This window comes from Xiphophorus maculatus, chromosome 15 (assembly GCF_002775205.1).
Source record: "Xiphophorus maculatus strain JP 163 A chromosome 15, X_maculatus-5.0-male, whole genome shotgun sequence".
NCBI classification, from domain to species: domain Eukaryota; kingdom Metazoa; phylum Chordata; class Actinopteri; order Cyprinodontiformes; family Poeciliidae; genus Xiphophorus; species Xiphophorus maculatus.
In genome coordinates, this window is record NC_036457.1 from 17,725,616 (window position 1) to 17,797,704 (window position 72,089).

General features: G+C 40.1%; 3 protein-coding genes across 5 annotated transcripts; 1 reads left to right on the top strand and 2 right to left on the bottom strand.

The window, feature by feature from the left end:
* Nucleotides 1-4,067: 4,067 nt before the first annotated feature.
* Nucleotides 4,068-18,741, bottom strand: selenoi (selenoprotein I). The gene is made up of 10 exons (XM_005809267.3): nucleotides 18,559-18,741; nucleotides 16,200-16,268; nucleotides 14,933-15,041; nucleotides 14,438-14,512; nucleotides 11,004-11,266; nucleotides 10,774-10,882; nucleotides 10,639-10,687; nucleotides 9,481-9,661; nucleotides 9,215-9,394; nucleotides 4,068-7,893 (listed from the first exon to the last, which is right to left on the bottom strand). Exons 1-10 carry the CDS (start codon nucleotides 18,613-18,615, stop codon nucleotides 7,786-7,788), a joined length of 1,200 nt encoding a protein of 399 aa, XP_005809324.3. The 5' UTR covers nucleotides 18,616-18,741; the 3' UTR covers nucleotides 4,068-7,785.
* A 283-nt stretch (nucleotides 18,742-19,024) lies between these two features.
* On the top strand, nucleotides 19,025-20,664 carry ost4 (oligosaccharyltransferase complex subunit 4, non-catalytic). The gene is made up of 3 exons (XM_005809268.3): nucleotides 19,025-19,132; nucleotides 20,264-20,401; nucleotides 20,573-20,664. The coding sequence occupies exon 2, from the start codon at nucleotides 20,265-20,267 to the stop codon at nucleotides 20,376-20,378; it is 114 nt and encodes a 37-aa protein (XP_005809325.1). The 5' UTR covers nucleotides 19,025-19,132; nucleotide 20,264; the 3' UTR covers nucleotides 20,379-20,401; nucleotides 20,573-20,664.
* A 632-nt stretch (nucleotides 20,665-21,296) lies between these two features.
* agbl5 (ATP/GTP binding protein like 5) lies at nucleotides 21,297-35,126 on the bottom strand. 3 transcript variants are annotated; one of them, XM_023347370.1, is made up of 17 exons: nucleotides 35,040-35,126; nucleotides 33,470-33,757; nucleotides 33,217-33,388; nucleotides 32,909-33,075; nucleotides 31,546-31,723; nucleotides 31,262-31,440; nucleotides 29,814-30,348; nucleotides 29,533-29,702; nucleotides 29,213-29,348; nucleotides 28,576-28,787; nucleotides 28,277-28,485; nucleotides 26,837-27,016; nucleotides 23,502-23,644; nucleotides 23,338-23,390; nucleotides 23,030-23,205; nucleotides 22,160-22,296; nucleotides 21,297-22,047 (listed from the first exon to the last, which is right to left on the bottom strand). In XM_023347370.1, the coding sequence occupies exons 2-17, from the start codon at nucleotides 33,682-33,684 to the stop codon at nucleotides 22,012-22,014; spliced, it is 2,898 nt and encodes a 965-aa protein (XP_023203138.1). In that variant the 5' UTR covers nucleotides 33,685-33,757; nucleotides 35,040-35,126; the 3' UTR covers nucleotides 21,297-22,011. The 3 variants fall into 3 exon arrangements, with proteins under 3 accessions (XP_023203138.1, XP_014328083.1, XP_023203139.1); XM_014472597.2 differs by having other exon boundaries at nucleotides 28,277-28,488; XM_023347371.1 differs by lacking the exons at nucleotides 21,297-22,047; nucleotides 22,160-22,296; nucleotides 23,030-23,205; nucleotides 23,338-23,390 and having other exon boundaries at nucleotides 23,557-23,644; nucleotides 26,666-27,016; nucleotides 28,277-28,488.
* Between the last annotated feature and the right edge of the window lie 36,963 nt (nucleotides 35,127-72,089).

Sequence of the window (72,089 nt, forward strand, 5' to 3'; positions counted from 1 at the left end):
GTGTCAGGGGGGGTCAGCGGCGCACAAAACGTCCGGCAGCGCTGGACAGTAACCCGAGCCCAGTGCTGTTTAATAGATGCCACGTCTGATTAACTGTCAGTTCAGGATCAACACCAGCCAATTCATTAAAAGGACGGCCTGACCAAGGGTGGGACTCGAGCGCTTTAAGCCCAACACATGACTGCTCAAAGCACTCAACTGGGTGATGAGCAAAAAGAAAAGCGAGCTGACGGAGAACAGAGATGTTTATCTTCCTTTAAACTACCAAACACAGCAGAGTTTATAATATACAACACAGACTGGACACTGTGAAATGGATTTGGGGTTCCACTCTTTCAAACGAGAGCATCTGTAAATACGCAAACCCCTCCAAATAGAACCTAGTGTAGCCACACCGCAAAAACACTAAATCTTACCAAGTCTACATTCTTGTGCAGATATATTTGTACAGATGAAATAAGAAAAACTAACTTACAAGGAACTTTCCAGAAAGATATAGGAGCTTGTTACAACTTGGGAAAAGTCTCTTGCTATGAGTGAAATAATTGGACACATTTTTGTAAACATTAAGGAATTACTTACTTAATACGAGCTCCTATATCTTGGTGAAAAGTTACTTGTAAGTTAGTTTTGTTTTAATTCAAGTGTACTAAGACATATGCATTACAAACTACACCAAAAATACTTGGTGTAGTTTGTAATCTAGTTTGTAGGATTTTGTGTTTTTGTTGTGAAGAGAGAGAGAGAGAGAGTCAGTGGACATTGATTCTCAAGTCTTGCCAAAGGTCCTCCAACAGATTTAGGTCTAGACTTTGATTAGACCATTCTGACTTAAACCATGTAAGATATGCTTTCTTTTGCATCTTCTAACAAGTTCCAGAACAGTCCTGTATTCAACGCCTTGGGCCTTCCTGTCCACTCTGACCAGCTTTCCTGTCTCTGCAGAAGAAAAGCACATCCTTATACCACCACAGTGTCATTTTCCCACTGTGCACTGATAATTGAATACTGGTTTCAGTTGACCAAAGCGTCTTCTTCCACACATTTACAATGTTCCCCAAATGGCCTGTAGCAAACTTCAAACAGGACTTTACCATGTTTTTCTGGCTACTTCTCCATTAAGGCCAGGTTTGTGGAGTGGACAAAAGTTGTCCTTCTGGAAAATCTCCTTCTGCATCTCTCTGCCGCTATGAGCTATTAGCAGTTTCTCTGACAAACACTGTCCATGCCTTGATAGGCACACATGCTCTACTTTTAGACGATAACAAAACAATCATCATGTAACTTAACTCTCCTTTAAATGTCTCCACAACCTGCTGTGCTTCTCGATCTTGATGATGCCGTTTGTTTCCCAATGCCAGACAATGGATGGGTGGACTTTGTGAGAGAGGAAGTCTAAGGTTTATGGATACTCCTTAGACGCATTGACGCATTAGCCCCTTCTCTGAAAATCAATCCAACACACACAGGAACCTCCTGGCTTGATCACAACTTTTGGTTTGGCTGAATCCGCTAACAAACGAAGCATTTCTGAATGCTAATAATAATAAAAACCCTAATGAGATGTTATTTACAGCAAACCCGCAGGTCCTCTGCCAGCTTCTCTCCATTATTCTTCGGGAGGACTCCAACTCTCTTCTCTCTATCTGAATCGTACCAACCTTCACATCGACTTTCTCTGCTGACCTTTTCCTATCTTCCCAGTGAGGCTGATTTAAACGTTTCTGTATGCAGACAATAAAAAGAAACAAAAAACAAAAAAAAAACTTGGGGTTGGGGGGAATAAATGTTTGCTGCCAGACAAGCTTGCAGGCACAAATACATATCAATTACTAATGAAGTCTGTAAAAGAGAGCAGAGCCACATGAGTCAGAGGTGTTAAGTTCAGCACATGTTGTTCATACTGTGAAGAAGATTGGAAAAATGCCAACGGCTGCATTATCTGTGAAAGTCGTTCAGTGGAGGGGAAACGGTGCTGAAAAGACTTTTATGGTTTTCACTTTAAAGCGCTCGGCTTCAGTAATCAAAAAGCTGGGAGCAGAAATCTGCTGATCTGAAGCGCCATCTGCTGGACGTTCTCATAAGTGCAGGTTTTATTTTCAATCAGCAATATAACTTTTTTTTTCTCTTGTTTTACGCATTATAAAATCCTGATTATCACCTATAATGTCTGCAATAGATCGTTTTTAAAAAAAAAATTTGGTCAGTTTTTTTAGTAGTCTAGTAAAATATGAAGATGACCAAAGAAGAATAATAAAAAAAAATGCAGATATATTTGGATCCTTCCTCATGTCAATGAAAACTTCAAGTAGAAACTAAAGTTCTGAATGATGATTAGAAGGCTGATAAAAAAAAAAATATGGGAAAAAAAAATTGACTGTAATACAATGCCGTCGAAGAATGGCGTTATTAATAAAGGTTGGATCAAAATGCAGTTCATTAGGAACTTTTGCTAGCAATCCCAGTTGTATGTGTGGTGATAATTGGTGGATTTTCCAGCATTATGAAACACCTGGAGGTGTTATAATGGCTCAAAAATCTGAAAAGTGATGACAATTTTGACTTGATGCCAGGAAACCAACGTAAGAGCTGAACTGTAGGGACTCGCTCCAAAAAGCAGTAAGAAAAGCATCATCAACCGTGAATCGACTTTTCACACAAAAACCCTGCGGTCTTATTTCAGTTGTTTCTGACAAAAACATGAAAACACCGTGTTTTTCCGTTTGTTGTGTCAAACGTTTACGACGCCACGCAAACCTTTGACCTTGACCCCGTGTTAGTTTTCTACAAAAATAGCCTGAGAGTAATTCAATCAGCTGAGATCTTATCTTACTCTGAGGACGACTCCCTGCAGCAGCAGAGTCCAAACCTTTTGTCACATGGGCCAAAAATCATAAAGTCAAAAGGACTGGATGTTTTTCCTCTCCTTACTCAACCGTAAAATAAACCATTGAATACTTTAATTAAATAAATAGAATACTCTGATTTGTTGCTGGAAAGGGATGAGTAAATTGTCAGATACAAAATTTTAAATGGGTTTTGCATGTCTGTCTTATATAAATAAATTTCACAATTTTTCTAAAAACAAAAGAAGAGCCCAATTTAGTCAAAATCAGGACTTGGGTCACTTTCTTTGAAAAATGCTCCCTGTATTTAGACACAAATACAGCAGGTGACTTTAAGCTAGTTGTCACTGGATTAATGTGGGAAATGCAAAAAAAAAATTAAAATCTGGTTATTTAAAGAGAAATAACTGGTGTTGTTGCTAGCATTTTCTTTTGAAATGTGTATAATAATTTCATTCTAATTAAAAATGGTAAGTTTCCATCTACATCAAACGCCTGTTCCGGGGGGATAAATTTGATTCATTCTTGAAATAAAGCCAGAGGGCCACACACAATCAGTTCAGAGGCTGCAAATGGCCCCCAGGCCACACTTTGAACACCTCTACACTATGATGTTCCCCACTGAGAAGTATATAAATTTTAATATACAGTTTCCTATTAAAATGTAAGTAAATCATGCCGATATTTCAAAATAGATGCACATTTAATTACATTTTTTTTTTCAATATTTTGATGGATGCCTCTCTGTCTGCTTTCAGGAAAAAAATGAACCTGAATCTAACAATTTTGGACTCAATTGTAAATTTGATATATTCTCATAGTAGTATGGTCAGACTGCTCAGGGATTGCTCCAGCAACTAGCTCACTGCTGCCCACATGTGGAGACCAAAGGAAACACAAGAGGTGTAGAGGTGAAGTTCTATCTGGGAAGAATAGAGCAAAAATGTTTTTTAATAAAAATTGTCTTTTATTTGTGTTTGAGCGGTCCCGTCCTTCACTGGTTAAATACACCAACAAAAAAAAAAAAGGTTAAAAGAAAAAAGTCACAATGACACTTGAGTGTTTGCCTGAGCTGCAGTACAACAGCTTAGCTCACTGATTTTGGGGGGAGAAAAAGAGAAACCCAGGCAGGGTTGAGACTTTCCCCCCCCTTTTTTCAAGCAAAACAAAGCAAAGCTTACATAAAGGAACATTAGAATCTTAAGGAGCAAAGACTGCAAATGCATGAAAATGTAATTTTTGTTTTATTGAATGGCACAGTTGTTCTCTCCCAGGTGATCCCTCACTGCATCCAAGCAGTGCCGGTAGTGTTCACACTCAGCAGGAATTCCCACCATCCCTCCCCCAGAAAATTCCACAGGAGGGGGAAAAAACAACAAAAAAATGGATTTGATCCAATCAGACGGTAACTCGGCAAAAATAATAATAATAATAATAATAATAATAATGAAACATTCAAACAAACCCAAACAAAGTACGTAGACAGTATTAAGTGCTGTAGTGTAGACAGCTTTGTGGATTGCAGTGCTGATTGGCATCGAGTCCAAGTCACAGGAGAAAATCTGCCTATCGTTAAACACTTGGTTTTAAAAATAAAATTAAATAATAAAACAGGTATTTACACACACACACACTCACACATACAATCGTACTTCCTGAATAGACATGTAGACACGGAGCTGTACAGAGCAGACAGTGCATTTACCCATTACATCACGACGGCCGTTAGCGTCCACACGGCGGGGCTTCGTTAAAGAACTACAAATTTCCCACAATACAGTGCGAGGCTCAACAGACCGCTCATCGGTTATAGAAACTGTTCGGCGTTGCTTAGTAACCGTTTAGTCACGCGCAAACACGAGCTATTAGCTATTTCTCTCGTTCAAAGCAATGTTTCCTATGGCGCTTTTCCCTAAACGTGACCACAGATGGCTGTATGGGAATGGCTCGGGTTTTTATTTTTTGAAGGTCGCAGTTATTCCGTCAAACCAAACCTAGCGTTTAAAGTCTTTTTTATGAGATAGCAGGCGGCTGGAGTTCTCGGCCTGTATGTGAAGCCCCTCTCTCACCTGCTGCTGCCGCACTTTTGAGATGAAAAATGCTAACTCGGCAGTTTGCTAATATTTCCGGTCACAAAAAACTGCAGCCATGAAAAACATGGCGGTTAAGCAGCTAGCTTAACAGGCTAGCTGCTCGAGATTACCCCCTAAAAAACTTACATGACAATATCAGCTTTTTATTGTCTATTTAAAAATAGAAAAAAAACACACACACAGAACAGAACAAACGAAATTTGTTGAAATAATCAGTTAAAAACCACTACGTTTAGAATGCGACTCTACTAAATTTATGTATGAGTATGAATCAAAATCTAAAAATGTTTATATATAATGGCATAATATTTTTTTTATATTATAACAGAAGGTTACTTTAGATGAAGGGACATTTTTGCTTTTCTGTTTTAAATAAAACAATCATGTTATATATTTTTGTTTATAACGTTTAACTGTATGAATTATGCACTACTTGCTCCCAGATTTAAAACAGAAATGTATAACATGACTCAATTTCTATTTTAAACTCCACAAAAGAGCAAAAAGGATTTCTATAACACAGCACACTGATTACTAACGTCAAAACTGCCTAATATACATTTATTTATAATTTCTTGGATTCTGATACACAGATCTGAGCTGCAAATTTTTAATAGAACCGCCTCTAAGTTTAGCAGTAGTTTTCAAGTGCTAATTTCACAAAGTATTCCTTTTCTTATCTGCTTTTCATGGAGAAATGCAGATAAAACAAGACGCAAGAAGCTGGTTAATTAGTCAGGCTATCTGTCCAGATATCTGTCTACTTCCAGACATCCAAATCTACATCTTACACGTGCACAGCAACAGGTGGGGGAAGGGCCATTCTTTATACAACTGTCGAAAATTCTAATCAGTCTGGCATGATCTCGGGCATGTTGGGTAAAGAAAATAGCTCTTTACGTATGGGATGACGGAAGGACATTTTTAAAACCCGGCATCCCGGTACCCAGCCTACACCCAGTATGTAAGGTAAACAGGACCTTGGATGGGTATTTGTATTCAGCTGCATTAATCACAACTACTGACACAACGTTAATATTCTAATTTTGTGGTTCTAACTAATTCTGACAGACGCGCGTTAAATGGTGCTACGTTGCTGACTTTTCAGCCCGTCAGACGAGTTGCGTGTACAGATGCACCGATCGATAACAGAGCAATAGGAACCGGGCGGATTTTTTCCCTAATGGGATCCGATCTGATTTTTTTTCCTCCCCCTGTCCTTTAAGCGCATCAAAGCTAGGAAATGCCCACAGTTTCAGGAAATAAACGTAAACTTTGAGAGACATTTAGAGAAATGAAAGGAAAATGCCACTGATATTCCTTCATGCTCCGTTAGAATCGAAACTACAATCTCTATTAGAGAACCTGCGGAAGTCATTTGTACTTTATTCCTTAGAAGAAAACGTAGCAATTAAACCTCTAAGAAAAAAAGAGAAGAAGAAAAATCGGTATCAGTCAGGGAAGCTCCGATTGGTGCATCTTCAGTTGTGAGAAATGCCCGCCTCAACAAATTTAACCTTGTTTTGTGAAAAAGTCGAACATAAAAACCCCGCCAACTTGGAGACAAAAAGACGAGTCGCGTTCAACATCCTGAAAAACAAAGACAAAAACGACGCTAGCTCTGCACCACGTGGTAGAAAAAGAAATGAAAAGAAAACCCACGACAACAAGCGGCGTTAAGAGGTTTTGTGCTGTCCTGTGCGGAGGCTTGGTCCCTCAGAGTGAGTCCGCTCCGTTGGCGGCTTTTGGACACACTCTTCATTCAAGCGCTGCGCAACATAACAACTACCGCAAAGAGAAGCGTAGCCAAAACGGATAAAAAAAAAAAATTAAATGAAATTTAAAAAATATGGAAAAAGGAAGAAGAAGAACGAATCAGCGTGAAAACACGACACCTCAGAGGGAAGGGAGAGCTGGTACTCGAGTAAAAACTAAGAAAGGGTTAGTAGAGGTCAACCTGATTTGAGTCTCGCCCCAGTTAGTCAATAATCAGCTCCGAGCGCAGAGGAGAATAATTAGTTAGAAGGGAAATGTGTCCAATAGTTTACACTCTTTTAGGCTTCGTTACAGAAATTTCACCCCAAACAATGTTTTTAGACTATATACAAGAAGTTACTAACATTTACCACAGATGAGTCACTGGAAGATTTAAAAAAACAAAAAAAACAAAAAGGGGGAATTGACCAAACGTTTAAATTCTGGACAAAACTGGAGCTGCAGTTTCCCAGTGTTCCCAGTGCTCCCAGGTTTGATCGACAACACTCCTTCAGACATTCCTGTTCAGACATTTAGACTGAAATGGCGTTTCCCCAGGGCATTGCTATACATTCATAATACTATGTGGCTTCAGAGATTACCCATATAATCTGTATTTAGCTCACACGTCTGTCTTTTTGAGCCAACCCGACGGAGCAGACTGTTACAGGTCTCGACTCGGAAAACTAGCTTCAGTTGAATTATTGAGGTTTGGACGAAGAGATCCTGAACGCTCCGGGTAATGAGGGGGGGGCCTCCCCGGTAAAGTCTCATGGCTCCTGCGGGCTCCCGTCCGCCGTGACGGAAGTGCATTTCCGTAGGAAACAATAGCACCTCATTGGCTCGACAAAGACGGCCAATCACCAGTGACAAAAGCCAGAGGCCCCGGGGCCCAACCCCGTCGCCGTGACCGGACTCTGATCGGGTTCGCTTTGGGAACGTGCCTTCGAGTGTGACTGTGTGTGTCGTGTGTGTGGAGGGCAGAGGAAGGCCACTGTCCGTTTCACTTGCAGCGTCCTTTTTGTGAAGGGGGAGGGGGCTCTGTTTCCGCGGTGAGGGTGAAGTGTCGTTAGGTGGAACAGAGGAGCAGCTTAGACCTCTGCCGCCGTCAGGCCGATTCGTTCCTCCTCCTGTCAGTCCCGGCTGGGCTTCTTCAGCGAGAAGGCAAAGATGCTAAAATGGTCGCTGAGCTGCTTCACCTGCCGATGACAACAACAAACGTTAAACTCCAAATTCAAACATGTTGCAAAGCTGCAACACTGCTAAATCTCACCAAGTGTTCTTGCTTGTTTCTAGTGGAAATATGTCACTTCATTAGAAATAAGACGACACTAACTTACAAGTCACTTTTCAGCACTACATTGATGAAAGAAGTACTAGTTATAATTGAAATAACCTGTCAGTAGAACAGCACATTTTAACTCATCATATGCAGGGTTTCTCCCGGTGTATTATAAGCCTGGCAGGCCACCAGGCTTTACTTGTACCCCAATCAGGCTAAGCATTGCTTATTTAAACAATTTTTTAAATTGTTTCTTTAAAAAAAAAAAAAAAAACTTTAGGGTTGGTATTAATCCTCCAATCTTTTAATAACACATATTTATCAGGTGATATTTTCAAATTTCCTGTCAACTTTAAACACTTTTTAACTCAAAAAGACGATGGATGACTGCCCTGGCACCCAAGCACTGGGCTTAGCAGGTTTTCTGGGGGAAACTTTGACATGCAAAAAATATCTTATTCCACTGGCAGATTATTTCACTTCCAACTAGTAATTTTTCCAACAATATTATGGAGTTATTGACTTAACACAAGCTCCTATGTCTTGCTGAAAAGCTACTAAACTAAAAATGCTTGGTAAGATTTTGTGTTTTTTGCAGTGAACCAGTGAGAAACAGGCTGATTATCAAGCTTTCCACATGAATAAACATGAATATCTGCTTTTATGTCCAAAATCTGCAAAAAAAAACCCATTTACAAAACTTTAAAAGTTAAAAACATTGCATTCTAAATTATGTTCAGGCGCTTATTACTTACTTTTTAAGTAAATTAGTATGAATTTAACTCAAATCGGTTAGAATGTATTGATACCACGAACACTGGGGAGACATAACATTTTTCATTCATTTTATTTCAAATTTGAATATTCTATTCAATTAAACTTGGCATAAATGCACATTTAAGCCAGGTTTCTACCTTGCGTGGTCAGATGGACAAAGGCTTCAACAGATTTCAGCCAAGCTAAGATGGAAATCTTGGATTTCAGCCATTTTCAAGTTAAGAATGTCTTTGTTCATCTTTCTTATGTCCATATGGACCACGAATCAGATGAATAAATCAATCCATTACAATTTAATTCAGAGCAAAAACGTTGATCGGTCGCTCCAAACCCGATGCCAGACTTCTTCATCTCAACAATGAATAACGAAATAACGTCGCATTTTTATCTAATCTGCTTTGATTCGACTCTCATCCCACCACTACAAATGCGGTTATCAGTGTGTGAGCGGGAGCTCTTACCACCGATACGCCGTAGTGTATGTGCGTGAGGATGACCGCGGCCGTCCATAAGTAAAGCAGCAGCGTCTCGTTGGTGAAGACCCTCGTGACGGCTCCGCCCACCACCACCGTCATCGGCAGCAGCAGCCAGGTCAGCGGCTCGCAGCGGGTGTTACTCATCTGACACACAATCAGCTTACACTGGAAAACGGACACGCAAAATCATGATTAAACAGAGAAATTTGAGGGGAAACCCCCCCCCCCAACAACTTACGCATGGTACTCACTGTGACATTGGCGAACGCCGTCCCCACCATGAGGCAGTACATCCTGGGCTGCAGCTCCAGGATCTTGGACGGGGAGAAGACGACCCAGGCGGTGGACAAGACGAAGAGGAGGACGGGGGACAGGAAAGGCAGGAAGGCTTCGTACAGGCTGCTGTGCTTCAGAGTGTTGCTCCTGTAAGCCCTGAAACATCCGCAAGGCCGAGACGTCTTCACGTCGTAGCAAGGCAACCGCAGAATTCAAAAGGTTTCATTTCAGAGCACAAAGTAGCGCACAACTGGGAGATGGAAGATTTCGCTTCGTTTTTTTTTTTTTGACAAATGAAACCTGAAAAGTGTGGTGTGCATTTGGATTCAGCCTCCTGAGTCGACACTTTGCAGAACCACTTTTTGACGCAATTACCACTGCAAGCCATGAGGGGGCGGGTTTCTATCAGCTTTTGACAGCTGGAAAGTTCTGACAATTTTTTGCAATTCTCCGTCTTGCCACAGATTATCTAGTGGATTGAGGTCTAGACTTTGACTAGGCCAATCCAACACATTACTGTGCTTTGGTATAAACCATTCTGCTTTAGCTCTGGCTGTATATTTAAGGGTCTTTTCCAGCCTCTGACAGGTTTTTGTTCAGGACTGCATATATGCTGCGTTCCAGTCATACTCTGAACTGGGAAATTCTGACTTCCCAGTTGGAAAAAAAATCAACTGGGAAAGTAGGACCAACTCTGACTAAGGTTGTGTACAAAAGCTTCCTGATCCATTTTATTTATGACTTCGGCAACATGTGGATTTTATGTCCCTTTTACCCACTCTTTTTGGTTATTGTGTTCTATTTTGCATATTTAAAATGTTTTCCTTTTCCAGTGTGAAGTTATGCAGAAAAGGAAAGTCTGATTCATCTTTAAGAAGGCAAACGTGCATTATTATGCCATTATCAACAAATTACTTGAAAATGGTCACAAAATAAAAATATTAGCATTTATCGCAATGCTGACAATTCCAGTGAAATTTGTTATCGTGACAGGCCTACTCAATTACATGCTACTTAGTTGATTACCTAAAAATAAAAATAAAATATGATGACGTTCGTGGTTGGAATGTGAGAAGGTGTGAAAAGGTTCAAGCAGTATGAATCCTTTTGCGACACCTCCATTAAATACTCACTTCAAGACGTTGTAGAGGCTCATGGGTAACGTCACAGTAAACGAACAGCCTGGAAACCAGCAGAAATTCATGTTAAAAGCAGCCGGAGCAAAAACACAAACGCAAAACATTTTAAAGCGACCAATCAGAGCCCACCTATGATCATGAAGGTGAAGAGGTCCCTGTAGAGAAGGTTAAAGATCACTGGCTGGTACCAGGTCTCCACTCCCACCACAGCAGTCACCAAGTAAACAAGGGAGATCGTCTAGAAGGAGACGGGACGAAAAGAACAATAACGTTTTGTGAGCCCAGCGTACTGAAACCAAAATCACTACATATGATATGTGTGTGTGTGTGTGTGTGGGCGGAGGGGGGGGGATCCTCACCACTTGGCTGATGTCGTAGCCCCAGGGCAAAAACAAGATGCCCGTGTTGTATTTCTCCCAGTGGGACAGGATGAAGGAGAACAGCACCACCCACAGGATGTAGTAGAGCGTGACCACGCCCACGCCGCTCTCCCCGCGCCCGAATATGGAGTACACGGTGGCCACGAAGAAGATGCACGCCCAGCTGTCCAGGCCGTGGTCGAACAGCTCCCCCAGCGGCGTCGAGGAGTTGGTGCGGCGGGCCTGTTTCCCGTCGACGCCGTCTGGTGAGAAAAAACAAAACAAAAACGTTACGCGTTTACAGACGAACGATGCAAACAAAGAGACGCAGATGTGTGACACCTCCACCCAGATAAAACTGCTGCTCACTCCAGAGAAATTCCTTAGAGTTACACACATTCCTACGTCCCACTGCTGCTGCAGCACATATGGACTTCCACCCAAGAGTCCCAATGGAAATGGGTTAATATGATTTATGGAGCAAACTTCAGAACAAAGAGGTGCTAATGGAGAAACAGTTGACTGGGTTTCCCTTTAACTTAACAGCCACATGATTACTAAGGCGGCGTCTTTGGGAAATAAACTTGAGAAGTTGTGACTGAAGTCAAAAGGAGATCTGATTCATATTTTGCTAACTTGTTACAAGTGTCGTGTTTTGCAGAGCGGAATGGAAATAACATTAAAAAGTTCTATGAATTATATATATATAAAAAAGAAAGTTGAATTTGTGGTGGATTTTCTATAAACCAAACATGCAACAGTCCCGTTGCACAATTATACACAGACTGACACAGAAGCTACATCCTTTTTTGTTGCCTTCAAAATTCATAATTTTGCGTAGATATTTATTCAACCCTTAAATTAGAATTGAGTTAAAGTGGTTGGTTTTGTGTCATTGACCAGTACGTAACATTTACAAAAACAACATTTTCTTAACATATTTTATAAAACGGTCACCATGTTGTAATAGTGTAATATGAGAGATAATCTGTGGAAAAAAATACATAAATAAATAAAATCGAGCTCCTCCATCACCTCCCTGTGGTCTTACTGCCATCTGAAGAAATGCAAAAACAACCAATCAGAGGCAGGAGGTCGGTCTTAGCGTTTCTCAATGTGCTAATGAAAGAGAAACAACTTAGCGTTACAAAAAAACTGTTTATCTATCATTATAGGCAGGCATGCTAACTAGCCTTAGCATTCATGGCAGGCTGTGCTGGTGTGTGCCAGCTGTAGAGAGCAAGCACGTACACGAGCTTGACTGACAGCGCTAAGACCCTCCTACAGGCTCTGATTGGTTGGTTTTGACCGTGAGGGGCTCTTTGCTCGTTAGCTTCCGTTCGGGGAAAAGCGGCTCGGTCGTTTCCGGTCTATTGAATATGGCATTTTACACTCGGGGCCTGTTGGGGCTTGTCCAAAGTAGCAATTAATGATGTACATCGATCCGAAGCCCCAACAAGTAATCTGGAGAAAGGTTTTAAGATGTACACCTCGCTATACGTTCACAGATACGAAGGTGAGTTTTACTTTCCTTAAACTTTGTGGCTAACATTAGCTTTAGCTCATGCTAGTAGGCAATATTCTCTGACATTTTTCTTATAAAAATGGGATATTTAAGTATCTAAACATTTTAATCCATTCTAACGGACATGTTAGATATTTTTACCTTGTTTTGTACTTTTAAGTATATTATGTGTGTTTATTGTTGTTAGTGTCAGAGAGCAAGTAAGAGGGGAAGTTAAAGGTTCGGGTTTTGCTTCTGAAGCATGAGGAAGCACAACAAGCCCCATAGCTTAAAAGTAGGGCAGCACCGGTGTCTGAGTTTGAGTTCAGCTGACTCAAACTCTGAGTCAGCTGAATCTATGAATTTTCAGGTTCATAGTTGTTGCTTTTAGAAAAATATGGTCGTGTTTCTTAAGGTCTCCGTGTTACTTAGTTTTAGTACTTTTACATGCTTCTTGTTAAGAACTCAAATAGGACGGTGTTTACAGCGGTGTGTACAGGCGGATCAGTTGCTCTGCTCTCTCGTTCCCATAAACTCGCTCTTTCAGGCTGAATACAGAAGTGATTCCATGGAAATAACACAGGAGGCTCCTTTACCTTCTTCTTTAGGCTGAAGAAGTTGATCCGGAATGAAGTGAAGGCTGTAAACTTTGCTGTGCGGCGTTAGCTTTAACTAGTAGCCACGAATATTTACAAGCCACCGTCTTCTTAATTCAGGACCGCTTGGAAATCCATGAAAACTTAAAAGCCTATTATATTAGGAAGACAACAATATTCATAGTATTGCTTTATTTGCATCTGAAATAAGACTTTGTCTTTTCTAACTGTCATGGTAACTCAAAGCGGGATCAAGAAAGCTGCGTGCAAAGAGCCCATTGTAGATGACAATATTAGCACTGGGAGAAAGCAGAGGAACTCAATGTTTTTTTACAGATTATCTGTCTGACAGTTTTGACAAATATGTAAAAAAAACATTTCTTAATTTTTTTAAAATAAAAGTTTAAACAATCCACAATTTCTTTCTTTGGTTGAAGGTAAGAAAAAAAACATTGCAGAAGCTGGTTTATCCACGTCAAAACCAGTTCTAATGTGTTTCACTGTCTGTGTACAATCTAGACAATTACGATCTCAGTGTCAACTGTGGAACAGCACCAGAAGATGCTAATCACTGCCATGTCTGACGGCTGATACTGTATTCTTAAATCTGAAAGCCTCACCATGACTCTCTCACGTGTTTGTATCTGATTGTGTCCAGATAACTCAACCTGCGTCTCATCTGGACACGAACATTTCCTCCAGAAGGATTCTAGCCTGCAGTATGCAGATATTTGTGTTTCTATGTACATTTTTGACCCTGTGCGGGTTGAATGAAACCAAAATAAAGTAAAACTTGTGCAACTGAATATAGTTCTCAAAAAAAGAGACTGAAGCTGTATGTTTATTCTGGTCCAAACCCATCACAGAAAACCCAGAATAATGAGATTCATGCTCAAAAAGAGTGGATGTAAAGTTCTCACTGACACCATCACTCAATCATTCCGTAAAATAAAAAAAAAAATTCAAAATATATATTCAAAATATAATTTTACCAAAATATTGACAAACTAACATAAAATTTTGGAGTATTTTCCAGGACTAGGAATTGCGATTCTCAACATAATCGTTTCCTTCTGCACCTCTAATGTTAGCCGACTGCTGTGTGCTACAAACTGACTGCTCTTCCTCATGTGACCCGTTTCCATGCGCCTGCGTTACGTGTGACCCCTCGCTCTCAGCACTGCTGAGTGCCTCCGAGACTCCGAGTCAAAAATAATAAACTGACCACCAAACAGATTTTTGGGAAAAGCTCCCCATCTCTGATCTTCTCAGAAAGTCAAGAGAGAGGAGGGAGAGGAGGGGGGACTCCAGAGGTCGACGAGGTCAGAACTCACCGAGAGTGTAGGCTAAGAAGTTGAAGATCCCAGCAGCCACCCACACCAGGCTAGGCACATGCTGGTTTCCTGCAGCTGAGACACGAGTGACGTTAACACACGACCCGAACATTTACAGTCAGAAACATGCAAAGCAACTGGTTTCTACTTTTCTTATTCAACATAAATCCATTTAAGATACAGTGATTTTTATTTTTTATAGGTCAAAGTGTCTGTGGTAAGACGACACACCAAAACACAGAATGTCAACACAGACTGCGTTAGCCTTTGTTTCTGCATTACAGATACGCATCAACGTGGCAACACTGATAACATTCTCTGTGTGTGTGTGTGAAGGATTTAATAAGTTAAAAATTGTCCTGAGCAACAAGCGTCAGTCCCGTTTCCGTGAGAGACGCACTTTGGCCCCGCATAAACAAAGACGGAGCTGCTCCCCCTTAAACAGTTGCGTGTCACGGCAACGTACGCCCAGCGGGAACGAAGTGATGGACCTACAAGAGGCAGTGAAGTCGAAGTCGTAGAAGGCCAACATGAGGAAGTTCAGCACGAGGAACATGAAACCAGTAAATGTGATGAGGTTCGGAGCCAGCCATGTTGGTAAAAACTGTTGGGAGAGAGAGGGAAACACAGCTGATGGAGTTTTATCCATTAGAAATGAAGCACAAAAGTTAAAAGAGCATGTAAAACACGTTTCTGTGCGTAGATGAAGCAAAGTAGTTGGAAAAAGAAATTCTTGTAATCAGGTCAGAGCGATTAATCTGAGTCATATTTTACTCGTTATTTTATTAAAACTCTTTATCCGGCTAAATATGTTACCTCATATTTTTTTCCACTACAAGAAAGCTGGAAGTCCAAACTTTTTGGCAAAATGAAATTTTTTTCTTTTTAATCATGATTGCAGAAACCTTTTTTATTTTTACCTCCAAATTAAACACACAAAAACAATATTTTAATATAATAAGGAAATCTGCCTGATTCCCTTTCGACATACTTTTCTTCAGTTTGGATGATTTTGGGTCCGCAAAAATACTTTCATTTTCTGCATTGCCGGCTGGATATGGAAAATGCCTCTACCTTACCATATACGGGACATGACGTCACAAGGTGAAGCTTTTATTTTGTTGGTAAAAGGTGATGATTGGAAAGGTTTTTCAATTTTTCCAAGAGCGCCTTACAAAAGTACTTTATGTATTACAATGAATCGCCAGGTTTTGTGGAAACACAGTAAAGTCTGGTGAGACATTTTTTCCAAAAACGCCACGCGCCAGAGAAAGTGTGACTAATTGCAGGCCATAGACTTCCAACGTACTACCAATAGTGTGTTACTATTAAAGCATTTTAGGCTTATTGTCTTGTTTTTAATGGGAATGAAACCCTTCCTAAACGCCCCGTCTGCCCTGGTCTCGGCTCTCTGGGTGCAGCTTTAGGTAACGCGAGCCGGAAGCCTTAGAGCTTTCACCCCGCAGCGCAATCAGCCGTCCGTCGACGACCTTTGGATCGTGTTTTGATATCACTTTATCAGATTTGCTTACTTGTTATTATCGCCATGCAGCTCTAAATGGCAGAAAATATGTGAGGAATGAAAGGGCTGTAAATATATATAAAAAAAGATGTATACATTTCACAAAGCAAATGAAAAATTGGTACTTTTTTTTTTTTTTTTTTTTAGTCAGGCATATTTTGGGACGCTCTGTCGAAGTCTACCGCTGTCGCCGATGGCTGGAAAACTTCACGAATGATGGAGCTCTCCACTGGCTCTTACCTTCACTAAAAAGTTCCAGAAAGGATGCATAACGTAGACGGACAGGGGGTTCGTGTCCACGGCGCTGTACTGCGAAAACAAACAAATAAAGCCCGTCATTAAAAAAAAAAAAAAATATATATATATATATATATATGTATATATATTTTACACGTAAAATAATTCACACACATTTTCTATGACATTTAATTCCACGTGTTTCATGTTTACAGGATCCTCCAGTGAGCCTTGAGAGCAAAACAAACCCGGCTCCAGTGTCTGAAACTTTATCTAGGTATGACAAACACGCGTAAGAGATCCAGTGTAGCCGGAGCCAGTGGCTGCTGTCAGGAGTACACGCTGTACGGCCCCTCGTCACGGCGCTATTTTGGTCAACCGGGCCCCTTTCCTGTGGATTTTTAATCTACCTTCCGATCTGTATCCCCTTAAAGGAGGAGCAGGATCTTCTTTATTTAAAATAAATATTTCACAGGAGCCACAGGTGTGTTTACTGTCTGTAGAGCAGCAAGAAAATGCAGCCACACCCCACTAATGTTTAACACAATGTTACTGCAATACAGCTGTATCAATGTTGTATTTTTCTTCTTCCTGTAAGTGAGAATTTCTACACGTTACTCACGCTGTAAGACTTTTCTAAGTCAGATCACACTTTGCACTCTTATCTCCGAAAGAGGAAGAAAACTGGAGGAGTGAAACTGCACACCAATCATAGTAGCACAGTACACACACACACACACACACCCATCTGTACAATTTGGTAAATTATTTGAAAATCGATTCTCGTTATAAACAAACTGAAGGAGCTAAAATATAAAGCAGAGGCTGCAATGTAGTGGCGGGTAGCAGGGGTTTTAAAGCTCGTGGTTTAAAATAAAAACATTAAAATTTTCCCATCGTGTTGTTCTGCCTGTTGAAAGTCTTTATGAAAATTTGCAAGGTCTGGAGTGACCCCCACTTCTTTCTGAATACTAGTGAGAAGCAGGTTACGAATGAATCATGAATTACACATCTAGCCAATTTGTCTCTTCCATTAAAATATCTTATGTTTAATTTACTGTTGAGCATGTAAATGTAAGAAGGAGAAATTTTTAATTATTTTTTTTGTGTGTGTTTTTTTTAATTAAAAGTCAAGTTTTTGTGGCCCATGAGTAGATCCCACTCTACAATTCAAAGTCTGGACACCCCTCTACATTTAACATCTACATCAATTAAGACAAACAACTTAGACGGGCTAATTTATCCTTGCTTGAGGTCTATGTGTTCAGACTATAATAATAATAATCCAGAAAACATTAAACGGACAGCCATAATACATGTATTGTTTTTTTTTCATTAGCACTGCAAATATTTTGTCATTTTTCTGTTTTATATAGATGCACTAAGATGATATTATATGGTTATTTTATTATTATTTTTTATTCATTTCTGCAACTGTGGTGATTTTTACGCAAGTTTATAACACCAACTGAGTGCCTACTTGGAACACAGTGATGTAGCAAGTGGAGGAAGGCAATGAAAAGACAATTACTAGCAAAACGCCTCTCATGACCAACAAGAAATACTAAAACACAACTAAGAAAATGAAAGTGTAGCTCGCAATGTAATTGTAGGAGGTAACCAACTATAAATATAGCTCATACTTTACATTAAATCATTTTTTTTCTGCTTAGTTTTGAGATAAACTGCATGATCAATAAATTTGGGCCAAATTCACTTCTAGTCCAAACAGGAAGCGAGAAACTTAGGAACTACCTAAACAGAAATATCACAACATATAAAGTGAAAACAAAATGTGAGACAGCCTCCGGCTTTATGCTAGTGTACAATTCCCATCCCTCCCTCTGGTTCACTAGCGTATTATTACAGATATACTTCAACAATAAATACCAAACGAGCCTTCCATACAAACCAAACCTCTCTGAAAACTTTGAAAAAAGCTTTTTGTCAAATAGGATAGAGAGAGAATGGCTAGCCATTAGCCTCTGCACCATTGTAAAGCAGGAGGCTGCATGCCACTACACTTCCGGTCAATATAAAAAGGATGTTTAATTAAGAACATTATATTAGGTATGGTGAGAAACGCGCCTTAATGCTCAGTGGCGATAAAGGGTAAGCCACAAACAATAATTATAAGCAGTAGGGATGTTCTATAAAATTACTAAATAAAAGTTAGAATCGACAACTAAGCAAAGAACATTTTTATCACGACACGAATGAAGATACACACATCCCGATTACATTTAGTTGATAAAAAGCTTAATCAAGGCTTAAGACCTGACTAACATCCGGTAAATGTATAATTCCCCAGCATCAGCGACCAGGATCGTGACAGATCTCAGCCCATCATTTTCTCTCTTACTTTATATCTGTCGAACCCCGCCAGCTGCTCCTTTGTGACATATTCGTAAAGAGCCATGACGGTACAGTTCGGCTTCTTCTTCCTCTGGACGTGCAAATCCTTCACGCTAGCTGCCGATCCGGAGTACCATCTAGCTTAGCCGCCGTCTTTCACGCCGGGTGAGGTGATGTCGAGTCGAACCACCGGAGCCACTCCTTCCCCACCGAGCACTCCCAGCTCGGGGTGCTCAATACCGCCCCCTGCAGATCTGGAGGATAGGCTTTTAAAAACGGCGAGAAAAGTGAATAAAATGTGTTTCTTTATTAATAAGTACGCGACACATCATGTTTGTAGTAATAATATATATATATTGAAAACAAAAGATAAAAAAAAATTCCGAGACAAGGTTTCAAATTTGCTCATTTGTGACGAAAGGGCGATCTATAACATGAATTTCTATGGCACTAGTGAAATAAATGTGACGTGGCTCTAGGTTGCATCCCGGAAGAAGGCAGATTTATTTGCGTATGCCGAGAGGAGCTGGAGTGTCACTTGTACGTGATTAAAAAAAAGAAACCCTAATTTAAAGAATAAGGTAACGACTACCGTGCATAAATTTCATTTCATATTGATTATGTTTTCGTATCTACTTGTTTGCACCTACGTTTCTTCAGTCAATGTAGCACTAGTTAGCCTACAAGCTAAGCTAACATTAGCCCCTGACATTTCCATCTTTAAATGATTCCTCAAGCTAATTTGATCAGTAAGAGATGTTCTGTTTAAAAATATCCTTTAAATTAAGTTGCGTGTTAGGATGCAGATGTGTTTTTGTATATATTTTGGTTGCAGCACGAACGCTTCACCAACTTAAAGCATATCGTGCTACAAAATGTTAAGCTTCTAATAAATAGTCACATCTCTTGGTCGCTTGAATATAACCGAAGTTGGCTAAAAAGGTACTATCACCACAATGTTATTTAATTTATGAGATGAAGAGGTAGGAAGATAAATCTCGTCAGACATAGTTTGGGTAAATGAGTTTAGACTGCAGGGACCGCTGTACAGTCAAATTGCATCATAATATGGCATTTGATCCTACTTGTGAGTGCCGAGTATGCACAGAAACCAAGCAGATGGGCGGAAAAAAGCCAATAAACTCATACCAGTTGTCAGTTCTTTGGATTATCATTGTCAACATCCCAATTTGCGTCATCTACAACAGCATCCATCAGGGATTTTAGGACATTGGTCAAGCTGTAGGATGCGTCTATAAATCTGTTAAAAGTTGCTCATAAAACCTTAAGGTCAGCCTGATTATTCTGATGTAATGCATGCAGTGTTCTTTTCTTCTTCGGTGTTGTTAAAGAAACAACTTTGGGAAACCTTGTAGTTGAAATCTATTAATTTCCCAGCTGTGTTCGTTTGATGGTAGGGGAAACAACTAAATTTAAGCTTTATTTGGAACTCTTGTTCTCTTATCTGAAGGGTAAACAATGACTTTAGGACAGCCGTCACTGAAACGGTGCCCGTATTTTTCTTTAAGCAGCTTTAACACCTTTAACTGTTCACTTTTGTAACTGCATGAAAAATTCCTATGGATATTTGGTTAAATTAAATAAACAATGGTACTTAAAAAAAAAAAAAAACATTACAAAGTGAAGTAAGGCAGTGATCAAACTTGGGCCAAATCCATGGCCTGAGCTGACGTGCTGTTTCTTTTCTCCAGGATGGTGACTGACGTCCAGCTGGCCATCTTTGCCAACATGCTTGGCGTGTCGTTATTCCTGCTGGTTGTGCTCTACCATTACGTTGCTGTAAATAACCCCAAGAAGCAGGAGTAGGTTTCACTACAATGACCCGTGAAGTGCGTGTATTTCTACGTAACTTTTCCTGGGGGTTTTCAGCATGATGTTATCTGATTGAAATGTTGTTGTTTTTTTTCATTCATTCCATAAAGTGCATGATTTGAGGGAAGAGTGGAATGAAATCTTTGACTTGCAGTCTTAACACGCATTACTTTTCTTCTTCTCCTCAGGTGAGATAGTTGGAGCCCTAATCTTCCCTTGTAGAAGATGAAGTTCTGTTGCACCATCCTTTTTTAAATCTATTAAAAATGTCTGAATTCAATTAGTCGTGATCCGTCTTTTTTTCCACACCTCCTTTCTTAAACATTCAGCTTTATTTCAAATGGTAAAAACACCAGAGGGGAAAATTAACAGAAATATAAGGGCTAAAACATGAAACCATGTTGAACATTAACTTTCAAGTGATTTATTTGATTACCCACGGAAAATAAAATTCTATAAAAAAAGTAAAAGCAGATGAAGTTATGATTTGGCAGCTATAACTGATTCTGGGAACTTAGAGGTCCATATGTTTAGAGTTCTTTACATATACAGATATTTTAAGAGTGTAATCTCATTGAATTCAAAAAGTAAAATTAGTGTAGATTTATTGCACGCTACCACACTTTCCTTCCACTCAACTTTCCATTAGTTTATGCATGCTGCACTGCAGCTAGCCAGAATCTGAAGCAATGACCTGTTGTGGCTTCGCTGCAACATGATTGTTTTCAGGACAAAAACAAAAAACTGAAGTTTTCCCCATTCTTCACGACTTAACGTTTTTGTATTAAACAATTTTTCTTGCTCTTCTAATAAAATTTCCTAAGAAACTTCAACTTATTTCATTTGCGATAAGCTTTAATAACACGACATTCACGTGTGTATATGGAAAACAACAGTGAGAAATTCTGGAGATTATTTGTATATAAAAATCATATGACCGAATGTTTATTAAAAGGACCATTGCTACAAAAAAACAAGTCCACACGAGGGAAATATAATTTTACCAACACCACAGCGAAACACACATTACTCAATACAGTCCATTTCATAACAGTTGTCGATTTCATTCATGTTTTATAGAATGATGTTTGAGAAGGTGCTGTTGTGCTCAGTTTTGGAAAAAAAAAAAAAAAAAAAAAAACCAAAAACGATACAAGTTAAATAAACACAGCAATGCATAACTGTACAGGTCAGAGCATATTTAAACGTTGCTGGCAAGACAAAATAAGACTAAAATAAAATATGAAATACAGTGATGGGAGCTGAAGTGTTAAAGGGATCTTTCAAGTTTTCTTTCTTCAGCAGCTTAAAAAATCTGAAGGCATCATTTATGCCACAGCTGCTGTTAGTCACGAGGAAAGGCACTTAATCCTCAGTTGCTCAGTGATTGTAATGCACCCTTGTTAATGCTGCTCAGCTACTGGAAAAGGTCAACAAAACGGCTGTATTGCACGTTAAACACTAGAAAAAGACGCTGTCGCTTCTTAGTCTAAATGTTGGTAAATATATATATATTTTTAAACAGGAATGTAGGCTCAAAGTTGGCAAAAAAAACCCACTGTACTTTAATTGCAAGTTGGTGGAGTTTCTGGGCTTCTCCCCACAAGGTCACTGTCTCACACGTTCATCACCTCTGGCACGGCACAACGGGCCTCTCCTCAGCCTTTACAGGAAAAGACTTGTGAGGTTTTCAATGTAGACGCCCTTTTATTTTGAACATTTATTTTTTCTTTTCTTTTTTTTCTTTACCTGAATCTTAACATGTAGCTTCTCACCTGTTCTCCAGTTTCATCCATCTCTGCTGTGGTCTCTGCGATAGCTTCTGTTTTGTAGTTTGGACTCTTGTCTCCGTTCTTCACCAGCAGCGTTGCAGAGGCCAGCTGGATCCCGTCGCCATCTTTCTTCGACAAACCTGTACGGCCAGAAAACTTAATATTTTCGTCTACGATTTGACTAAGGGATTAAAAACGTCAATGGAAAGTATTTATACCCATTAAACCTTTTCACCACATAATACATTTTAGAGTGATTTGTAGGGATTACATGAGGAAATTCATGAAAGTAAAAGAAAGAAAGGGTTTACAGGGGCAGTAGCCCAGGGCCACAAGTTTTGGGGTAGATGCCCAAAAATTGTATTTTTTTTAATGTGTACTGTGCATGTTCACACTGAAGTCATGGGCTCATTTTGCATGTGGTGTTTTATTAAAATATTGTTGGATTATTAACTGAAACTAACACTCAAATATTTAAAAATAAACATTTTTTGGGGGGCCAACATGGACACATCTGCCACATGTTTAAACCAGCCATCCATCAATTCATACCTGCAAATATGTAGACCTATTTATTAGTGTTTTGTTCTGTAATTCAAATGAGTAACTGTTTCTTTTGGGGTTTTTTGGGACACGCCACCAAAACTGGTTTAATCAGAGGCCCTTAATCTTCTAAACCCTGTTTACTGTTTACCAGCTTTTCACACCCACAGATTGGAGTTGGGACTTTTTTTTGTGTGTCAAAATAGCTCGAGCTCAGACTAAAGACTTTTGTAAGACACTTCCATCTTCAGGCTTTGAAATGGATCTTTAGGCAAATGGAAGGAATTTGGATAATTTCAAAAAACGAATTCAAAAAGTGGGTATACATGCCTGTTATGGCCATATGTCGGTGGATCCCAGGAGGTCTGAGCAGCTTAAACACTGTAAAGGAAGACACCTCCTTGTCTCCAGACAAGGTGGGCGACGTATTAAGGAGTGGGAAAGTAACGTCAGCCGACACCGCTCGACGAATCGGGATGCGGCTTCCGTGCAACTGAGGCTCGCACCTATGCAGGCGAGAGAGAAATTACTAAAACAAAAAAAAAGAAATAGTATCTATAATTCTTTTTTAAGCTAACTAATCTCCACGTAACTTCTTTGTGGCTGAAAATCCCAATTGACGAAAAGGCTGGACTTACTTGCTGAATTTGATGGACGACAAGATATGTTCAGGCCCCGCGACTTTAGATTTCTGTGACAGATCGACACATTAAGATGTCATAAGTCGAGTCTGGAACCTAACGCTGCAAGTAGACTTTTTTTTTGCAGTTCCTCCTCACTTTGAGGGTCTACGTAAGCTAACCTCTCTACAGGCGTCTGCTGGGTGATGAGAGCCCGCAAAGCCTCGGCGGCCTCGGCCTGGCCGCCCGGCGCGCGCGTGCAGAGGCATTCTGGGCCAGCTACTTGGACTGGCTCCATAAAGCTTAAGATCTGAGTAGCTGATACCTGTCAACAACAGGAAGGCACATGAGTACATAGACATCTTCTGCACAACACTTAAAAGAAAACATGTTCAATCTCTATAGCTATTAGCACTCTATATCACAGCTAGCTTCTAAAGTTAGCTTATTTTATTATTCTATAATAAAAGAGAGATCAGAGGACTCAACACAATCGCTTCGTAGGGAGACGCTTTTTTTTTATTCCAGAAGTCAAACAGTGAGGCGGTAAAAGACAGCAGCACAGTCAAGAAAGATATTAACCAATCGTTACAAGGACAAAACACACATCTGTTTGGTGAAGGAGGTTAGCACCACATTGAGGAAAACGGCACGATTCTCACAGAGAGTATAAAGCATAAACATCTAAGTAACTACGCACCTAAAGCGGCTTTCCTCGTTTCAAATAAAAAGGTGGGCGCACATTAATGTTGAACCAAGTCGGACAAAGACATCAAAATTCACAGTGAGAGTAAAGTACGACCACAGTATGCTAATCTCGTTCGTTACTCGACGCACCGAGTCAGCAAGTAGTGTTGGTCGAACACTAGAAAACGGCTACATGAAAATAATTTGCTTAGAGATTTGAAGGGAGCATTAAATGAGACTTTTGTTCGTTCCCCAAACACCAACCTGCTTCTACTTGTTTGCTTCATTTGCTCTTCAAAAGCTGAACCTTTGCTTCAAGTCATTTACAGATAAGGACTAATCTTGCTTTTCAAACAGTTTACAACAAAGGAAGGCACGCTAGAACTACAGTGGCTCACAGCACAGGACCAGATGGCAGCGTCAGCCAAGCCAGGTCAGAAACTACTTTGATCCAAATCAACCCATCAATGTTTCTGCTAATAAACCCGTCTAATATCACAGACACTCCATCTTGGCACCAAACTAAAACACACACCACCTCTAGCTACTAGGAGGATGACACGTAAAACCAAAGTGCAGACGATCACTGTATTTATTCCACAACTGAATAAAGACGTTTATATATGTAAAAAAAAAATTTTTTTTGAAAATGGTCATCGCTTATGGTTTTTCTAGCTGCTAAAAATATAGAAACTTTAACCAGTGGCGGCCTGCGGTGTCCTGTTTACACCAAAAAACATTGTAAAGGCTTGAATAAATAATTACCCATATATTTTATTTACAACTAATACTGACATCTTATAGCAAATATGTGAAACTTGATTTTTTTATTATTTTTTTTTATTACTGAATGTTGGCATCACCTGCTTACTTTCAAGCAACTGTATGATTGCACCACTTATGAGGAATTCAGCCAGTGACTGTCTGGATGAGGATTTTGGCATTAGGCTACTCAGTCAACATCATGTCACGACCCGTTTGGGTCCCACACCGGAATGACACAGCTTTGAGATAAATAGGAAAACAAATAATCACTGAACTGCTTACACATATGAATACATATATATATATATATAGCTCATTTTTAAATCAAATTCTGATAAAATAGACACTCAAGAGAATCCTAAAATATACTATAAACCAATTGCAAATGACTGTTAGGAGGCAGCCTGCACTTGTTTTATATATAAATAAGCACTAAAATGCAACAGGAAAAGTTCAGTCTAACAGAAAAATAATAATGCTACAGTTATAAGTCCAACATGGGAACATCTCTGATCTCTGAGTGGCAATGAGGAACTCCCTTTAAAACCCGACAGGAAGTATGAATAAAGAAAATAGAAACTGCTCTTAAAAATGTAAATTACATTAATTTCTTGTAGCTTATTACTTCTTTATAAAGTGAATATTACCATATTAGAATTTCAACATTTACATTTACTGACAAAGGGACAAAAAGAGAAAAGTTAAGCACCACGACAAGCACCCATAAGGAATGGTCCGGTTTGGACATAATCTGGTACCCATGGAGACCAGGTATGGGTTATGTCAAGAATTTAATTAGCAATGAAAGGTTTTAAGAAGTTACATCTTCAAAACAACATAAACTTCCCACCATACCATTCCTACTGTTCCGAATCCTTTTAATGTAATCCATTCCTTACAACAAAGAAAGTCAGTTTTTTAGAACACCGTGACAACCATTACACTTATCAAGGTAAAGCTCTGATTTTGAAAAGAACAATTGGTAGCCCAGCTAACCAATAAGCTAATAGCTTGTTACACTGCCAGTGTTACTCTTAAAAGATAAAAGTAAAAAAAGGATAAACTTTTCTACAATAAGCTAAAGCAACTTCAGGACTACGGTACGACTAAATTTAAATGTTTATGTAATCACCACTGTAGCCAACTATACTTGCCTGTGTGTTGCAACCTGTGGCTTATAAGCAAGTACAGCTTATATTTGTGTACATTGTTTTTCTTTTCAATAGTTTGGAAATTACAGTACTGAGAAGCATAATGTTAAAACAATGTCTGACTTGGAAAACATGCTGGCATGTCAAGTTGATATAAATCAATGGAAAAACAACCGCATTTATGGAGCAAACGTTCAGATATTTTGCCTTCAGAAATGGAGAAAAAAGTGTTTTTTTTTTCTCAAGGTAATCATATATTTTACTGGCCATGCCCAGCATAGATGTCTGAACACACCCACAAATTGTGTCATCCCACATCAGCTTCAATAAAAGCGCCTGACCTCCTGTAAACCGAACATGCGCTCTCTGTAACAGAAAGCACTCAAAACACCTTCTCTCACTGTTTTGACCTTCGTGTACTCTTACATCTGCCTGTAACGCTCTACACTTTGTGCCCGCCTTTTCTCCTTGAAAGTCAAAGCATCGCTGATCTGAACGTGGACCCAAACCACATCTAAACCAGACCGTTCCTTCAGGGTGTTTAACATTGTTTTTGTCAGTGTGTCTATATGCACTGTTGACATTCCAAAACTTCCACAACGGAATGCAGTCGGCACTGATGTGCCTACAAAACTAGCACCGTCGATGTTTTAGCACGCAGAAACGCACACACAAAGTTTTTATACAGAACTTGACACACTTTGTGGTTTGCCATTCACACATAGACACACGCTCAGTCTCACTGGGTGGGGTAGGTCAGATTTAGTCCGAGTTCGGCCCCGTTGGGGAGCTGGTGGCGGGCGGCAGGCTCTGGAGGAGCAGTGGGCTCAGTTTGGAGAGCAAGCCGGGTCGAGGCAAAGCCTGGAAGGAGGGGAGCAAGGTGGACAGGCGGGGAGGCTGAAGGGTGTACAGACCTGTTATATTGACCGGAGTCGGTAGAGGACAAGAACTTGCCGCGCACACAGAGGAAGAGGAGGAGGACGACGACGAGGAAGGGGGCGAGTGAAGGTGGCGGGGGGGTTTGTGGCTGTTGCTGGGAGACCGGAGAACAGAACGACTGTGGGAGGGACGTCTCTTCTCCTGAGGCTTAGAGTCTGAGGAGAGAGAAAGAGGAAGAAAGAGAGAGAGAGACACGCACGTACACCCGGCTCAGAAACATGCAGGGAACTGTGCGCGCACACACAGAGGTAAAATGGTTTCCAAGTTTTCTACTTGAAGACGGGTGGGGGGGAGGGGGGCGTTGTAAATGATGGAAAAGAAAGAGAGGAGATGAAATCTGGATAATCACAAGAACGGGGTCTCTGCGGGTTTCACCAGCTCAAATTTAAGGCCTTGTTAAGACAATTATGAGTCAAAGTTAAGACCTGTACCACAACAGAAATGTACAAAAGAAAACTGCACCACGTTGTAGTAGTGCCAAGGTTTTTTCACAAAATGCACGTAACATCGTACGGGTTGTCCAGCAGCATCCAGCCAACTGGCGATAAATTTACACTTTCAAATAACAGACGCAAAAGAAGCTAGCTTCCTAGCTAAAAAGGGGTACATTAACAGCTAGTCAACGGTAGACCCAACCGCCTAACGTCAGAACAGAATGACAATCTCTGCGTGGAACTAAGACGTTTGCTTTGAGAGAAAAGACTATCGAGAAAAATAAACTACCTAGATTATATGATATTAATTAGTTCTGCCACAACAAAATTTAAGACTTGATAAATTTATTTAAGGCCAACTTACAAATTTTTCAAACAAATTTAAGACATTTTAAGGCCTCCTTAATTTTAGATAAATGAATTTAAGATTTTTTTAAGGATGCATGGACACCCTGAATAAATATCTTCATTGTGATATTCAAAGACAAAGTTGCCGTTTTGTGTTCTAATTTGTTTGAATGTATGAAATAAAAGTATTTTGCATAGGTAAGATTGGGGCTATGAACTTGGGAAAGGGGCCCTTGTAAATAAGCATGTATGCTGATTTTAAATAAATCTGACTGTAAAGGTTTTCGAGACGCAGGAGAAAAAAAAGCAAAAATAATTCTTTCTCCAAAGTGAATAATTAAATATCCTTACCCGCTTATAGAAACCAAAACTATGGAATCCAAATGCAACCATTTTTTTCTAAAACATATTTTCTTCCTCTCAATAATCCTGGATGAAGAAAAACAACATAATAACTTCAAAAACAATGTGAAGGAAAACATTTAAAATGACTCATTGGAGATTAATGGTAGGACTTAAAAATCCACCAAGCACATCAAGCAGAAATGAGCAGAAGAAAAGGGATGAACACATGAGACGGAGTTTATGAGGTAAAATCCCCTCCAGTGACACGGCGAGGCAACATCAACTTACCTTTGACTGGTCCGAGTGACTTGTTGCCTCCACGTCCACCGGCGTGTGTGCTGTAATGATGTGCGTGATGCCGGGGCGGCGGGGTGCAGCCGAAGGTGAAGCTCGGAGAGCTTTGGATTTTTGGAGAGGGAGTCTTGCTGCTGCTGCTGCTCTGGCTGTTGTAGCGAACGCGGCCATTCGTGTTTTCTGATGTTGACCCAGACAGAAAGCTGCTGGAGATCGGGACAAACAAACAAACCGGTTGGCCCAACTGTTATCCGGAAGCAGGGACAATAAAAAGTCTTACGGAGAGGACTCACTTGTTGAAACTTTTCGGTGGCGACACCTTGCTGCCGCTGCTTTGTACTTTGGGGAGAGCGTGGATTTGCGTGTTGAGGCCTTTGGTGTTGCGGACGTGCTTGAGGATCCAGGCTCGGAGGTTGGTGAGGCAGGAGTGCTCGGACAGCACCAGGCGAGGCCACGGGTTGGACTCCGCCATGTCCAGGGCAGAGATGGCCACGGCACGGCCCACCTGGTGCACATCAACAAGAATCATAGAGAACCAAACAGCTATGAACAACAGTGCCTTAAAAAAGTTTACAAGGAGTACGTTCTATGTAAAAAGAAAAAAAAAGTCAACATTGTGAAATGGAGAGCAAACCAGTGACAAAAATGGTCAGTATGTCAGCTATGATGACCACAGACATATGAGGATAACCTAAGCTAGTCCTGCAATAAAATTCATTACAAAGAAAAATTGATTTATTTTTGGATCACTAACACACGAGTCTGCTTTAATCCAAGCGGTTTCATTAGTGGTGAGGATGTATGTTATGTAGGGTACAGTTAAAGAAGACTAAGTACGCATGCATGTCACATGCACAGTTTTGAAATGAAGACTTCTTTTCAACGGAATACGTTGGAAGTTGTCAATACTTTTGCAATGTTTCTTCCTACCTGCTCAAATATCTCTGGAGTGTATTTGGGAGGAAACGACGAGGGTGGAGGCGGAGTCGCCCGGCCGTTGTCGTGGCAGGCGGATGGCATGGAGTTCATGGTTTTTCCTGTGTTATAGTTGCACTCCAAAGTATAACTGATGATCACCAAAAAGAGAGAGAAGTGATTAATACCATGTCTGTTAAAAGAAATGCATCAGCAGGTTAATTTCAGCAAGACTACGATAAAGCTTGTCATCGCCACTCGACTAAAAGTCGCTGTGCCATCTACAGTAACAGTGAAAATAAAGTGTTGCACTGATACATTTGAAGAAGAGTAACCTGTGAAGCACTCCTATCGCCTTGTGGACAGCCACACGACCGCTGCCTTCTTTAGACTGACCGTCCCGCTTGTCCCGCGCGTACATGTTTTTTTCGGAGAAGTTACAGCCCAGGAAGTCAAAGTGGGCAGAGTTGATGGCGATCAGCCTGGGATACAGCATGTTCTCCACCTGGAGAGAAAGAATCAACAAAGGGGAAATGAAGCACAGGCTTATTTGACAAAAAAATTTCTTTTTTGTGTGTGTGACAAAAATAGTACAAATGGACAATGATCCTCCTACCTGCTGGTTCTCGTCAGGCAGGTTATTTCCATACATGAAGCATCCCCGTTTGGAGGCGTGGCCATGTAGGTCCACGTAATAGGCCACGCCTCCCTCCTGTGGTGGCACCAACTCGCTTTGCTCCTCCTCCGGATCGGCTCGGTCCCCGGTTCCGGACGCTACCTTCTCCAAGGAGTCGGCGGAGCAGTTCTGGTCCCCTTTCCCCAACTCCGCAGGGCTCCAGCTGTTCTCCTCCATCACCATGGAAACCTCGGCCGGCGGGGGAGAGCTCCCGCCTTTCTCCGCGTTCCGCTGGTTCAAGCTGATCTCCAGCGGCGTCAGGGGAGGGGACTGGTGCTGGTTTGCCGGCTTGTTGTTCAGAGGGGTGGGCTGCGTCTTGAGCGTGCCCATGCAGTGTGCGGTTGGTTGTGTGGTGTGTAAGCGGTTGTGTGTGTGGTGGTACAGCAGTAAAGCTTTAGCTGCATAGATGGAAGGGTGGAGTTCAGGGTTGGGGTTCAGGTACTGTCTGTTAAGGTTCACTCCTCTGGAGTCAGTTCTGTGGGGGGAGAAAAAACCCCAACAAAACAAAAAAAACATTAGTGCCTCGCAAAAGTATTCACAACCACAAACCGTCAAAGTTGATGAGAAATTGATGGAACTAAATAAACAGCAATCTTTGAGACAAAGGCAATGCCCCGAAACAGCCAGCCAGAACTGGTTTCACACTGTTTAGATCAAAGCATCTTTGTTTGTCGAGTGGCCTAATCAAAGTTCAGGCTTAAATACAATTAAGAAGCTGTGGCGAGACTTAAAAATTTAGGTTAAAAATTGTGAAGAATGGGGAATGAAATTCAGTACCCAGCTGGGGAAAGTTGGTGGGAATTTATCCCAAAGAGTTGGTGATGTTACTAAACACTGCAAAGACACAAAATCTTATTAGGTGTTTTTGATCCAGTTTCTAGTTAAAATATCTTAGTACACTTGAAATAAAGCAAAACTAACGTACACATAACCTTGCAGAATGACATAAGAGCTTGATTTAAGTCAATAGTTCCTTAATATCAATGGAAAAGCGCTGGCAGAAAGTTATAAGTGAAATAATCTGTCAGTGGAACTAGTACTTTTTCATCAAAATTAAGGAACTATTGACTAAAAATAAGCTCCAAGATCATGTTGAAAAAGTACCTGTAAGTCAATTTGTATGTTATTTCAAGATATTTGCACTAGAAAGCAGACCAAATATTCTTGGTAAGATTTTATCTTTTTGCAGTGAAGAAAATTGTGGTTCTAGAATGTATTAATTCAGATCAAACTAATCACAGAAGAATGTCACACTTTTTTGAAAACTCTTGCAAAAAAGCACTAGTTTGTGTTGGTCTATCACAAAGAAACCCATTGAGGTTTATGGTTGTAATGTGGCAAAATGTGAAGACGTTCCAGGGGCACGGATGCATTTGTTGAATCGTCACCTGTAGTGTCCTCGGACCACGCCGTCTGGGTTCAGAATGGGAATGAGCTTGAACACGAACATGCTGCGCAGCATGTGCGCACGCGGGTCGTCTCGCCGCAGAATGAAGTTGAGGAAACCGTTGAACACGAACGAGGACGGCGTTTCTCCGGGGTGCACGCGGCTGCTGAGGAAAAACACCTGCAGGAGCAAACCACCAGGTCGGGATGAGCTCCGCTCCCGCTCCCGTTGCAAGAACACGCCAGACCAGAGCTCTGGCGCGCTAACCAAAGCTGAAAACATTACCTTCTTGTCCGGGAAGCGATGCGGCCTGGGGGTGTTGGTGTCAGGAAACAGCTTGGGTAGACGGGTTTCTCTCTCATCCCACATGCCGGCGCAGTTGGTCACAGTGAGGAGGTCCACCCTGTTGCCGTCTAGAGAGTTGCACAGCAATTCCCTGTGATAGTACACAGTGCCCGGTGCGCTGAAAACAAGACAAAGGAGGACAAAAGAAATGCTGCTAATAATTCAGCCACGAAGTTGGCGACCCACACCTTCTTCAAGTTAAACAAAATTGGTGTCAAACGTTTGTTGGAGCAAAAATTTCAGTTTGTGCTGTTATAATTTTTAAGATTTTACAAAAATAAAAGCTTCCTGATGTCACCAGAGATCAACCTCCATATGAACAAAAAACTAAATAAGGGCTGCAACTAATGACTATTCTAGTAAACAAAACTTACTAGAATAAGTTGTCGATTATTCTGACAACTAAATCGGGTAAATAAAAAATTTTAAAAATTGCCACATTCTGCAGATTTTTCATTTAACCCCTTCAGCATTTTTTATACAATGTTAGGAATACATTAAAGATGCAAATAAGAACAATTCACTTCCTTTTTAAAATAAGAAAATCAACCTTTTATTGCCAAGAAGCTATAACATAGCATTCACTTAGTGAATTAGGACTAGGTGAAGTTAAAACTATGCCACAAATTTGCAGATAAAGGTGTTTTTTTTATCTTAAATGCAATATTTACAGATATTGCATATAAGATAAAAATATCTTAAATACAAGATATTGCATTTTTTAAGATATACATAGTAGAGTTTTGGCTTAAGCCTTAAGTGATGATCTTGAATATGCTGGTTTTTCAGTCTGTATTCTCCAGTTAATGATTAATTGATTACTAAAACATATTTACAGACAAACGTGTTCCTATCCTAAATGCTAAATGTATGTATTTTGTACAGTATTGGCTGACTTGATAATCTGAATATGCTGGGGATTGTATTCAGCAAATAGCATTGTTTGGAGTCTGCATACTCCAGTTAATGATTAATCGATTACTAAATTAGTTGACAATTATTTCAATAATTCTATTCATCGCGATTCATCGGATTGTTTCGGCCCTAAACAAAATGGATAAAAATTCATTTTGCTCTGTTTGTGCAGCTAAAATCTTTGTAGCACATTTAGCTGTTTCTGTAAATGTGGTGGGGGGTAAAGAGGTCTCGTGACCTTTGATGATGTCTGGAAACATTTATTAATATCTTTAAAATAATAGCATCACAAACAAAACATTTTTTCTGCACCAATTTTGCTTGATTTAAAGAAGGCGGAGGTGAGAAGGGGTGGTAGTGACTTCAGGTGTTCCCTGTTCGTCTTCACCTGCTCGGACTGAGCTGAGCAGCGTTGGGGTAGCTCTCGTCCAGCTGCTGCAGCATCTCCTGGCACTCGCTGTAAGAGAACGGGTAGCAGAAGGAGAAGTAGGTGGTTGTTCCTCGCACATCCAGCAGCCGGTGAGTGAAAGACAGAATGAACTGGTTGTTTACAGTCTGTGAGGAAGCGAAACAGAGAGAGAGAGAGAGAGAGAGAGAGAGGCATATTTTTTAGCAGGATAATAAAAGGCCGACTACCTCTTTCCTAGATTGTCACACCGACAGCCTCACAGCAGGACGCGGCGGGTGCGCTCATACCTCCACTGTGGGTCTGTCGCGGATTCTCTCCCAGCGGTTTTTGACCGGTAAGGTGCGAACGAAGGGAGCCATTCCCTGGCTGTAAAGCTTCCGCTGATTGTTCATGTTCATCACGTTGATCTTCAGCAGTCTCCCGGGCATGGCACCGCGCACGCTGAAGTAAAACCAAGATCTGGAAACGACGCATCACAAACGTCAAGACAGCAAGTCGCCACACGACGATGAAGACGCATTTTTATTGACGACAGCTCACCTGTTTCCGTTCTCATACTCTGTGCCAGCACAGTCTGGCTGGGTCCACACGTTGAACTCGTAGTCGGGGGTGAGGTGCAGCCCTGAGGGGGAACTTCCAACTTGGGCTCCATCGGACACAGGGCTTGAGATGCCCTTCTCTACTTTCTCCACTCGGGCCAGGTTCCCAGAGTCAAACCTGGAGCTAAACACGATGTTCCCAAAGCGGACCTCCATGCCTATGAACACAGTTCTCTTTCTGCACTCAGGCCGATTGTTAAGTGCCAGTCAGATATCTGACACTGACAACCTATAAAAAAGATGAAAAATCTGGGTACAAAACATGCCACGTCTCCTAGATTTCACAACAACAACGATTCAACTTTAGATTCTTAACAGTATTTCTGTGACTGAATGCTCCTCCTGCTAAATTATTGGAATGAATAATACAAATTTGGTTGATTACACTATAAAAAAACAAAACAAACACCAGTGCAAGATAAATTTAGGGTAGGGCTGAGCGATGAATTGATTTTATCAATGACTCAAATTTTCTCTTTTTGAGGATTTTATTATTTTTTTTCCACCAGCGCACTTTTTGGATTTCCACCCAAAAACTGCCATCTTGTTTCACAAGAATGTTTTACGGGTTCTATTTGTTTTGACTATGAATTCAGATCAACTCACAAAAGAAATTATGTAAATAAAACCAGTTCTTAAAATACATTTTCTGTCATTTGTATTTTTTTTTTAAGAAAAAATGTGAGGGAAAAAAATCTATTAAAATCAGAAACAAAATTTGGTATAAACATACTAGAGATTTCATTTTTAAGTGCAAGTTTATTTGTTTAGTACGCTTTCACGTGGCCTCCATATTCTCCATACCTCAATTTAAAAGCGTAAGACGGGAGAGACAAACAAGTCCAATTAGTATTGGGCATTGGTTTCAATTCAAACATACTCGACCTCCAACCGTGAAGCGAGTTTCATAAGAGAAGTGGAAAGTACACTACACGCTAAAATATTTAACAGAATATATTAAAGCCCTCCGGTCGGCACATAACAGCGCCGCTCCGTGGTCGCTCAGAAAACTACAGCAGTGTCTAGAACAAACAGGGCGCAGTCTATTCTTTAAACGCGCGCACAAAACGTTTGCTTTCTCTTCAGCGATGGCTGCTTTGTTGTCAACTCTAACAACCCGAATGCAGCCGCGTACGTGACGATACGGCCACAGACGGCCTTGTTTAGGTTTAGGATTAACAACGTTACCAGCTGACTGACCCAGTGGAGTAAAAGGTGGCGTCAAGCAACAGCCTTTAAAACCCAAACGACGTGCCGTCCACATTATCTAAACAACTGTGTGAGCTCGCAGCACAATAACGTTCCGAGCAGCAGCAGTCGCCGTTAATGATATATGTCAGCTAGCAGGATTTCTCGAAGCTACCGAGGCTAACCTAGCAACCAGCCTGGCAGCAACTGCTCGGGAAACATGTACCGTTTTCGCATAAATTGTTCCTTTCTGACCGCGCATGTTCACCACAATTATTCTCCAACGGATCCCATTACGCGAATAAACAGCGTGTCGGTCTCACCGGGCTATTTTTGGTCGATGTCCATTTTTGTTGTCACCGTCCGTTCTAACCCTCAATACATCATTATCTGTGCTGCGTTCAGGTTCCTCCGGAGAAAACACAGCCTGCCTCGGATTTTCTGTGTCGCTGGAGGCTGGAATCCCGATTGCCTAAAACGCTGCGTCTCCCCAAAATAATAATAATAATAATAATAATAATAATAATAATAATAATAATAATAATAATAATAATAATAATAATAAACACAAACCTAATAAAATGCAGTCATTAGCAAAGATAAACACGCAATCGATATAAACGATTAATAAAATCGTAAATAACTTAAACGAGCGGACTCAAAGGTTTCAGTTCTCTTTAACTGAGGGTTAAAAAAATATATATTTTTTGTGATTTAGGTGCCATGTGATTTTTCTTCTATTTTGTGCTTAAGCTCGTACGTAAACACACTCGTCATATTCAAGCCCAATATGAGAACAACGTACAATAATAATAAACACAAACAGACTCTGTAATCTGACATTTTTACTAGTTACCTGCTGGGTTCGGTTTTCAAATTTGAAAACTATTTGTAAGATATCAGAATGATTTGATTTTATAATTATTTAGTTCTCTGATTAGTCGATTACAAAACATTTCAAGAATGATCTTACGATGGTGTATATTTAAAGGTAAATGAACCGAAACACTGCCACCTAGTGCCCACAATTACCCAAAGTGTCTTCATCCACCTTTGCACTAAATCAGGGGTCTTCACAAATCCCTACATCACACAGAAACAAATTTATACATCCTATTTTTGCAAAAGTGTTCTTATTTTAAAAAACAAGACAAGAATTAAAATAATAGATTTAAAAAAAAAATGACAACACTTCACCTGGAGCAGATATTTATCAAACATTACACCCAATCCATGTAAAGCCATGAATTTTCTGAACTGCTAAGAAGTTTTCTGCTCCTCTATTAAGGTTATTAAGAAGTCTAGTTACAAGCAGGCGATTTTAGCGGTTTCAAAAGGTTAAATGGAAACCTGTTAGTCAAGTCAAGATTTATTTATATGGCACATCTACAACAACCTCAGCTGACCAAAGTGTTTCACAACAATCACAACATCACAGGTAGATAAATAATAAAGGAAAAAATAAAATAAAATTAAGTTTGATAAAAAAAATAATAAGACAATTATAAAATTCGCAGAAAATAACAAAAACTACTAATACGAATGAAAACCAAGACGTACTCAAAATAAAAAAAAACATCGCTGCCTAATGCGTAACTTACAAAGCTGTTAAACATATAAAAGTTAATCTAATCTACTTTTATGATCACCTGCACCAGCCAATAAAAAAAATGTGCTACAGTTCCTCTGATCTGCTTCATAACTCATAATAAAAGCTGGTTTTATTACAAACTAAGAGAGGGAAGTGATTCTTGATGTAACTCTAAATCTTTACCTGTTTGGTAAAGGATCTGTCGCTGCATGCGACTTCCATTTCATGCAAATCCCATATTTGATTTACCTTCGTTCCCTGCTTGTTGTCGGGATGTAAAACAGTCTTCCAGAACTTTCTCCAGGATTTGGTAATTTATGCAGCACCCAGCCTCGCAGCAATTCAAAAGGAGATCGTCTTTTGTTTGCAGCTGTAATGAACTTAGATTTGTACCCATTTTTGTTTCATTCTGGATGTAAATGAACTTGACAATCAGACGTTCAATTTGACGTCAGTTTGCACAGGTAATGTAAGTAAGAAGTCTGTCAGTCCTTGTCTGGATTTTTGTAGGATAGATTCAGACTGTTTCTTTGTTGCATATTTATTTATTTTTATTATCAATTTGCAGACACAAATATGGAATGTGGTTACATTTGTTCTGAAGTGTGTTATTTAAGGTTTGGCTAATATTTCAGCTTCCCTCTAATTTCTTCAGATTTAATCCGGTCGTATTGTTTCGTCTTTTAGAAAATCACGTTATACTTTCTTCTGATCTCTGCTTACTGCTTTAGTTGACTTAAGATATAAATCACCTTTTTGCCGCATTTCACTCTCACAGCAAACCAACTCAAGCTGATTTTTCTTTGATCACTCATTGGTGATCAGTGGCTCAATAACTGAAAAATCTACATAGATGTTACCATTCATTAAATAGATGAAAGCTAAAACTTCCCACCATTTTCAGCTGATTTATCCATCAACCATCACTACGCATTTATTCAAGTTTCTTACTTAGAAACAAATCAAATAATGGTTTGATTTGAAGTTGAGATAATTCTTAAAAAAAAAAAAAGATTAATTGTAGAAAAAATACTTTTAGTGAACATAAGTTGTTTCCTGTGTTTTTGTCTCTCTCATATTTGCAGGTGTTACATTATGCTGGAGGCCTCTTGGGCTGATGAGAAGAAGCAGCTTGAAAGATGAGTGATAACCACTTTCAAGAGTTTAATCAGCGTATTATTAGACAGCTTAATAAATTATTTCCTAACTAACAATACTCCTTTTGGACTAATTCTCTTCGGTTTAATGTGTGATTTTCACCCACCGCACAGAGTTCACCTTTCTGAAAACGGGAGTTTTAATTACTTTGCCAGAAATATAGTCCCCTGGGGTCAAAGGTCAATTATGCCCGTCTTCTTGGCTGTAACTCATCAGGTTACCTACAGTATTTGGCATGTGAACCTGCCTGCTTCAGAAATAAACACAGAACAATGTGGGTAATTGGTTATTTCTTCAAATGTGCTCTTCTCAAGTGTTTGTCACTATGTATTGTAGTGTTTTTTAAAGTCAATTTAATAGCTAAATTCAGAAACTGATTGCCAGTTTTCTTCCTCCATAAAGTCTTCACAGAAGAATTTCTTTCCTAATCCGGAGATTGCGTAATAAACCCAACGTTGGTAATGACCTAGCCTCTCGAAAATCTTCCACAGGCATCCAGCTAGGTCAAAAGACCTGATGTTCCTGAGCGGAAGACCCATTCATCCATTATCTGGACATGGTTATCCTTGAGGGGGTTGGTCAATGGGAAAGGTTGCCAGTCCATCGCAGGACTGGAAGATGCTGTTGTCCCCTTTTGAAGGCTTCAACTACTAAACAGAAATGTACTGGCTGTTACTAACATTCCTTAAGAGTCTCGCTCAGTCAAAGTCTGTCTCCTTTTGATTATAGGTATGCTGAAACTTCTTGAACTGTATTAACTTCCTTTAAAGGTCTGATGTTTACCTGAAAGGACTCACCTTCAGTCAAACTAATCGATGTTCCTTGAACCCTGAGCGAACCCACTCCTCTTGTGAGATGCAACTTATTCCCCTTACACAGACATTTCTGTTCCTCTGCAGGAAGGTATTCTCCCACCTTGTTTTGTCTTCCTCACAGACAACACACATGACATTCCCTGAAGGTTTGTGGCTTCGTTGGGACAAATGTGATATTTCCACCACAAGAGGGCAATGAAGCCTTTCTGCTCAGTCGTAGCGGCATTTAGTCCAAACACACATTGTTCAAGGACTTGTCACTTTGGTGACAGTGAGAAACTGGTGTGGTTTAGAGGTGTTGGAGAACCTTTATGTTCATGGATCTTGTTACAAATACATTCTGGGCTTGGAAGTACGAAAAATGGGGTTGATTTAGATTGATTCCAACAATCTGCTGTTAAATGTTAATGTTAAATGATGACATAATCTTGCTATTTTTTGCTTTTGCATAACTGATATGTTATAATTGTTAATGTTTTTAGTTTTGTTTTTGTGCAGCACGTTGTGATCCGTCTTTAAAAGCGCAGTATAAATAAAATTTCTTTAAAGAATACACACATCGTTATTCTTTGATTTTCCTGGAAGCATGTTGATGATGCTAATTGCTTGCTGAACTCTTTGAGCCTTTTTGTTGCATGCAGTTTTTTTTCACGAGCTTTATTCTCTAGTTTTCTGAAATTAATTCCAGCCTGAACTCAAATACCACTGGGATCCCCACACTTTTAAAAGTACCGTTGGAATTTCATTAATAAAAACTATTTTTGTCATTATTTTTGTGGTTGAAGCTATGTAAATTTAACAACTAAAATAAACACACCAACTAGCAAAATACTTGCTAATCATTAAGATCATGTACCGTCTCATGTTTGTCCTCTCACGTTAAAATGAAGCAAAAAAAAAGAAAGAAAAGAAAATCAAGTTGTGATTAAGGCACTACAAAAGTAACAAAATGTTGATATTTATTCTTTTAAGGTCACTTGTTTCTGACAAACACAGCTAAAATGTGCCATTCATTGGGGTTAAGAGGCTTAACTAGTTAGAAAGATTCACCTTAGCGTTAGCGCTGTTACTTAAACTTAAATCCTTGCTCCAAAATGACACATTGGTTTGTTTTCACACAACCGTTGTAAAAGTTCCAGCCTTCCTGTTATCTGAACAAGAGAGATTAGCTAACATTTGACTGAAACAACATGAATAATTCTTATCAATTCTTATCAAGACGAAATAAAGTGGCTAACGTTGGTGTAATTTAACCGCTAGTGACTTTTGCCCTTACACACCATTATGTTTAATTAATTTCTTCTAATGATTAATAATTAATATGCTCAAAAATGAATTTTTAAAGGGTATTAGTAATATCAACGCCCAACTAGAGCGATAGCATAACAGAATTAATGGGTCTGGATTAAGATTAGCCGCGTCATGGATTCTGCCACATTTAATCTTAAGCAAGAAGTTTTGATCATTTACAAAAATAAGCATCAAACTTCATGCATCTGATTTGATTGTGTATTGATTCTGTCCTCATTGTAGGATTCTCCTGATTCTTTCTGTGCTGTGTCCTTCTTTGATGTAATGTAGTTCAATTATTTACAGTTACAATTTTTTTTTTTATACACTCAAATTGTTGAAATTTACATTTAAATGCTAGTCGACATTGAAGCATTTGTTCCCTGATTTGTCACCTTCAACTGTAATCATTCTAAAAAAAAAATACAAAAACAGTTTTGCAATTTGGATAGCCAAACCAAGCTGGCTATTGTTCTCTTTATTGTGCGTTATGAATGCGCAGTACGTTTCATTAGGAGGAGATTTGTGCCAGACGAGACGCGTTGATACCCCGCCATAGGGAGCAGCCTCATAACATGGCCTAGTTAAAGGGTTCCTGTTGTTTGCATCCCAAGTTGGTCAAAATTTCCCAAGATGAGGCTTGTAAGCGAGTGTATGTTGTTGCTAAGGAACTGTTCCTCCTGCGTCCCCCAGTAGGGGGGTTTCTTTATGAATATCATTACATATCCCCATTCAGAGGAGGCGAGACACCTTTATCCCTAGCAGAACATGTATATCAGTAGTAGTCTGAGCATTCGCTGACAAATTCAGCTGCAATCCAAAGTAACGGCTCAGAGGAGATGCCTCGGTGTTTAGTGAGACTTTCTTAAAAGTTTTAGTTTTGATCTAAATGCCACTGATTCCAGATCATAACCAGCTGATATTTTACAGAAGAGGCTCAGTCATATTTGCCTCCGATTAATCATGGAAAACATTAGGACTTCATCCAGAGGTGTATCCACAGGAGGGCCAGTCTGGGCCATGGGGGACCCCTAAAGTTGCGGCCTCTCTTCGTCCTACCGTGTGCTCTCTGTGTGGGGCGGGGGCTCCGGGCGTGGCCTCCTGTCGTCCTGCTGGGCCTCCATCTGCTGTGGAGGTGCTTAGGTCCTCCGATTGATGGCAAGACAATGAGTTTATGACACGTGTGGCGGTGAGTGACAGAGGGTCCCATCCCAGCCGGGCCTCCACGACGACGACTAACCTCCCATTTGTAGTCGGCTCTGTGCCAGGGCTAATGGGAGGAGTGATCCTCCTGCAGTCGAATGGGACTTGTAGTTTACAGCTGGATGGTAATTTAGGACAAGGAGCTAATCTCTCTGGCTTCTGTCCTGAGAGTCTTTGTGAAGGAAGCAGCACATAGAGCAGCCTTTCAGTGTTCGGCTCAGATTGAAAACAACGATGAGCAGTGAAACCCACCATCAGTGTAAACCAGCGCTAATAGTTGCTCTGCTGCCCGAGAGTCTATTGTTCCCCTTTTCAGGGATGAATCATGAAGCCTTGTAAGCCGGTTTCTGAATCATCCCAGTTGACCCAGCAGGACTGCCTTCACACACCTGTCAACACGCTGTTTCCCTCCACTTTGGTGGGCCCGGGTTAAAAAGAAATCGCTTCCTTCATCTCCTGCTTCTCTTCTCCTTGCTGAAAACAGGGATGATAAAAGCTGGAGTTTCACATCTGAGCGACTGCAACAATGCTGCCGCACCTTCAAAGGGGAAGATGGCACATTGAGAGATGACAGGCTGTTGATGTGAAAGTGTTGTCTTCTTCCTGGGTGAGATCAGAGGAGGCCCGGTAGACGCTCAGCAGTCTGATCTGACCAGTGTGGCGGGAGAGAATCGTCAATCCCTTTCACCACCTGTGTGCGTCTATCAGTTTGTCTTGCTGAGATTTATCACAATGCAAGTGCAAAAGAGTCAAGCTGTTTTCCTCAATAGTGAATATGACGCTACTTTTCGGTGAGTGTCAAACAAACCCTTAGAACTTAACTAATTTGGTGTAACGATTTGCATCTGTTTGCATGGATGTTACTTGTATTTATTTCTGAGTACAAATTGTGTAACAAGTGATATACAACAGCAGTAGCTCAGCGGATTTCTCCCTCCAGAAAGGTGGAGGGGGACATCGAGCCAGACCAGATGTAGTTTCAATAAAAAGTAATAAATATGTAAATAAAAGCAAACTAATTAATAAATCAATTTTTCTCTATTCATTTATCCCAGCTTACATGGCTACATTTTAAAAAAAGAGCTGCTTTAGGATTAAGAAAGAAAGCATTAGGTAAAAAAAAAAAGCACTTTTGAAATCAGATTAAACAATGTGGCATGTAAATTGTTTCCATGACAACTTGATACAGAAGTTCAGAAGCTCTGCTTGCTAACAACCTTGGCATTAGCGGAGTGAGTCGCTAAGCTAGCTATTGCGGCAACCTTAATTCTTGTTTCCACACTTTCTCAACCACAACTGTTATGACACTTCATAACCTTTACTAAGTTTTATATTGATTGAAAATATGAATAATTTTTAACATATCAGCCATATTGTTCCCTGCACACAACAAGGGACATGAGCTAACTCTTTTCAAAACGTTTCAGTGGGTAGCTAATGTTGATAGAATTGAACATTCTATCAACTACTGAACATTTGCAAAGTAATTTACTTGATCAAAATGGAAGTAATAGGATTAACCTAATGTTGAATACCTTCTAAAATTAGTGTTATATCTTTGCATAGAGGATTTCAGAGGCAGAATATTTAGCTCCTTCTTTTAGAAATCAAACACTGGTGAATATGATGCTTAGAGCCTTGACTGGGTTAATATTTTTATATTTCAGAAGCCAAAATCTAACAGTTATTTACACATTTGTTACTTCCACAGTAACAGCTTATTCAGGGAGACAAGAAGGCTTTGGATCCATCTTCAGCCTTTTTCTCTGACGAGCTCTTGGCAACTTTCTCTGCCCCCCTTAAGTTTTACTGACAAACTTACTGTTTGTCAGTAAAACTTCAGAACAATCCATCTATCCATCAGTCCGTCCGTCCATCCATTTTCTTACACCCTTGTCCCTAGTGGGGTTGGGAGGGGTGCTGTGGTGCATAGCTCCATCGAGACATTTCGGGCGAGAGGCGTGGTACACCCTGGACAGGTTGGCAATCCATCGCAGGCGTAACATTTCAAGTGACCATAAAATAACTGTCTATGTCTGTTTGTAAAAACATTTTAACATCTTGTTTTTTTCTGTTAATGTGCAAAATTTTATTCATGGAAACGTGACCAAGTTTTAGAAGCTTATGTTAGACGATGTCTCTTTGGGCAAATCTGACCAAAGATATTTCACTTTTGACTTGAGGACAAACTGAGTGAAGTCATGAGAAAGTAAAAATGAATCAGTAGATTTCCAGTTTTCCAAAAAAAGGGCTCTCCTATGTCAAGACAAGGATATGTATAATTTTGTATGCATAATTCTTTCTTGATTTTTTATTCGTAAATGTAACTTTTTATATATATATATAAATGTGCATAAAATACATTCAGACTCTATTTTAAAAATGCAAAAATTATTCTACCAAGTTCACATGATGGCAGCCAGTGTCCAAACCAATTTCTAAATCAACCACAGCCCATCAGCTCAGCAAATAAAAAAGCTTATAGCAGTAAAGCTAAGCCAGCAAAAGATACAAAAAAAAATGAATTTTTTTGAGAAATGAGCATGCAAATTAACTGCAGGTGTGTCTCATATAGCACAAATGATGTAACACTGATGGGTTTGGACAGAAATTACCAAATAGTCAAACTGAGATTACGTCTACTGGCTAAAGGTAGACATTTTATATGACGTGTCATGGTTTCTGTTGTTTTCCTGAAGAAAATTGTCATAAACTCACAATTCTGATTCTGTCATATAAGACAAACAAAATTAAAGGAGAAAGACACGTAAAACGGAAGATGCACCTAATTTGTAGGCAACCTAACGGATGTAATTGGGGCCTACGGACACCATAAGCAGGACATGGAGGAGCACCTGTTCCTGCATGGCTCCCTGCCACTGATCTCTGTCTGCCTGCTGTGGAGGCTAGCTACCCGCTGATGAGGAATTAGAAAGTCATTAAGGAACACAAATAGCAGGATGGCACTGCCGAAACCAAACTCCCCACTACATTTGCGTCTTCATTGATAGAAGGAGACAAAGATGCAAATTATTGATTTCATTTGTTTCAAATCCAGATAATTCTTTTTGGTATAAAACCTTTTCCCCAATAAAAGTCAATTCTGAAACATCATTAATAATAAGATATCTGGTCTTATCCTAGTATTATGTAAAAAACAAAAAGTACAATGTTCAACATTTTGATAATGTTCCATGCCTCATTTATGTCATGTTGAAAATCCAGTAGTGCTCCCGGGTGCCATCTGTTTGGTGCTCACTCATCATTCCCCCCAAATACGACTAGTTGAGGGAACCTAATTAAAAGCTTCAAATAATGTTGCAAAAAAGTCTCCACAGCTGCCTGGGTGGGACATCGCTGACTCCAGAAGTTCAGCAGAGGGACAGGAGTCTCTGGTTTCAGGTGACAGCTTAAAAATATGCAACTCTAATGTCTCTCTAGTATTTCACCCAAACGCTGAAATATTAGATAGAAGTGTATTTCCTTTGGGTTAAACTTAGCCGCCATTATTAGAAGTCTTTGGACGATTTTCAGCCTGACTATAAGACTGAGGCACTCCCTATATATTTTAGTAGCATGTGCCATTCAAAGTGCAAAGGAGCACTTGTGGAAAACCCATGAATAAAAAGTACCTCACTTTGCAGATTTACTCAGCTCTGTGTTGCATCCTGGTTTGTGACATCAATTTCCACTTCAGAAACATGCTCAACAAAGTCAACCCAAGAGCATTCTTGCACACAGTTCCCAGACAAAGATTAGAAGCTTAGTCACTGATTAAGGTTTATAGCTTGACGTCCAAAAATAAGAGCAAATGTCAAATCTACAACGCTGAATGCCTTTGCACGGTAGCTTGTCCATCAATCTTTATCAGCATCGACAGCTCTTACAGTGTCAGTCTTTGCATTGTCATGTCTTGTGCTGAAGCTCATGGTCCAGATCTTGATCCGGCTGTAAATGGAAGTTATAAACACAGGCAGTTGCTTAAAAACTGTCTGCTCGTGGTGATATCGAGACATTACGTGTGATTTATGTCTCCCCCCATAACAACAGAAACTTGGAAAGCAACCTTAGGCTGTCCCAAAGTGAAACGAAACATGTTGCTAACCTTTTTCAAATAGAACCTGTTAGAATCCAGCTCTAGCAACAACCCCAGGGTTTCCCTCAGTGTATTATAAGCCTTGTGACCCACCAGGCTTTACTTGTGCCCCTACCAGGCTAAGCATTGCTTATTTATTTAAGTCTTTCTTTCTTAAGTATTATCTTTCAATAATACATAATTATCAAGTGATATTTTAAAATTTTCTGTCAACTTTAGAGATTTTTTAACTCAAAATCATGACAGGCTGCTGGATGAATGACTGGCCTAGTGCCCCAACCACCGAGCTTATTAAGTTTTCTGGGGGAAACCTTAAACCCTGATCTTGTATCTGAACTATTTTGGTAGAAAACCTTTCACAGATTCATCTGCCAATGTATCCATTGTCTTCCGGTTGCCCTAGATTTAGTCATTGGAGCAACAGGTCCAACAGGTCCAGATGACTCTGAAGGATCCCAAAGTTTTCCTAGGCCAAATGGAATATATACTGTAGTTCTTCCAGGACACGTGAGTCTACACTGGGGTCCTTAAACCTAAAACCTACAAAAGAAGCAACCAGAACACATCCTTAACCAAAAGCCTGAACCACTTCATATGACTCTTTTCAATGTGGAGGAAAAACAGAAGAAAAATGGGAGGAAGGAAGAAAGGAGAGAAAATGGAAAGAGAAAAGGAAAACACAGATAAAAGTAGAAAAGAAAGAAAGAAGAGAAACAGAAGAAGTAAGGAAGTAAATAAAGAAATAAGAGTGAGGAAAAGATCAAAGGAAAACACTATTTCCTTTTTCCATCCTTGATCAGACTTGTAAAAGAAGCCGTAAATTAAATTGAAAATATTTCCAATACTTTCTACTTTACTCCTCAAAAAGTTTAAACTTGTTTACTCCTCCACTTCTCTACACAGCTAATAGTTGCTTGCTACTCTCACAGGTTCTCGAACGCTCAAAGCTCCTACTTCACATCCTGATTATGAAGGAGACCAACTACAGTTTTCTTGTAAGTTAGCGCCGACGCTACGATTCCAAAACCTCGCAAAACCTCCTATGGGTCCCATGTCCGGTAACTTCGGCAGAGCGTGTCGGATCGCTGCGTGATAAATGTCCGTTTAGCCCTCCGACGCGTCAAGAGCATTACAACCCATTTCAGGCCACAGCGCTCAAGAGGTCGCGGCGTATGGGGTGGGGGGATCTGACAGATGCAATGAACATGGCTTTAACTCCCATCTTTTACACTTAAACTCCGCATGCATAACGCACTGTACGACCGAGAGCTACCCCAAGGCTCAGTAAGCGTGTGAGTCATTGACATACCAGCGACTCGACTGCACAGTCAATTACACATCTACCTTTCATGGGACAGCAGCACAAGGCAGGCAATGAGTTCATCCATGCATTCAACCTACAGCAGCCGCGCTTTCACCAGAGGTGAAATCCATATGCAGACCAGGGAGACAAGAGGATATTAGGCTAGTTTTTTTTTTTTTTTCTTGTTCAATGCAGAGAATAAAGGTTAATAACAGTCCTTTCCTGTGTCATATTTGACATGACCAGTCATCGCAGTAATTACAATCATTACACTCCAAAGGATGTCTAGTTATCCCTCTTAAACACAGGCCACACAAAGGAAATCAATTATTCAATCAGAGCTCTCCCATTCATCCCTGCCTGAGTTCACTTAATTTTGGGCTTGGGTGAATCTGCCGCAAATAAACCCCACGACTGCCGAAGAAAAGACGAACAGGCCCCTAATTTGTACGCTTTCAGACGGTCAATCACGTTTCAAAGGAATGCAAGCTTATTCTGACAATCAGGGAGACATGAATGGGAATGGGTTTCATCTGCTGCTTTACATAAGTTATCTGGTGATAAAGAGGGCAGACGAGGAGAGGGAGGGGTGAGCTCTCTGACGAGAACTACAAGCCTGCGCCTCCCTCCCCTTCACCCCCATCCCCCGCCACCAATCCTACGCTCACCCACCCTCCCCTCCTCTCTCGTCTTTCTCTCATCCCCCTTTCACCTCATCTCTCACCCATCCTCCGCTCCTCGTCTCGCCCGTGCCCACTAGGATTGGCAGCATGTAATTTAAAAGCATGGGCACAAAGACCAAATGCCAAGCCCATAATGGAAGCTGGTTGTGTTCGGATTTAAATGGGCTTCTCTGCTCAGGGCTCAGGGCCTGTAATTAAGATCACTGGGACAAAGGAGAGGAGACAGTTCGACAATGCAGTCGGGACCTGGTTGGAGAGGAGGGGTGTGAAAAATATCAACTCCTTGCACCAAAAATGGAAGATATACATATATAATATATATATATATTTTAAAATGGACTGCTTAGTAGCGATAAAAGAAGAGCAAAGTTATTAAGGTGAAAGATGAAGAAACGTCTCTTTCTACTACCTAGAGTGACAATCCGATGGGTGAAGAGGGGTTCATGGGGTCCATTTCTTAAAGGAATAGTTCAGGATTTTTGCAGTGAGGTTCTGTTAAGGTGTCAAGCAGTTCATGTCTTACGTGCAGTAGATAACTCTCTTGACGTTTTCTTTGTAAAATGTCTAAATAACCAACAACTGAAAATGCTGTGACGGTTGGAAGTTCATAATGAAGCTTTTACTTAAACTGAGACAGTTTAAGTAAAAGTTTTATAGATGTTCATTCTTCAGAACAAGTGGTTGGATGGTTTGTAAATTGTTTTTTAGGTAGGCTACAAAATTTAGACTTCAGACCTATTCCAAATCTATAGAGGAGTTCCACAAGGTACAGTTCTCGGTCCATTCTTGTTCTTGATAGTAATAGCCTTGGACTAAGCATTCCAGCCTCCGCTTTCCAACACATCATGTGCAGGGTATTCTCCAAGACTTTCTTAAGTGGTGGGGAAAAGAAAATAAGCGATATATTTCGCACGACTTTACCAAAAGCAAGGTCAGTTCTGTCTGAAAATAAAAGTAAATCTGATAGGTCAACACAAAAGATTTTCTGGTTACTTTTTAATATTTAGGACATTTAATTGTACTGAGCTGATTCATTATCCGTTGTAAAAAAATTAAGGTTTTATCAGAGAATGTTTTTATTTCTACTCAAAACAGAAATTGGTGGACAAAACCTTTTAGCCTGTTTTCTGACAGAAATTTATTTGGTATCATGTCGGATAGTTTATCTCATGGGACATTAAGACTTATCATTACTAATGGTTTCCTTTCTCGTGATTCCTGCTGAACAATGTCGGCCGAACCTTAAATACTTGCCATGCGAGTCAAGCAAAGCTCCTCCTTACTTTTGACCCCATTTGAAATTGATACAAGGAATCATGTTAGCGTTCTGCACATTTTGAAAGTGGTGCTTCCAAGAGCAACAACTGAACTTGGACAGAAAAAATGCATTTAAAAAAATCTGTTGGTCTTTTAGCACATTACGCCTGAAACGATCTTCAATTTGAAATTCATCTGAAAGACCTCAAAGAGCTCTGGGGAACCGCAGAGTCTGTGCTAACTGTATACAAGTTTGTCTATCTGGGTACAGTTTGTATGAGATTTGTAACTCAGCAGTTTTCCTGCTGCCTTGCGAGGGAGATCTATTGTCAAAATGGGACAGACCTGGTTATACAAAAGAAATAAATGACTGACTGAACAAACCTATGTCCGATTTGGTCTATCTTAATTTATGCTAACTTAAAGGACATAGAGAGTTATCTAGCACAGGTAGGATATTTACTGCTTTACTGTTCAATATATAATAATAATTTTAAAAAAATCGGAAGTGTCCCTTTAAGATGACAATAAGGAAACGTAGCTGAAATTAGTCTTAAGGATCCACCACAGAAGATACACGCCTTTGATTTCCTGTGAAGTCTGTCACGTCGCAAAGAGCAGCTGAACTTCAGAGAGAGTTACTATCACCGAGCACCGACTCCATCAGCATTCCTGAAGGGCTATTTGATCAATCTGAATGATGAAAAGACAATGGAGAGGCCTTCATCCCCGGATAGAGGGCTGGAAGTTTCATCCTCCAACATCCATACTCCCGCCATCACTCTTTCGAGCGTTTTTTTTTTTTTTCCCTTCTTTTTTTGGTTCCCGAGGACACACTCTAAGCGCCTGGTGCTCTGGGTGGTTGTGTGTTCAGACCTTTTTCCGTTTAATTAGATTTGTTAAAACAATTTTTGGAGTGCTTTATTTGGTAAAAGCTCTCAGGGGTTAATATCCGCAGAACACTTCTGTTCGGCTTCTTTTCACCAATGGAGCATAAATTATTTAAATTATTCAGAATTGTGCGACCTTTTATCTCACCCCCTTTGAAGGCAGCAAATTAAAAATGCAAATGGGCTAACTAATTAATATGCAAATTCATTCATTCCCAGTTAACAATTAGCAATTAAACCTGCAGTGTCTAGAAAGAGCACTGACAAAATTAGCAACTTTTTTTCCCCCCCATTTAAAAAAATAGCCTATACTCAAAAAAAAAATGAAAGAAAAAGAGAGATGACTTTTGCAGACAACCACCTGTCTTGAAGCAAACTAAATTAATCAGAGACGGAGCAATGTGAGCGTTGTCATTTTGCAAAAAGAAATGTATTGGCTTTTCTTTTCTTTGTATATTTCATGACTCAATCAAACGTTAATTGAAACATGAAAGTCGAAGAGAGATTCTCCAAGAGTGTGAGGCGGGGTTTTTTTTGTGGTTTTTTTCTCGAAAAAGCAACACATACAAGCCAGCAGACAGAGAGCGTTCCTCATTACGTAACACAGAATTAATAGCAGGTGCGACGTTTTATTTTATTGCTACGGTCAGACATCCGGAGCAAAGAAGAAGAAGAAATAACAAAAAAGTACGGCAGCAGCAGAACCATAAAACACAGAGAGCTGTCAGACGGCTTCCTATTTCCTTCAACGCGCTCAGCTGCAATCACGGCGCTATCTCCCATATTACACCTTATGATACCTAATGTTACAAAGCCGACATCAATCATGCACGCCGGGCCCCCGAATGTCTCTCCAGTGTGTGAATTTAACCAGATCCAGATCCTTTGAAGTGATAGCTGGAAGGTGCAGGGGCACCTTCCAGGAGGAAGGCGGCGAACGCACCTCCTTGTAAAGGTTATCTGTGATACACAGACCCGGGGGCAGCCTGCCTCCGTGCACATCGACGCCATTCAGCCAGGAACGTACACAGGCGATGCATGTGCGGAGATCACTGTCAGCTGCCAGGCTGCGTATGACAATGGAGGTCAGTCAGTCAGTCATTCTGGAAGAGGTGGGGGTGGGGGGGGCAAGAAGTAGTGGAGAGAGTTGAAGACGAGAGATTTTATTTTCCTCTCTCTCTTTTTGATTAACCCTTAAGTGAGTAAAAAAAAAAAGACCTTTCGAGTTCAATTTCCTGAAATATCTTTATAACGAACACTTAATATCATTTCATTATACAGCTACTAATTAAAAAACGTTTAGCTTACGTTACGTCATTTTAATTTTTTATTTCCAGTGAGATTGCAGTCATTGGACTACGGCTCCAAACTTTCATGAGCGGGTCAAGAATTCATTTCTGCTCAAATTGGATGGAAACCTTTGGCTCTGATCAACAGTTTGAGTCAGGACTATGTGTTTTCTGAACCACTGTGTATATGTCTCAGCCCTTTAAGAGATTATTTAACACAGTGACATCTGATAAAGACATTGTCTTCATGTATGACCTCAGAAAATATTACGTCATAAGATTGATGCATGTCAACAGCATATTTCCACGTTAAATTTTTGACTAATGTGTGAAAGATTATATATTAATATGTGGCAACTAATACTCTTCCTGGAGACTGAAAGTTGATATTGTTCTATTGCTGTTATGAAATTTGTTTTTACTTTGTTAGAATGTGAAATTCCAGCACTTACATATAATTTATATATAATCTCCTGTGGCAAACATTCAGCTGCTCAAAACACTTAGGGGGACTTAGCTCCGCCTTCAAGGACGAAGCTCCTCCTACGATGATGAAGCTCCTCTTGGGGGCTGCAGTTTCCAAGCTTCAGAGCGTTCAACTCACGGAGCAGCCCTCCCACCTAGCCCCCCCACTCAGCTCCTTCAGACTAGCCAGCAGCAATTAGCAAACACCTGGTTTAACTGTGCATCTGCTGAGCTCAATAGAATTTTTTTTTTTAAGGGTCAAAAGAGGAGCGACATTGTGATGACTTCCTCAAGGCAGAGTTTTTAAAGAGACAAGGGCCCAAATTCAAGGCGTTAAATTATGAAGTCAAATTTGCTTTTTAATCTTATTTGATATCTATAGCATTAACATAGTTAATTAAAGAATACAGTGGCACATAATGCTGCTCCTTTAAAACAACCATGTAAATATGCCAGATTTAGTCAGATGGGCTAATTTTCATCTGAGGTTGATGGTAACAAATAAAAAAAAACAATTAACACACAAACATGTATGAACACGCATAACATATCATTTACAGTAAATTACAAAAAATGTTAATAGTTGTTGTGATCTGAGTTTGGGTTGGGATCAAGATTCAGAATTTCCAATGTTTAACTACATCAGGATTGATTACTTTTGCCATGGTGTGAAAATCTGGTTTTGTCTTTTTGTTTGCTTTTTCTCACATTTAGGCATCAACTGACCACCTTGGAATTAAAATGCCATGCAATATGAACAGTCCTGATAGATATTAACCGAGTTAATCAAAAAGTAAGTCATGCTGTCAGTTTCACGTGACAATTTTACCTAGAATATGGCATGACGGGGTGAGTGAGTCAAAGAAAATCTTGAGTCTCTCCCCCCAAAAGAGTGAGAATTTGCAATTCTGATTATGCAAGTTCTATTTGCAAACACGGTCTTCAGTATTTGAATAAAAAAAATAAAAATCGCTAACCATAGGAAATCTTACATGCAATTAGAAGGCGCTCAACCGGGGTGTGACGTCATCCCCCGATCCGAGCTTCCAAGACAAATCGGTCGCACCATTATAATCACTGTCAGCTCCACTTCGCCTGTCAGCCGGCGACATCCACCTTGAAGCTCGGTCAGCTCCATCATCACCTTTTGACAAATGCTCCATGATTGCCGGGGCCCTTAAACATGATTCTTGTGTTTCATTAACTTGCACTAAGTGCCCACGTCCCCCGACGCCCGCATGCTATATTGCCCAAAGAAGGCTCATATATTATTTATTGCAGTTTAATATTGTTTTTGAATATTTGTAGTGCCTTTAGGCTTGGCTTGAAGACGCATTTTGCGCTTTTAATTTCTCCTCGGAATTGATTTTTTTCTTTTTTCTTTTTTTGGTTCGAGCGTCGGTTGATTAAAAGCGTTTTCTTGAGTAAAAAAAGTTTTAACAATCACGGTGACATCATCCATATTACCGCTCTTCCCCTCCAACATCTTCAAGACAGTTTATATTTAAAGCAAATTGTGTAATCAGATCATTTCCTGTTTATGTCCTGCAAACCAGAGACGGTCCTGTATATACACACCTTGCTGACCGTTAAGCTACCAACACCCTGCGGCTCTAATTCACTTCCCGGTTCTCATATACATGCTGCTAATATACTACTGCCGCATAATTGCTGCACTCCTCACAAGACACTCCACATGCATCTCTTTATCCGCTCATTCGTGGAATAAATAGAACTAAAACACAAGAAATGCAGCAAAGAGCCTCTTTCAAGCAAATAGGCTGGGGGTGGGGTAGATAATTAATTCTGAGATTAATGTACTGTAGCAGTGGTGTGTTATTAAAACGCTATTTTTAAATTACAGCTCAGAAAGCACCCCCTTGGGATTAAGAGTGTTAGCCACTGATCTCTGCTTAAGTTATGGATGGAAAAGGAGGGGGGTTATATTTAACATGCCCAGGTCCCATCTTATGGCTCATGCTGTGGGCTGACACTGGAAATCTTTTTTTTTTTCTCTCGTCTTGTTCTTCGTCTATCGCCTCAGAGACTCAATAAAAAGCCTAAAGTGCCTTTATCAGGGCAGCTGGAACTTGTGCTTTCCGCTAAGTATTTAGAGTGTTTGATAGGCGAGGGCCACTGCTGCCTCTTACAAGTGGCATTGGATTAATGGCGCATGCTGTGTCTATTGTAAAACAATTGTTGGCGGAACAAGGGAATGTTGGGAGGTAGATGGAAGGTCTTTTGGTGATTTACCGTTTTAAAAAGGTGCAAAGCCCAGTGCGGGGCCACGGTGTGGCTTGAAGACCAAAGTCGTCTTTGGTCGTCTTACTTTTCTGGGTTTAGAAATGATTTCTTGGCTGCAGCGCGACTGCTTTAAAGAGACTTTCAACGTTTAAAAGGTCAAATTTCAAGCAGGGAAGGTTCTGGGTTGTCCAGTACCTCACAATGGCGATAAATCGCAGCAAACTGCACAATTATTGGCACCCATTGAAGAGGTCTGGAAAGACCAGTGAAATAAATCCATATTTGAGCTACAATGTCTTGCTAAAGTTTTTATGCCTCTTGCAATTTGACTGAATTAGAACTATAACTTTTACAGGAATAGAGTACTATCACTACAGTAGAACATAATTATCAAGTGGAAGGGAAGCGATACGTAGTTTAAACCATGTTTTTCAAAGAAAATCGGAAAGGGGTGGTTGGTATTTAAACGGATTTTGCACTTTTCCAGTCACAAGCAGCTGTTTAGCATTTCATGGACCTTCTTTTTAAACTATTTTGTAAAACAAACACTAACTAATTATGACAATAGAAGTTGAGTTCTGTTGGCAGACTGACCTGTACCAGAACTAAACTGCAATTAAACCTACAACCTTCCGATTGCAAGGCAAATACTCTATCCACTGTCATCCAATTTTGGTGAAAAAAAGGACATTCAGAACGAGTCCGCCCTGAATCAAAACTTTGTAGGACCACCTTCTGCGTCAAACACTTTTGCGTCCTGCTGAACCAAAGCATTGACATGGCATGATACTGTCACCACCATGTTTCACTGTAACAACGGAGAGTCCAATAGACCCAGTTCAATTGCGGACCAACGTTGCAACATTCGTTACATTTTCAGCTGGTGCGGTTGGCTTTCACACTGCGCTGTGTCCGACAAACCAAAACTTTTGAGCAACCTGTTTAACCCGTTAGCCTGTGGTGGCTCTGCACCAAGAACTTTTGAAGGAAACTACAAGAAAACCTCAGAAGAAGACATGAGCGCAACTTCCTTCTTTACCAAGTGTAAACAAAAACGGAGTGGTGTCAGATTTTAGCCGTTGTAGGATTTCTCTTTTGTCTTAGGCAAATGTACCAAGCCATTTCTCCCACTAGCGTTAAGACACATGGCTGTGTTTTGGATGTATTTACCCAGAATGCCCCTTGCTATAGTCTACTTCCTGCTTTTGTAGTGGTCTCAGTCCGCTTGTCACCCACATATACATTCAAACCGCACCAGAGTTCACTTCAACCAAACCGAGACCAAGGTTTGTAGGTGGAGTAGAATTCTTTTTGTTTTTGTCATTTTTGTCGCCTCTCCTATTTGACATTTGTCTTAACAGGTTTGCACGTCTATCACAACTGGATTGAACTGCAACACACCATAGCAACTTCTTCCATATGTTAGCTGTGTCTTCTCCTTGGCCTTCAACAGTGGCATTTTCCTTGCCTGTCGCCCGGAAACATCCAGTGTGAGTGCTTTGGCGAAGCATTGTATTTATGCCTTTATATTCTGTTTTCTGTTTCTAAATGAAGTTAGCTTGCACCTGTTTGATGAATCAGATGAATGTGAAAGGGAGCATAAGGTTGCAGCAGATGGATTCAATATTTTTGCTCAACAATCACATGCTGGAGCAGCACTGAACCGCCAAAGCTGACGTTTTGCAGAGCTGTCAAATTAAACTGAGACTGTAAGTTTAATATATGTGGAGAATGCCCAACTTCTTGTACTCATTCAAATCACCTTTTTCCCCCTACATGTAGTTTCTAAGAAAGATGAGGACTGATTGAAAGGTGAAACATAGATGTTTAAAGATTATTTTGAAGGTTTTCTGAAGAAGAAATTCCAGAAACACTTTGGTGACCAATTTTAATATGAAAGTCTTCTTAAATTTTGTTAAATGTACACATTATATCACCTTATGAAACAAATAAAACTGTGCTTTAGTGTTCAGCTTCATTAAAGTGTGAGATCGGCTACAGGTCCTAGCTAATGCTGTTTTATAATGTAATGCTTTATAAAGCAATGCTGAAGTTACGCAGATAACGTCTGATGAAGTTAAAGTGGCTCCTGGCAAAGTTTTTACGCTGTTGGTCTGATTTGCCTGTTTGTCAGCAGCGCTTCTTTAAATATTATGGGTAAAGTTGCATCATCAACATTTTGCCAGATGTGAGGCAGGGCCTGAAGTGATTAAAATTTGGTCTCAACCAGAAGCCAGTTCTGGATTCAGGGAGTCTTTCCTTACTCTTCTTGGAGATGTCACATGGAGCTCGCGTACATCTGGTAAATCTGTATTATGTTAGCTAGCAGCTCAAGTGTTGAGTCAGATTTTGACAGTCAGTTCCTATCATCTTGATAACTCCAGTACAAACATAAGTGGCCATCACCAGACATAAATATGAAGTTCGTTAATTTACAGAAGTGTGTTAGCATAATGCCGGGAAAGAAAAGCATCAGCGGTAATGGTTTTAGAGCAGAGGTGTCAAAAGTGCGGTTGGGGGGTCATTTGTGGCCCTTGAACAGATTTTGCTCGGCTACAACCACAAGTCAAGACTGGTAAAAAAAATTTTACCAATAAAATAGAAAACTGATGACTCATAAATTTGGAAATTGCCTATTTTTTTTTTAATAAGGCAACAGTTCAAAGCCATTTTTATGTATTGCTTTGTTTTTCTAATAAACATTAAAAAAAGTTTATAAAAAAGGAACACATTTTAGCATTTTTAATTTGATTCATTTTGTGTTTGAATTTGCCAGTTTTGGGTGAAAAGTTTGCAAGCCACTGTCTTGGGGAAAACAATTATTGCTACACATGAACCTGTGCAGCACTGTTCCCAATGGTTTTACAAAGAAAGATTGTACAAGTCGAAATTATTTACGACAGCTGCCACTTTTCCCAGGATTGGACGTCCTTGGAAATGAAGCTGGACCGACGTAATGGTCAGAGCAAAAACAAAAAAATATTTTGATAAACTATCATTTAAAAACAAAAACCAAGCAGGACCTATCTAACTGCACAGGTTTGAGTCAGAATGAAAAATGTTAAAATGAATAACTTTACAATTAGGAAAAAAAAGAGTAAAAGAAGCACATTTTTGAAAGGATAACCAAATATTAATCACAAGAAGGCAACACTTATATGTATCTGGATACCTGAACCAGAAGCATCTCCACCAACATACAGTACAGACCAAAAGTTTGGACACACCTTCTAATTCAATGGGTTTTCTTTATTTTCATGACTATTTATAAGGCAAGAAATCCCACTTATTAACCTGACAGGGCAGGTTGACCTATGAAGTGGAAACCATTTCAGGTGACGACCTCTTGAAGCTCATCATGAAAATGCAGAGTGTGTGCAAAGCAGTAATCACAGCAAAAGGTTGCTACTATGAAGAAACTAGAATATAAGGGATATTTTCAGTTGTTTTACACTTTTTTGTTTAGTGCATATTTCCACATGTGTTATTCATAGTTTTGATGCCTTCAGTGTGAATCTACAATGTCAATAGTCATGAAAATAAAGGAAACTCAATGAATTAAAAGGTGTGTCCAAACTTTTGGTCTGTACTGTACATAGGACATATTTTACCAATAAAACTATTTGTACTGTTTGTTTCCATTCTGCATATGGAATGTCTAATTTCTAATTTGTTGTTCATGCTCACTATTTATTGTTGCTCTTTGCTTCATTAATCCATGTTTTGTTAAATATGTTGAGAATATTCTTCAAACTGCTATGATTCCAGCCCATGACCATAAAACTAGTCGCTATGTTAATTTGCATTAGAGCGTAATTATATCAGAAAAGAGAAAAGCAACGCATTTGCGATGTGGAATGAATACCACTACTAATTATTGACTGAACATTAAAACTCCAAACAGGTTTAAAAGTCACATTTGCAGCATGTACAGGTGCTGCACAGTTCACACCACGTGTTGAACTCAAGCCTCCTTGGTGTTACTTTATGAAGGAAAAAAAAACATCTCAATCTAAAAAATACTGTAGAAGGAAAAAGAAAAAAGTTTGTCTGCTGTCAGATGACCACAGCATGAAAGAGGTCGCGGCGCAGCGCCGCGTCTGTGGGCGTCCTGTTCCGTTTTTAACGCTGGCAGAGAGCTCCATGCACCTGTGGCTGCTGGCAGACCATCCGGTGTGTCGCTGCTCCGGAGGGACCTTGAAGCCGGTCGCAGTGGGAGAGAGGATCTGTCCTGCTAACCGTAATTAGCGCAGGCCTGTTGATTCACCGATAATGAGCGGGAGTTCATTAGCGCCACTCTAATTGCTGCCTCCTTTCACCGCCGCCGCCGCAGCCATGCCAGCCCCAAGACCCCCCTCGCACTCTGAGAAAAGTTTGCTTGTCTGTCACATAAGGCAGACACCAAAAAAAAAAAAAAAAAAAGAAAACAAATATGTAACGTTTCAGCGCGTTGTAGTAGAAGCAGACGGGCAATCACAATTGCATTCCTTTTAATAAACGTCAATTCTTGTTGTATTTAATCAACTTTACGATCAACTTACTTATTGAACACAATAACGTCTTGCAATATAGTTTGAATAATTGCTTAAAACGAGACAAAAAAGATGTGAGAATATAGAAGCTAGTCGTTGTTCTCTCCACAAACCGTCTTCTTTGGAAGAATTACAAGAAGAAAGTCACTGCTGAAGGAAAGCTATCCTGTTTATATGCCGATTTCTACAGGCTGCAACAAAAGCATCTGATTAAAAGAGAGCAAAACTGAACTTTTTGGCAAAAAACCTGGCGCTGAACTCGCCATCATCTCTCACCTTGTAACATGGTGGTGGCAGCATCATGCTGTAGTTTCATTAGTGGAGACATGTCTTGCCACCACCTGAGTGAAGTTGGCCCCCCATCTTCTTCAAATCCGACAAAATTGGTGTCAAACGTTTGTGCAGCAAACATTTTCCATTTGTGCCGCTATCATTTTAAAGATATTAAGAAATGCTACCAGAGGTCATGAAAGGTCAGCCAGTCCACCCCCTACCTTATTCAAATCAGATAAAATTGGTATCAATCAACTCGACTACATTTGTGCAGCAAAAAATCTTTGTGCTGCTTTGGCTTTGAAGATGTTAATGAAAGTTTAAAGGTCATTTTGATTTAGTCAAAATGTGGGAGAGCTGGTTAACCTTTTGACCTTTAAACTTTCATTAATATCTTTAAAGCCAAAGCAGCATAAACAAGAAAAAAAACGTGGTGGAGTTGGTTGACAACAACTTTGTCTGATTTGAAGGAGGAGGTGTGGGGAAGGAGTTGGTTGATCTTCCATGACCTCTGGAAACATTTCTGAATATATTTTAAAACGATAGCGGCACCAAACAAAAATTTTTGCTCCACAAATGTAGCACAAACTTTTGACACCAATTTTGTCTGATTTGAAGAACGTCACTCAGGTCTTGCACCACCTGCTACTGATTTTTGTTTCACCAAAGTGACAATGTTAGGAGAGTTATTTAGTACTGGTAAGATACTGACTGCTCATAATGCTTAGATCATGAACTTAAAGTGTTATTTTGACAGAAGTATTTTATTAATTCAAGTTTAGTTTTATTATAACCCTGTTTTTTTTTATTATTGGAACCTTGACCGACACATTATGAGAAACTGTAAAAATATTCCTATTTCCTTAATGTAAGTAAACATAGCATGTTTCTGCTTGAGCTTAAATTGTTACCTAGGTTGCAAAAGACACCTGCACTCATTTTCACTTCTTCATGCTTATAAGGAGGAGCGATCAAGATACATAAGATATCATGTCATAAAATATCAAACCAGACATTACAACGGGTTGTTGTGCCAATTAAACAGTCGGAGAGAGAAATAAAACGCTATTTTTACGCTTGATAGGGAACATTGACAATGACAGCGACCGTCTAAATCCATCAGATTATACCATACCACGCGTTCTAATGGTTGGCAGTAAAACATGCTCTTTTCTTACAATTATATTTTTCCTTATGCGTTTTGCCTGACAACACGGCATTTGTCGACATCATTATGAATTGAATAAATAAGTGGAAAAGGTACTTTTTTAACGCTAATAATTGCAATGAAAAATCTCCTAAAGCTAACTTTTTTTTTTGTTTTCTGCCAAAACAAAAGCAGAAATAGTAAAGCATTGCACAAGATGAATCGTCATGTAACTAGATTGGTCTTTGCACTGAAGCTGTGGTGAAAATTAAAATTGTTGTCGACGTCCCGTCAATGCGAACAACAAACAGTTTTCCTCTGAGGTTTCTTTTTTCTAAAAAAAAACGATTCCCTGATATGCTGTACCTTGCGGAAAAAACAAAACAAAAAACAGTCAGACCCATACATACCTGTTATGAATCCAGCCTCATGCTACGTATTTCACAGAAAAAAAAAAAAAAAAAAAATTTCTGGAACATTTGCAGTCTGTCTGCTCAACAATGAAATGAAGACTCATTTGCCCGATCGCAGTGCAGACAGCGTCGTTACCTGTGTGGATCCAGAGTCAACAAGGTCATGGTAAACCGCAGAGGTGAGGCAGAAGTCAACTAAACCGTTTTGTAACGTTTGAAAATTGTTCACCTCAACGACGGAGGTGAGGTTTTATTAAGACCCGTCTTAATTTATAGTAACTGGGGGATGTATTTCATGTCTTCCTTGTACAAAATGCCGCTGAGGTCAGTTCTTCTGTTATAACTGGAACGCTGTGCTTGGTTCGGCTTGCAAAGCAGCAAACCTTTCACATATAAAAAAGCCAGTCCTATATGCAGTGCCTTGTAACATTATTCACCCGAAGCAGAAGGAAAATTGAAAACTACACGTGGCCTTCAAACTTCTTCACAAATAATATCTAAAATAAGATCTAAAAAGTGTGGCGTGCGCATGGTATTTCAGTACTTTGTAGCGTTTGCTGCAGCTTCGTCCACATTTGCTGCCACCACCACACGCTAACGGTGAGGATGTTGTGTTCGAGATAATGTGCTGCATTTTCTACCGCACACATCAGCGCTAAGATGGCGGATTCAAAATTTAGATGCTCACCTGTCTGCTGTCTTCATTGGTCTTCATGTTTATTTACCAATATTCTAAAAAAAAAATAAAATCCCTTATTTATATTTTTAGATTATATCATATACAGAAGGACTTTTATTCAATTACTGATTGGATTGTATTATAAAGGGGGGTGAATACAATTGCAAGCCACACTTTTCAGATATTTTCCCTTTCGCTTACTTCATGACTCCCTAATATCAAATTGTTAATTCTGAGTGTTTCTTTCAGGTTTAAATGATTTTTTTTTTGTGTTGAAAATATGATTTTTGAATTCTATACTGTTTAAATTGTTTAATTACAATATTGCCTATTTATTGTCCTTATTGTCCTACACAACGAGGTGATTGGTCTTTGTAGACGTTGGTTTTATTACATAATCATATTGTTTTTTTCCAGACTATTTTTTATGTTCATGTTTTTACACCTTTTGATGACCAGATGTGATTGGTCAAACACAAACAACAATCATTTCCTGTTTCTAACAATTAGAATATTCTTGTTTGATTGAAAATCTTGCAGTAAAAATGTAGCAAATTGAACTGTAAGTCTAATCTGTCTGATATTCATCTAACAATATATTGTAAGCCATATATCATTCTCCTTCTCCATCTCTATTAAAGCATACTTTGTGTTGGTCTATCACCTATTATCCAAATAAAAATAATTTAAGAATATGATGTGATAAAATGTGGAAAAGTTCAAGGGGTATGATCACTTTTTTGGCACTATCAGCACCCCAGACATCATTCTACCACTCGACTCGATAATATCCAGTTGAGCAAATATTCTTCAAACATATTACTAGGTTAATGTAATTTAGATGATGATGCTGTTTTTCATTTTGCTTAGCAGGCTTCTGTGATTTCCTGAGACGAAAACAAAAAAAAAAAAAAACAGTGATGTTTACATTATTTAGTCCAAAAATCGATTTAAAGCCAGCCATTTTATTTCAGGCTAAAGGAGAATTCCGCACACAAAAAAGGGCAAAGAGTCAAACCTGCTTGCTCTGGGGTTGGAGTTCCCCATTTCCTTTTGGTTTTGTTTCAGTTTGAAAACAGATAAAGGGTAAAATTGAGTCAAGAGAAGCAGAAGTTGTTTCACGTATGAAACCTTACAGCTAGAAACGTCAGAAACACGCTCGTTTCTAAGATGAATGGCTGGAGGACATCTGAGTCCGAGAAGAAGACGGAGTTTCTAGAGATAATTGTGCATACAAGCAAAACAATCGTGCCGATTCAGCAGTAAGGTAAACTCACCAACACCTGCGTTACGGCAACAACTGTGTCACCGCCACGTTTCTAAAGAATTTGCTTTCACAAAATCGATCGTTCATGTATAAAGATTAGCTCGTTTAAATACAAAATTATATTCAAAGAAATGAGTAAAAACTCCAACTTAAAATATGTTGAGAACACAAATTATAGTTCAATATATAAAACAAAAAAAATGATTTTGTTGCTTTTGACGATCTGCCAGTGTGTTTAAGTATGGAACATTAAAAAAAAAGCAAGCTAGATTTCTTTTCTTTTTTTCTTTGCTTAACTTTTAAAACATTCAAATTAAAAAAACCTGTAACACACACTTGGAGAAACACATATTCAGCACTCAGCACCTTGCCATTGTTCTCCTGTCTGCGCGCTCAGATCTCTGCTAATTGCTTCTCTCAGCTGAATGATGTAATTTAATTGCATTGGCTCACATGACCGTTCTCAGGCAGATTTACACACGTGTCGGGTTCAAAAATATGCCGAAACTTTTTCAGAGAGTACAGAATATTATCACTGCCTAAACTGCCAAACGGCTGCTGGGCTCTATAAACAAAAAGGCGTCTTAAACAACAATTTAGTTATTTGCATTTATGCAGAATTTGGGTGCAAGCACTCAAGAGCACAGAGTTAGTAGGATGGGATGTAGTTGCGTAATTTTTGAAAAACACGACAAAGTCGTAGGGGTGCGCAGGAGTGTGTGGAAAACTAAAATCTGTATCGTTTTTGGTACAGACTTACCATCAAACAGTGTTTTTTTTCAGCAGTTCTAATAAACAAGTTTGGCATATTATTTACCAAAATAACTGTTTGTGAAGAGCTACGGACAACAAAGTCTTTGGTGTAAAATGTTGGACTGCGTAAAATGACCAAAGTTCACTGCTGCCATTGTTTGAAAATGGCAGCAATCCAGCTAAAATCTCCTGGTAAGACACTGACTGGTGATGATGACTCAACAGAACCCCACTTTTGTCAGCCAGTCTTTAATTGTGAATCAATTTTTAAGCAAAGAAAGGTCTTTTTAAGCGATTTGAATATGTGAATTAGAAATTGTAAAACTAATGGAACAAACAATATTGGATTTTAATATAAATCAAACGATTTAGGAACATGAGGATCAGAGGTATTGCGATTTTGTTATTTAGTGAGGTAACACCAGATAAATAAAGTTTTATAGACACACAAAAAAATCATTAGACAAAACAAATAGTACAAATAAATTGACATTTTGAAATATTTCCCCAAAAATTTAAAACTGTGTGCAAATTTTGTTAGCCTGGAACTATTTACAACTAAAACAGAAACAACACCATAAAAATACACAATTAATAGCTTGTAAATGTCCCAGTCTATTTTTGGGGGGGATACATTTCAGCAGGTTGTTTCTGTGCATTTCAATTAGCCCTATTACAATAAAAACAGTCCAATGAAGGCATTTTCCAGCTTACGCTGTGCTGCACCTAACAGTTGGCTGGCTGCGAATCCGCTCCTCTCTTTGAAAAGTTATTTCACTTTTCGTCCTCAGAAGTCAGCGACTATCGGATAATAAGACATCTCGGTCTGGGGGAAAAAAAGTGTTGTGACGTAAAATGCGTTTTTGCTTTCCACAAGTGTTTATTAAACCGCAGACAGGTCGAAAAACTGGACAATTTTTCGACCTATCCGGTCGAAGAATTATTCAAAAGTACCACATTTGAACTGTGGTACTTTTCAAATGCATTTGGGAACGCCAAGCATTAAGCATTCGATTAATTCATCATTAATCGAATGCTAACGCTTGGATGTTCACATAAAGACGTCTGCTGATTCCTACCGATCTTTATGATTATGTTTCTTAAAAAAAAATAAAAAATCGGCCCATTTAAAAATCTTTTCTCCACTCTTTAAGTGTCTGCAGCTGGAGAACACTCGCTTAGCCGCAGGAGACGGGTGTAAGGACAGACAAAGGCATGAATACAGGGTGCCGTGGTAACGTCGTTTAATACCGTGTATTTCTCTGTAACAAGTGTCCATCCATGAGGCAATCTCACCTCAAGAGAGTGATCTGTCTCTTCTTTCCCCTTTCTAAGAGGATGGGGGCTTTATCAGTGAGACCATGATGAATTCTCAGCAGACTCCCACTCCGTATGGGCCCAGAGTGAGCTTGCATTTAAATGAACCTTCTCTTCCTTCTACACAAGGATTTCTAAACTCTCTCTCTCTTGTCAAGCACTACATCAAACACAATAACAACAACAGTCCCAGCTCTCTTTTACCCCTCCCTATCGTTTTCTACCTTCTTCTTTAAGTCATTTTCCTCACTGACATTTTACTTTCTTTGGTCCACATCACCAAAGACTCCTTTCATCTCCTTTTCATGATGGACTCATCTACATTTTTTTTTAAAAAAGAACCTTACGTCACATTTGAGTTTGTTGCTGCGCACCTTTCAAACCACAAAGTCAAAAAGCTGTCACGCTTAACCACCTAGTTTCTTGTCTTCTTTTTTTCCTCTCTCTCTCTCTCTGTCTCCCTCTCCCCACATTTCAGAACCAGAAGGTGAGAAGGCAACAACTTGGTGATCAGAGCATCAAAGCCGCCAATCTGCCCTCAGGCTGGTGCTTCAATCTTGGGGTGGATTACAATACTACGAGAGCCTTATCCCCCAATGCCCGCCGCTTTTTAGGCGGCGACCATTATCCACCGTTCACATAAATGCTACAAAAGCCCTCCACTCATTCCCGCTGTTCTTCTGCAAACATTCAAATTGTAGAGCAATTACATAGGGTTAGGGTTTTGCTTAAACTAAGACTAGATAAGAACATTTCCACTATCCAGCAGCAGTGTTGGCGCAGATTAAGTGTGCATTCACAAAGCCCGGTTTAGTCCGTTTTAGTTTTTCTAGTTGCCTAGAAAGTCCCGTTTGTTTTGGGAGGTGTGACTATCCAATCGAAATCTGATGCGGACCAAAAACAAACTCTGGTCCGCCTAAAAACCTAGATCTCTGTTTGCTTGAATTGAATCCGAAGGGATTCGAATGCACATGTGAATGCCAAGAGGCCCGGAGACCGCTACAAAAGCAGGAAGCGGACGACAGTGTAGGGCATTCTGGGTAAATACATCCAAAACAAACCTGCGTGTCTAGCGCTAGTGGGAGAACTGGCTTGTTATCAGACGTGGAAAAGTGAAATCCTACTAAAATGTGACGCTACTCCGTTTATGTTCACATTTTATAAAGAAGGATATTTTGCTCAGTGTCTTCTTCAGAGGTTTTTGTGTCGGTGGTTCTTGGTGCAGCGCCACCACAGGTGAGGAGGGGAACTCTGGTCCGTCTCGGTTCAGATGAAGTGAACTGTGGTACTTTTCAAATGCATTTGGGAACGCCAAGCGGATCAAAGACCGCTCCAAAACCAGGAAGTAGACTATGACCCAGGGCATTCTGGGTAAGTACAACCAAAACAAACACACAAGTCTAGCGCTAGTGGGAGAAATGACTCCTGCTCTTTTACCAAAGACAAAAGAGAAATTTCTACTACCACTACAATCTGATTCCACTCCATTCTTCTTTACATTTTGTGAAGAGGGAAGTTATGCTCATGCTTTGAATTCAAGGTCATAGTTCAGGTATCATCTGAGCTACTGAGATGCTAATCAGTTGCTCCTGGTTGTAAAAAATATATAAAAAAAACCTTGTTGCCACAGTTACGCATTATAACATCTCACAATAGGTAAAAAAGTAAAAGTGCAGCATCCAAAAAGAAAATAATAGTTCAAAAGACAAAAAAGAAAATCAATGCCTCATCCAAAAGAACAAATCAGAACTAACTTATCAGAGTTGTCCAACACACTAGCACCATAAGAACACAATTGCCCACCATGGTAATGAGCCAGTCATTTGACTAAAAAAACTATGAATTGGGTCATCAGGCAGATTACATGTTGTATGCTACATATCTACATAACTGCTGAACATAGATCTATTCTGATATGTTGGACCTAATTCACAAGGTCCACATAGAGAACACAGATCATCCCAAAAGTTTTGAGAAACGCCATCACTGCCCTGCGCCGTCTCCATGTGGCCCAGCCTCTGAAACTCACACCAACTTCGCACTCAAACCAGGGATTTTCCCCCGTTAATCCACAGCCGCTATTGTTTCACGGCAAATTGAGGAAAGTTCCCGAGAATGTGGAGTGATTATTCATTATCCCAACAATTTGAGAGCAGCTACCTAATTTGGCTCTGTAATTTTGGCTTTTTCCTGCATACATTTGCACACTGATGTGGCCCGCTGGATGCAGGAGAGGCTGCGTTTTTCCTGTGTGATGTCTCACACTGTGGTGCGGCCCAGTCGGGGAGGCAGGGCCAGCTGAGACACAGAGATTGGTTTTGTTCTGCTTTCGCTGTGCAGCACTTTAACATATTCAGCGTTATTGCTTCTTGTCAGTGGCATTGTGACGGTAAACAAACACCTCTATCGTGTGTGTGTGTGGCTGTATGTATACCTGCTGGAGATTGTTTAGGGTGAGCTCTGTCTATTGGATTAAGACAAAATATACAAATTTGAGAGTTTTAGAATCGTTTTCATCACTTTACACCTAATATGAAACACGAGATCAAGTCAAGTTTGTTTGTGTTGCGCATTTCAGCGACAAGGCAGTTCAAAGTGCTTCACCTCATAGTTGTGAAACAAGCTATGAACATTACTTTTTGTCAAAATGTTGACATGATGTGTGTTGTTGTCAAAATCATCAGCACACATCAAATGTATTGATTGATGTTCTGCTTACGATGAATCAAAGACAACTGTAAACAGGTGGGTCTTTAGCCTTGATTTAAAGGAACTCAGATGGTATGAATTGTAATACGGAACTGACATCCCGACACAATGTGCATTCATCAGTAATATTTCATTTACCGTAGGTTTCATATAAACCACTCTCCCTATTCCCTCAGATTCCGCATCTTTCATGTATTCCATGTTTCTCCAACTAGTGTTTTTTTTTCTTTCGAGCTGCCGGGCAGAGATACGGCCACCGGCGTCCGTGGCCGGCTCTGTGTGCTGTGCTCCGACTGTCTCCCCGAGATTTGCATAAATAAAGCACGCGGTCCCAGCATGCCCACGCTATTGCCCAGGTGCGAGGACATTTGCATATAGAGCTGTGATAGGGCTCCCCTGGGTCCCCTCGGCGACCGGCGAGCGGGTTGGGGGAGGAGGGGTGCGGGGCCGGCAGCGCCACAAATGAGTTCTGAATTGGAAGCTTGCCGCTGCCCTCCGTTTTATGTGTAACGGAGGCATGGAGCAAGCCCAAGAATGACCAGAGACAGAACAGGAAGAGATAAAAAAAAAGAGAGAGGAAGAAGATAGACACGAGGAGATGGGTAGCATATGGCAGAAGGCAAGGAAAGCAGCAGAGGCAGCTGCTTAGATACGGCTAACCCATATGTTTGATCGTAACTTGGTTTGCTGCTGGATTTCCCTGACATCAGGGTGGGTCACTCAGTTGTTTATGTACATCATATAATGAATCCCATAATAAGTTTCAACAGTGCCGCTGATATATTGCCCCATATTGCATTGGACATCCACCAAAGCAATACGAGCCACAATATTTCTTGACTTTGCGCGACTTCCCGTCACGCGTTTCCATTACCGCGGAGTCTCGGTGGCCTTTTGAATCAGCAGAATACGGTTTGGGGAGGCAGGGAGCCGAGCCCGGTCCTGATTAGTCACACGCAGCTCCTCCAGGCGGTGCTCTCTCATCTGAGCACCATCGAGCCATCCCTCATTCAAGAGACGAGTTCTGACGGGACGGCGGCCAAAAAAGGAGCCTTGTGAGATCGGCGAGTGGATCCTGCCAAGTGATAGATGCGGTGGAATCGCACGCAAGCACAAATATTAAACAAGAATGACTGGATGGGGTCATGGCTTTATAAGCTTTAAATATGTCACTATCATTAAATGCTGCAGTGACTTGCGTCTCTTGAACTTTGTTCGCATTTTGCGATGTTGCAGTCCCAAACTACCGTGTATTTTATTGGGATATTATCTGATTGACCATCAGAAAGTAAAGCATAACTATGAAGAGGAAGACTGTCTGCATATGGTTAAAAAAAATGCAAATACAATCTCATGGAAGCATAATATAGACGAATAATACTTATTCATCAGTCCCCCAAGTCAATACTTTGCACAGATATACTGAAATATTTGCCAATTTGTTCTTGAAAAATAAGTCAACTGCAGTCAAAATGGACGGATTATGTCTGTCAGTATCCAATTTATATAGGTGTTATACTTTGACTGGGTCATTTTAATATATGAATATGTTGATCTAAACCATTCCATTATAACTCAGTTGGTTTACAAATAGAACTTTGCATGTAGATATACGTAAGCAGGGAACTGTCTTTCAGTGTTTGCTGAAAGACAGCAAACACTGCTGTCTGTTTTAAATCACTTCAAAGACACATAAAGACAATTGCAAAGACGGTCTTCTATCACCTGAAGAACATTTCTAGGATTAAATTACTCGTCAATGTGTTTATCTTTAGTCGCATTGATTACTGCAACAGTGTCTTCACAGATCTGACTAAAAGGTCAACAGATGCGGCTGAAATTCTCACCAAAACAGTTGAACATGTAATGCCAGTTTTAAACTCTTTCCACAGGCTCCCTATAGCTCAGAGAATTGGTTTTAAAATACTTTTGTTAGTTTATAAGTCGGTGAATGGCTTATCACCAAAATACACGATAGATGTCTTGCCATGTCAACCTTCAAGACTACTTAGGTCCTCTGTTTCTGGTTCTGGTTCTCATCTGCATCCCCAGGACCAGAACCAAACACGGAGGAGCAGAATTCAGCTTTTATGCTCCTCTAATCTGGAGCAAACATCCAGAAAACTGCAAAACACCTGAAACACTGAGTTATTTCAGATAAAGGCTAAAACCCACCTGTTTGATGAACATTGATCAACATATCTGATGTTGATGATTTTGTGTAATGTTTATTGTTTGCTTCATAGCTGATGACTGTTTGATGGTTTTATTATGTAAAGCACTTTGAACTGCCTTCTTGGTGAATGTACTATATAAACAGACTTGACTTGATCTCTGTTATTAGAGCCCTAGACCTTCCTCATCCTTCTGATATTAGAATAAAAGAAATGTTTATTTCTTTCAGTCTTTTGTATCGAAGGATTACTTTATCATACATACATACAATCAACACGGGGAATGCCTGGGCACAATCCGAGCAGGAAAAAAAAAAATCCTCCAGCAGCATGAAGATATGCTCTAAAGGGCTCCTGCACCTGGCCATCACCTAAGAGAGACCAAAATATAAACACGTATTTAACTAATTGTCCACAACTGCAAAGACATTTTGACCTCAATTAACAAGGAAGCTGATCTAAACAAGCGAGTGAAAACTCAAGGCCAAACAGTGATGAGTTGCTCTCATCCAATATGCTCAGAGGTCACTGAAAGCCCTCATTAGAGTTTCTCTGTTTGGGATTGTAAATGTTTCACAGTATTAGCACACAGCTGCAACGAGGTGAAGATGTCTCTTGAATCGAACCGCCGACACACGGCGAGCTCTCCAAAAATCATTGAAAAATATTTCAGGGGCCACGGTCGTCTCCATACCCTGATTGACCTCATGTGTGGTTCGCTATCACATGTAAATCTTTTTCTTATTGGAAAAACCAAGTGTGTTTTGTATTTTCCAGTGCCCGAGACGCTCAGTAGACTCCAGGAACCGACCAATTGCTACCAAGCAACTTGACCTGAGATTAAATGCAACATTATGCTAATGGCAGTAACCCACCGCGGATGTTGATGTGTCATTTGAGAGGCTGGCTTGCAGTAGTGTTGCAAGAGACACCTCTCAAGAATGATTCAATTAAGGGCTGCAGAGCACATCCGACGTTGCCTGAGCGACCAGATGCTGTTGTTCAATTGCTTGCTGTTGTCTCTTAGTGTTGGAGTAGTTCAGGTGTAAAAAGGGTTCTATGATTACCACATATTTTGTAGTTTTTACGGCTTGGTAAAGGGGGAGAGTGAGGTGGAAACTTGACAGAGACAAACAGAACAGCCATGCAAGTGCAGGAGAAAACGTTGCCATGCACATAGAGAACATGCTAACTTCACACAGCTCTTCTTGCTGTAAGTCGCAGTGCTTCTCAATTCCAGTCCATTTGTTATTGGACACCCAGTATATTACAGTTTAACACAGAGACACAAGACATCCAACTTTGCATGAATACACTCACTCTTAATGGCAATATAGAAACTCCAATAAGGAAAAACCCTCAAAGGGGAAAACATGTTGACTCCAACTCTTAACTCTCCTCATTTAGAGGCAATCAATGCTAATCCATACAGTTATGGTGTTATACACTTATTCCCTAACTTTGGAAGGAAGTTGGTTGGTTGGATGGTTGGATGGATGGATGGATGGATGGATGGATGGATGGATGGATGGATGGATGGATGGATGGATGGATGGATGGATGGATGGATGGAAGGAAGGAAGAGTACCAGGTGAACTAACTGTGCTTTGGTGGAACATTATGGTAGCACAGAAAGCCGTGCAAAACACTTTTCAAGGCTAACAACTGCTAACACACGTAACATACCTGTAAAATTTCCTTTCTCTGTCTCCACAATGAATAACCAAAGTGTTTTTCAAAACAAACCAGGCCCGAGTAAAAGACTAAAAGCCTGTAAAGCTCTTGATTCTAATTGTGACACAGGATTCATTAGAAGCAGTGTCCAAGAGTGACTTTATATTAAGTGGACATTACCCTTTCTGCCTTCAAACACTAATGTCAATTTCCATAAGTTTGGCCAGTCGTTAGCATTATTTATTCCAAAACATGCATTAAAAATGTAACTTTTTTACCTTGCAAGTCCAGCTCCAATTTAACCAAAACGTAGACATCGTTAATCGATATCATGAGCCCCAAAACTGTTAACCACGTTATGAAATCAATAGGCGTCTTTCCTTTTAAAAACACAATTTCAAGTTGTTTAGAAAGAAGGTAGTTTTATATTTTCAATGTCCGACAAAAGTTTGGACAGAAGACTATCGAGGGTATTTTGTATGTCACAGATTTTTGGCTACATAGAGCATCTACTTTTGATGGCTGGATGTACATTCTTTACAAGATTAGCTACAAAGGCCTCACACAAACACTCATACGGTGTTAGATTAATTGCTGCAAGCAATCATTCAGATATCCGAGCAGATTGATACTATCCGTTTGTTGTTTTTAATTGGTCCATGGCTCCAAAAAGGCTTTATACTGATGGTCTAAAGGACAACATGAAGCTTTGCCACTGATATAGCTCTGTGGCTGGCATGACCTCCACTCCAAGTCTATTCAGGGCTTTTTGTTTGGTTCTTTGTTTGGCTTCAAGCTCTAATGGCAATCAAAAGGGACGCCGTGGCCGCTCTCAGTCCTCCACACTAATGACATTGGCACAGAGGCAGACAGACACTGTTCATCCAATCCGCTGGCCTCCCAACACGGTCTCATCGCCGTACAGAGAGCCTCGCCTGAGTCTCTTCGGAGAACTCCCATTTAGCCATTCTCTGTGATTTCCCTCTCAGGAAACAACCAAATCATTTTCTCGTAGACACGCTCATTAGCCGACAAGCCGTTTGCTGCCAATTTCAACATTTCAATATTCCCGAGTGTGCCTCGGCAAACATCGGAGGTCCCGTCGTTTCCAGGCAAAGCCAGGGTTGACGTGCCAGCAACACACTCCAAGGAAAGTGATCTAGGTGCCAAGGTAATAAGTCGAGGTAGCGAGAGAAAAAAAATAATAAATGGCTGAAGTGTTATGATAGTTAAAAACATGATGGGAATATGTCACAGCGTAATTAGACATTTGGGTCGGATGAGGTGGCTTTACAGGTAAAGCAATTAAATCAGTGGGTGTTGGGTTGCAACCAGAATTGACCCAAATTGGGAACATTACTATCATAAATATAATTTACGGAGCGCCATTCTGAGCAATTAGACTCTGATAAACACCAACACGCACGCCGTCGGTTTCAGCGAGGTCGGACCCGGCAACCGATTTTTTTGTTGTAATTTTTTTTTTATTTCCCTAATATACCGCGCAGTAAATCTGCATTGTCTGCGGCTATTGAAACACAGAGAAAGAGAGATCAATATAATGGGTTTGGCACCTGACCAAAATCATCCCCGACAATGTGCTAGGAAGGCATTTGAAATCACCGGCGCGTATCCGCGTGTTTGGGGGATAAAAATAATTCCTCGCCTCTTTGCCAAGGAGCGGGGAGGCACAATGCCCAGGTCTGGAGGGACGGGTGCCACATGGGTCTGCAAATTGGCTCAGGCGATCAGACACGGGCATCTCATTTTGTAGAGGAGAAGGAGGAGGAGGAGGAGAAGGGTGGAGGAAAGGGAGATGAAGATAGTAGGCATGTGTGGGTGTGTGTGTGAGTGATTTGGGGGCGGGGGGTAAACAATTGCAATGATTTCCCCAAACTGGCACAGTCCAGGATGTGGATGGCTGCACTGGAGAGGAGCGGCGTCGGGTCTATTTGGCTCTCAGTTTGTTTCTTTATTGGGAGGAGAGAAAAAGAGTTGAAAAGAATGAGGAGGGGAAGCAGAGGAGGACTTCTGTTCCCCGTCAGAGCAGTCGGAACGAGGGAGGACGTTCACAGCAAATTATTTCATTCAGATGAAGTGAAAAATCACTCCTTTACGTTACATTTGCAAACATTGGCTGCCGGAGATGCC

Excerpts from the sequence above, each read along its gene's own strand:
- ost4 (XM_005809268.3), top strand. The coding sequence starts at position 20,265 with ATGGTGACTGACGTCCAGCTGGCCATCTTTGCCAACATGCTTGGCGTG.
- agbl5 (XM_014472597.2), bottom strand. The coding sequence starts at position 33,684 with ATGGAGGTCCGCTTTGGGAACATCGTGTTTAGCTCCAGGTTTGACTCT. Across the intron at positions 22,297-23,029 it reads CCGACATATGGCCATAACAG|GTTTGTCGAAGAAAGATGGC; the intron begins GCATGTATACCC and ends CTGGCCGTACAG. Across the intron at positions 22,048-22,159 it reads TGGATGAAACTGGAGAACAG|GCTGAGGAGAGGCCCGTTGT; the intron begins GTGAGAAGCTAC and ends TTTCCTGTAAAG.